Below are 72,089 nucleotides of genomic sequence, written 5' to 3'. Positions count from 1 at the left end.
GGTTAGGTGGCCAGGCGGGCGACCACGGGCGGAGAGCTAGAGACGCGGTGGGCTGGGCTAGTGAGCGATCCAACAAGCCACTTGTGAGCTAGCTCAGGCTTGGCTTGTTTCGACGCCGAGCTGGGGAGGTGGTTAGGGCTCAGCAAGCTGAGCCAAGCCTTTTCAAGCTCAAACTGACTTGCGAGCCTCGAGGCTTATTTACAACCCTAACTGCAGATGAAGGAGATGACGTTGGATGACGTCGCAGCATCGGAGATGCCAACCATGATCAGATCTAGCCACCCAAGGTCAAGATGGCCCACCACGATCGGATTTGCCGCCACTATGGATCTGGGCACGATGGAGGTGCATTGTGGAGACAAAGGTAGAGTTCGAATCAGCGAGAAGGAAACACAATCTAGGGGCGGAGGCTCTGATTTGGCCATGGGAGATTGATCCGACCGAGACCATGCGGGGGGATCGATGTGGGAAGGGGAAATAATAGAGGAGAGATGTCACTATTGGGGAAGAATGACGAGGTGAGAGAGGGGAACCGAATTATGATAAATCGTGGACCTCAACTTACTACCTCTTTCTCTTCACTGAACATTATGATAAATTAAACAACAAATATCCACTAACGTAGGACCCACCCTTAATGCCCACTTGAGTAATATACGTTGCTTTTGCTCTTACATATGTTCCCTAATTTTGCATAGAGGATCCTCAACAAAATAGAAAATGTATTGATGCACATAGGGGGCTCCTTCCCAAATCTTCCATCGTCATCAATCCCGTCACTACACATGCGGAATGACCACACTGAGCCCTCGCGTGGAGGTACACACCACCATGATAGAGACCCAGGGACCCTTCCCAAACCAAGAAGAAGATCCCAAACATTGGGTAGTCACATATGATGTGTGCACACAAGCGCAACCAAGCCGGTGCCATGCTCCAACACACGCAAGAGGCGGTGGTGGCACATCGGTGATCATTTTCACCAGTCTAGGAGGAGACAAGGCTGGCGTTGCTGATTGAGACACCAGTAATCCAGAAAGACTAGGAGGATGATGGCCTAGATCCAAAAGAACTCAAAATAGGGGAAGCATAGCTCCAACCCCAGTACCCACCGCTCTTACACTAAGACAAACATAACTCCCAGGCATGTCACCAGAGTCAAAGGTGTTGCTAGAGACCACCTAGAGAACCCAAAGCTAGATGGTCGTCATGCCGACAAACAACCGGATCCCTTCTAGCTAATCTAATCTCCTACTAACTTCCTACCATCAAGGCCGTGCCATCCTCCTCCTTCGACGCTACAGAGCCGTCGGAGATGAGGGGGGCGACCAAAACAACATAGGTTGGTCGGTCACCTCTCTCAGGGTACTATTTTGGATGAGGACGACTGGCAACTCCTTTGTTTAGGAAGGAGACGATGGCCAAAGCCCAAAAGGTGTTCTCGCTCTATGATGGCGGCGACGCAAGGAGAAGGGGGAGGCGGTGGCTGTGCGGGGGGCTGGGGGAGGTATCGTGCGTAGGGGACGACGTGCCGAAGCCAAGGACAGGCAGAGTAATAGCGGCGGAGGTTGTTCCACATGGGGAGGAGCGGCAGCGGGAAGCAGAGAGGTTGGAGGTGGGCGCCTATGGAGACGGAGAGGGGCGGTACACGTGCAGGAACCAGGGAAAAGAGGAAGAGATAAGGTGAGAGGACTGGGCTGTAAGAGTTGTGATTCGACGCTTCGTGAAGGACCTAGCTACAAATGTCATATGGGGGCAATCTGGCGGCTACTTTTCAACTGTGGATAGACTCGACGGCTCAAAAAATACTGCTGACGCGGGATGACGAGGGATGAGCTTTTCGTCTAGGATTCGGTATTAGAGATTCTGTCAAACTTTTCAATAAACTTTTCGTCAAAGTGTCATGTCACAACGGTCACTCTAGAAGTACCAGTGTACAGTGCAACATGTCTTATTAAGGTAGTATTTGTTTATATGTACATAGTAGTATATGTGTGATGATATGGGATATTATGGTATATATGTGTTTGGTTGGATGAATGTTAACAACTCATTTAGGATAGAGTGATACATATTGTAAGAAAAGCTTATCAAGATGCTAAACCATATCGTATAGGAAAATTAGCCGAACGATCTTGTATATGCTTTATCAGCTCCTATAATTATATGTACTTAGTGAGTATTAGTGATAATTAAGAATAATTAGCTATGTACTAGTTACAATTGTATGTTATTAGACATAATTAAGTATTATTATTAGTAATTAGTGATAAATAATAACATATTAAGTTATAATTAATTATAATTAGTAAATAATAGTACTAATTAAAATAATGTATTGATAACTATAATTATTAAATTATTATATTAAAAAATAATTTATAAATAGATATAATGCTTATATTTGAGCAACTAAACACATTCAAATATGCATCCTGTACATCCAACCAAATACTCTCATGTAACATTTCATATATTGAATCAAATATGCTACTTGTACCATCTTATCTAGAATTATCCTATCCATCCAAAACTATCACATCCCATTTAATTTTGTACAACCAAATTACTAATCAAGCACTACCTAAGATCCTCCAGCAGTTGGCACATATCATCAACCGACTCTTCCATCAAAGACCAGAATATATCACCCTCCACATCAAAGGCCAATAGCTCTTGCTCGTCCCCTATGAAGCGTCTCCACTGTCCAAGCGGCTCAATCTCCTCCACCCCCGCCTTTCCATCTGATCTTAGCCCGCAGGGTCGCCCATCCAACCACGCCTTAGCGATCTCTAGCAACGACTTCTGTACGTCTGGATCGTCTGATCTTTCACCGTGGAACGACAACAACCCCTCGCGGAAGAAATCTTCTAGAAGCTTCTTGAAGCAGGGGGCGCCACATGACGAGCTCGCGCCTGGGAGGCTTACAAGGTCCTGCATGGACCCACCTTCAGCGTCTTTGTCATCTTCCGCCGAGTCCAGTTCCTCGACGCCGTAGCTTGTGTCCTCCGCGGTTGAAGTGGCGTTGTCCACATCGGATGTGTCCAGCTCGGCCAGCTGTTCGAATTGCCGGATTTTCTGCAGCAGTTGCTGACTTGCTCCTGTACAACAAAGTTTCAGCCATCAACTAGTTAGGGTGATTGGTGAAATTGCGAATCAATAATATGACCTAAAAGAAAAAAACTGAATTATTAAAATCATGTGCTCTTGCAGGCTCTGTTGATTGTAGGGTCGAAAGTACTTAATACGTTCAAGAATGTAAGATGTATGTTGTTTTAAAAATTCAAACTTTATAAATTTTAATCGATAATTAGTTTAGTATACAAATTTTATTTTACTAGTTTAATATTTTTAATATTACGTTGATTTTATAGCAATTACAATATATTAAAATTTTACTTTTAATGATTTTTTTAATAAATTATGTGTTACATTCTTAAATGGAGGAGGGAGTATATGATTGTCGTAAATGGTATATTATCAAGTCATCACACAATAAATCTCGGTGAAGAAAACTTTTTTCTAAGGTGGAACTAAGCTGTATTTGAAGTCTTAAAGCTATCGTGAAGGGGCCAACAAGGCATCATTGGCATGGCATGTCAACAACAAAAGAACTAGATTTTGGTAGTGGGCCTTGTGGCCCATCACCTCTATGCTTTGTCGGCTCAATTGTTTTATTTTTTGACAGGCTAAATTCATGCCCATCTTTGGTCTATGAGTCTTGACACACAAACGGCTACAGTACATGATCAAACTGCTTACCCAATAAGCCAATCATATGTAGGAATCATATGTAGGAGACGCCTAGCAGTGACAGGTAGGATGCGTACTTAGCTGCACCGTGGATTATCTACGTAGTTTAGCTTTTTTGAGTGTCTACGGAGTATATACATATTATTTTACTTCTTAAAATACACACTCTATCTCTCTTGCTAGTCAAAGACTGCATAACACGTGTACATAGAGCTAAAGTCGATACTGCACTGGATGGATGGGTGGATATCATGGATGGTATTCGTTGCAACCAATGGCCCTTAGTTGATACTATCTTTATTATTAAATAGATATCGTTTTAAAATATATAAAATTAAATCTTAAAATTTTATTTACTAAAATATATAAAACTATTAAGATATGATATATAAAATCGATAGTAAATTTGTCATGAAAAATACTTTGACATAATCTATTTTATTAACTATTACTAAGAGATAGTTATAAAAATAATAAACTGATATATTTATTGGGGACTATGTCGATATCCTAAATGACAAATAAAAGAGAATCGAAGTAATAGTATTTAATTGTAAAAGCCATTATTCTGTGCTATCTCTTTCGCAATTGTAAAAGCCATTATTCTATACTATCTCTTTCGCTTTGCACTTAAGCACTTTACAAATTGGACTAGAATATCATGCTTTGTACTTTCTGGTCGCACAACTTGTGGTGCCAAATTTTGGGTTTGTTTATGTGCTAGTATACAGACTCTTACGCAACCATTATTTTCCGATCACCAATTATAAGTTCCGCTTGGCTATCAACGTCGCGTTTTCGCCGTTCCGTTTGTACACTACCTGCACTCACAATTTTTTTTTCAGGGAACCTGCTTTGCAGCACTACTCCCGAACGGTTCGCCCATGCATAATCTCCTTGGACAAATAAGGGAGCTAGACTTGATAGCAACGGGCTACCGACACGGTCCTCAAGCCTTTTACGCCAACAAATCGTGTGCGTCAAATTGCACGCGTACGTGCTCAATTTACGGCTCAGATCATTTGTCTCGAGTGAAACGGTTGAAGCTGCTTAACACGAGGAGTCTTTTTATCATCCTTGAGAGGTACCACTAAATTACAACTAGGAAGGTACCCAATAACCATAATTTAGTAATACGAAAAAAATATCATTTAAATGGAAAATTATACGTGCTAATTAATTGATATATATGATTAATGTTGAATGATCTCGTCCACAATTTTAGAGGAGATATCTACTACACCGCTACCTATAATTTTTTTCCTAGTGATACGTCATGTTACCTCGCAGTGACTGTAAACTTCTATAAAAACGCTCTAACACGAGACACCGAGCAGTGAGAGACTGCTGCTGCACAGCTGCACCTGCAGTGGAACTCTGGTTGAAAAAAAGTTTCGTTACCAGTGTGACTGCGTGAGCGAGTCAGGGTCTGCTTTGTTTCACGCCTTGGGGCTTGTCAGGGACAGTTTGTAGTACTAGCAAAGGGTTTTTACTACAAACGGCTGAACGTGATCGATTCAACCGACGCGAAAGAGAAAGAAAAAAACGCATGCACGCGAAACAGAGCAATGCAGGATGCTCTGTAAATTGCAACTTGCATGGCGCTAACGAAGTAGGAGGAACTGGGTCAACGGAGTTCACTTCAGAAATGGAGCCAAACGAAAAGCACAAGACTTACTTCGGACGTTGCCTAGGCTTCGCTCGAACGGCGACGTAATCTCGTCGTCCTCACTGTGGCCGTTGCCGCCGCCGTCGTCGTAATCCATCACCGACACAGGGCTCAGCCGCGGCTCCTGCTCCCGCTCCTCGTCCAAGCCACACGTTGTTTCGCACTCGCGCCCCGCAACCTTGTTTATCAACCACAGGAACGGAATTGTGCGATTAATCACAAATCAAAGTTGCTAGCTAAGATCAAAAGAACCGATACCTCCGCGGAGGAACAAAAGCAGAACTAATACTTTCAAGAAAAAGGAGTTCATACCTCTGTTTCGTGGCTTCGACGACCGCCGAGATCTGCACCGTCGCCACCCGCCAGATGACCCTCCCAACTCACCCGCCTCGGAGACATTACCGGCGACGAGCAACCCCTCCTTGGACTCGAGGCAGTCGCAGAGCAGCTGGCCACTCGCATGTCCATATCCTCCGCATCTCCCTTCCGCTTCTTCCAGAAACCGACTCGCAGCCTCCTCGAGAGGCTCCTGGAGAGCGCGGCCGCCTCCCCCTCTTGCACCGGCGCCCGGAACAACGCGGCCCTCACCACGGCCGACACCTTGGCAATAACGTAGCCGTTCCTCCGCCTGCCGCTGGCGCTCCGGAGCTCGGCGGCGAGCTGCCGCGGATAGCAACCGAAGCCGTCGCGGGAAAGCTCTGCGCTGGACTCCAGCTCTAGCCACTCCTTCAGCATCAGCGGCCGCCGCGACGTCTCCTCCAACTCCATGGAGCAGCGCTTGCTTGCACGGTCACCCAACTGAAAGTACTGGACTGCACCGCGAATGCTCCAAAGGAATAACTTTCTTGTGCGCCGGGGACACAGAGGAGATCGATGTGACCCGTGTGACCTTGAGAGGTTGGCGAACAGAGCCGAAGACGGAAACGCTAGGACTGGCTGCTAATGTATGGCTGGATGGGATTAGGGCACGAGGTGGACGAGCTGGTGTGCGTTGAGTTGTAAGTTTTTGGTTGCAAGCACAAACTCAGCTGCGTGAGGAGGCGCAGAGGATGTCTGCTCTTTGCACTTTGCAGGCTGCGGTTAAAGAGCCGCACGCACGTTATAAATGGTCGGGTTCCTACGGATTTCAGAACTGATGGGGTCGGATTTGGATGAAAATACTCTGATGTAATTATCTCTATGATCACTAACCTATTCGGTTAGTTAATCTTCATTCTTCAGCACTTGAAATCGCCTCTGCAAGAAATACTCCGGTACTTTATACCCTTTATCACCGAACTATCTAGCGAGGTCCTCAGTATTCTCCCTATTTGTTAGAAACACTACGGTAGTCTCATGTCTTATTTACCAGACTATCCGGTGAGGCTATTAGTCTCTGGATAAAATGCTCCGGTGAGTATAATCTCCTCTACACTGGACCATCCGATGAGGCAATTTTTCCTGTGACTTTTCCAATTCAATCAAACTTTATCCTGGTTACGGTTGCTTCTTGATGTATTGCATCCATGAAACCTACTAACATATATTCTTAATAAATATGTTAGTCTCAATGACTATGTTATCATTAATCACCAAAATCACAATCATAACCTAATAGAACTATTTTCGCTACACCGTTGTCATCCCTTGTGGAGGTCTACGGAGATGGTTGCAGTCTTGCAGATAAACAGTGCCTACATCGGATGCTTATTTGTCGAGAGTTATCCCTAATAATAATTCAGAGGTGTATCGGTCGATGTGCGTATGAACGATGTTTACGATGTGCTAAACTCAAGAACACGGAGGTTATCTAGATTCAGGTCTCCTTGAAGAATAATAACCTTACGTCATATATATTTTGTGACGAGTGTTTATGAACTGGTTACAGATGAGATCCCCCTCCAATCCTAAATCCATTATCCTCTTTATATACAAGAGAAGGAGAACTTACAAGTGGACCCCTTTTAGTAGACTCATAATTTGCTAGATATTATTTTCTCGTATCATCACCACGCGGAGCGAGCGCTACACCTTGCGCCGCTGGTACTGCAGGGTCCATCGTATCCCCATGGACGCCTTCACTTTTCTTTTACCTCGGTAACCTCGTATGTCCCCTCGCTGTGGGCCACAAGCTTATCTGTTAAGCCATTCTGTCCTAGCCTTCTGTAAGCCTGTCTGCAAACTCTTCCACTTGCCTGGTCGTTCTGCAGATCTTGTCCGATCTGTCGCACGGCACCAAGTCGGTCTGCAAAACCCCACTCTGTAGCATTTGATGCTACGGGACGGGGCACTGTCCATTTGTGTCGGCCATGACTTTATTCGCTGAAGAAATCTGCCTCGTGAAGGAAAACATTTGAGTAGAAACCAATAAATACGATTAGACCTGTTAGGTACGGGCGTCTCACATCCAACAAGGGTCAATCACGAGATCACAATATATCGCAAGGAGGCTGATTGCGCAAGCCTCATACTGGTCGAGCGGGCTTTGACCTGGTCGTTTGATGGGCCATGGCTATTTCTTTTCGAAAATGCAAATATATTTTCCTTTCAACAGCAACAAAATTGACATAATAGGGAATTTGAAAAGGGAAAAATAACATATCTTTAGTGACCTTTCACCTTAAGAGGAAATAATTGCTCAACTTGTAGCTCAAAACTTAATGTCTAGCTCCATCTTAGAACTTGCATTAATTGCCTGTCAAAAAAATGGTGTTATCTCTGTTAAGAAAAAGAAGAAAGAAGAAGACTTACAAATTGGTTATGCCATGTGAATTTAACAAATCCTACCTTTATTAGAAAACTCTTTGGGAGTCTGTATCAACATATGAAAATTTAAAAATAGGCACGAAGGTGCATGTTAAACCTGTAATCATGGATTATCATTGGAAATTTGTCTTCAAATTATTCCTTGTAAAATATTAAAATTATCAGAACGAGAAGGACAATTGAATGCATGAAAGATAAGTCTTGAATTCTGAAAGATAAGTTTTGAATTCCATGTTGCAGCAAGCTCACAAGTTTCAGTCCAAAAGCATAACAGGCAGACGATATTCTCAGGCCCAAATACGAGAACTGAATAAAAATATGTGCACATACTATCTGAAAAGTGGCAATATTGCTATGTAGAAATAAATTTGATTCGATGGTAACTATAAGAGAACCAGAACTAAAATGTAAACTTGTGTTCCATTCTTCAAGTTCTTCTAGTGCTCGAAAGATAAATGCAATGTAAATCTATATCTATACAAGTTTTATTATAGTGTATGCAGATTAAAAACTAATCAAATGAGCTCTGTAAATGCAAATGCTCACTAACGGCTAGCAATACTTTCTCGTAGCTCCAACTCCATTCACTCAAAATGCATCCTATATGTGTAAAAAACCAATGTTAAATGATCATAGCGTCTATATCTAAAAAATCTATCTTTCTGCTTGCATATTGCCAAAGAATACACAATCAACAAAATAAAGAGGCTGATGCACAAGCAATTCAACATAACAAACTATACACAATTAAAGTTCATGGGCACATGCCAAATTACCCCACGAATGAAATTGATTTTTGATCAAGCTAGAAACCTCAATGTAGAAATTCCAAATATAATTATGGATGAATAACATTTGGAGTTGTCTGGAGAGATTGTTAGTTACATGTTGAAAAGAATACACCGAAGAGAGAAAAAAAAGAGGTTAATTACTAAAGAACACTATTGTTCTAATAATTATGTCATCAAAGCACTTAATGTAAGTCAGTTAGTTCCTATCGTATCATTGTTGCATAAGAAGTGCAGTAGATTACTTAACGTCATTGCTTAACAACCAATTATGAGAATGCATAGGAAAGCAGCACCAAGTATGCTACTATAGGACAATCAATAACCAAATGTGTATGGCATCACAGATGAACCAGATACAAAAATGAGGCTAGAAACAAAAATAATGTATGCATACTGCCATGTCCTTTAGGTAATTTAGAATGTGCTCTCCAATATTAATAGACAACAAACCAAATAAAAATAAGTATTTAAGCAACAATAGAGAAGACCAGCAACCGAGATGGAACATACCAAATTCCTACAAATTTAGAACAAAATCGACATAGTTCTGTCCTACCAAACAACTAAAAAAATCATATAAAGTTTAACATGTATTTACACCATTACTTTTGATCTAATCCACTCCAACATGTCATATTGAGTGAATGTCTTCCAAGAGAAGAGATGACCAGTAGAATACCTGTTGTGGTGATTGCAGTATGTTGCAATAGCGGCACGAAAGAGCAGTGCAGATTCAATCAAAGAAGCCGTCGTTGACCAATGGGCGGGCGGATAGAGAGGCGAGTAGCAAAGCGGTGGTGGCAGACACGAGAGAAGCAGTCAGTGATGGCGGTCGAGGCAGATCCGACAGGCGTGGACAGCGGCGGTGGCAACGACCGAGGTGGATCCGCTAGATGCAGACGGCCACCGAGTGGCAGATGAATCGAGTGGACATGGAGCAGCGCGCAGCATGTGGCTTGGGGTGGATCCGCCAGATCTGGACGAGAAGCACGGTGAAAGATACCGATCCGGGCGTGGGGAATCCAGATTCAACGACAGCACATCAACCACGGTTTGTCACGATGGGTATCTGGTCGCAAGCTGACGGCGATGGTGCGGGAGCATGGAGGGCGGAGAGGGAGCAGAAGAGTGGGATCTGGGAGGTTACGGGCTTGGGGAGGTTGCGTGATGGATTGGAGCGGAGGAAGGGAGAGGGGGAGGGGTGGATGAGGTTGCGACCACATGTGGATTGTGTGGATGTGAGGGTTTTGGGAGAGGGCGGGGCGCGCTAGACGGGAGAAGGGACTGTTGTCAGAGCTCGAGAGAGGTGACATGATGTTATACCTAATACGGATTTATCTGCCCTCGATCGAATGAGGTATCAACAATTATATTCCCCTGATAAGAAAGGTTATAGACTTGAGCAACAAAAGACAAGAAGGCACAAGTTATAGACCACTCTTTCTCTAAAACTGCTAGCTGGAAGACTAATTAAGAAATTAACTCAGTTCGAGAGGTTTTTCCCGAACCCCATTCCCATCCTGTTTGTAGGCTTGAGTCAACTATTATATGTTTATTAAGTAGTAGAAATTTACTCCGTTAATCCGCTGAATCTCATCCTCTACTCATTCGAACTGGATTTGAACTGGCGACGGCAAGCTCACACCTCCGTTCCGGACGCAAAGCGCAGAGCCCGCCCGCTCGCGCGCCAGTGGAGCTACGTGCCGGGGAAGGCCTGGTTCATGTGACGCCCGACTAGTTTTAGCGCTCGAGAGCAGCGCCCGCGTTTCAAAAATGGTGGGCTCGTCCGCCCGCTCCCAGGCACGTACGTGGCCGGCCGCGCCTGGCCGATCGAGCTGGTCGCGTGCGGGAGAAGCCGCGCGCGGGCACGCATGCATGGAGATCTGCGATTCGCGAAGGCAGAGGATGAGCCAGAGAAGAAACGTGCGATGCGGTCGGTACGTGGTGGCCCGGGGTGGGCGGGCGTGCACCGCGCACGCCGTGGCGTTGGATGGAGGTGGTGCTCGTGAGCCGCGGCCGGCGCCCGACGACCTGCCCGTGTTCGGCTTCCGAGGCGCCCTTTTCGGCCGGTCCGGTGCGTGGCTGATGATTGGGCGAGGAACCGCGGGGCTTTATTGGATCCCAGTGGCAGCAGGCTGGGCTTGCGTTTGCTTGCGGTGGGCTAGCGTGCCTGGCCTTTTGTACGAGTGGTGTTACTCTAGTTTTTTTATTTTTTAATATTAATATTTAAATAAATAGATCTTTGATGAAAACATGGGTAAGAATACACGTCTACCGCTTTTTTATGGAACGATTTGCCGCTTAGCGTTCTTTGAGATAGCGGTAAACATATATGGTACCATAACAACACCTTACTATTCTCTGATGGAACGGTTAGGCTCTTGCCGTCTCATAAAACCCTATGTTACTACATCAAAAGTACTATTTACAGCTCTATTTTTCTTTTATATATTCTCTGTTTAAAACAGTGATATTCTGTTACTTCACAAATTCTAAAACTTTTTGTTCGTGTTTCATAATACATGCGTAACCCATTTTAATTGGATTCACCTAAAATATATGTGTAGTATTTAAACAAAATTCTTTTAAAAAAGCTACTTTTATAAATTTTAATAATTGTTAGGGCCTCAAATAAACTTTCAAAAATCTAGAAAAATCCACTAATATTCTTCTTATGTGATGTTTTAATTTCTAAAATTATTTTTAGCCATAGGTTATGTGGTGAAAAAGTGAGTTCCTTTGTAATGATCTATTTGTATGCATTTTTATCATTTCATGTGATAATCTTCTTTTTGTTCGATTTGAATTCAAACATATACACCCCTTGACCGCGCTAGAAGTACTGTTCATAGCTCTATTTTTCCCTCTTATCTTCTCTTTGATCTGAGATGTTGAAGTACTAATCAATTCTATTTATTTCTCATTATATAAATATTTAACATTATACTGTATGTTACATCTGGAAAGTCTTACATCATAGCCATCATCTAAACCATACCAAGTATAAGCACAAACACCATTATCTTAAGGTGTTTCAGACTCCTTTCCATTTCATTCATCTTCACGGGCATTTCCATCAAAGCAGCCAGTTGCAACCCCAGGTCATGTAAAGCTTCTACTTTATGCTCTGTATCTACATTCTGGTTTATCACTTACTCGATAGTGTGTTTATGTTATCCTCCAACACATTCTCCTACATAAAAAAGTTATATTTCTGCAACTCATGGGAAACAACAATAAGAATCTTCAAAATCCAATTGATGTTACACACAAGAACAAAACACACCCTAGCTTAGCATCTGAGGAACACCCTATCGTAGTTCCAGTCCTCCACCTTACAACTTTGCTCTTGCTTTTGCAATCGCAACAAAATCTAGACAAGTCCAAATACGCAGAGCCCTTGGATCCATTGGAAGCACTCCTCTCTGCCATTCTCTCTCTCGCTCGCTTCTTTTCTGTTTTACAACTATGTTCCCACTATCGGTTGGCTATTTATAGCCATGAAAGGGTAAAATAGTCCAGTTTCTGGTCAAACTCTCTGACTTGACGTTCTGAACCGTCCGTTGCAAAGTAGGGGTAAGTTGATGGCTTAAAATCAGAAAGGCAGAGGCATTGACGCTTTTGGCCCATTAAAGAAACTAAAAGAATTAGGGAAATGAGTTCAAATGGAAGATACAAATTATTTGCACTGTTCATACAGCTTATCGCCCTCTGATGAGGCAGCAAGGGTCTAACGGTCCTATTAGGAAGCAGTAAGGCGCTGCCATGGTATCATAGGTGCTTACCGCTCTTTCACGGGTGGTCAGGGTCTAACCGTCCCATGAGAACACGGTACACATCTATTTTTACAAATCTTTTCATCATGAATCTATTTATTTAAATATTAATGTTAGAAAATATATATAAAAAACTCTTATTCTACATACCAAATACGGAGTGACCCTTCCTTGCTACCCACTAGACAAATCCTCTATTAACGGAATGGGGATTTTTTTCATGGGAGAGGGGGGGGGGGGGGGGTTAAAGTGTTCCTTAACAGTTACCTCTGCCTCTGTCCCCATCCTTCACATGGGTCCTCGAGAAAAAAGTATGACAAGTGAGTTTATAGGTAAATACTCTCATAATTTGTCTTGTCGTTTGGTTTCTTCGGACTGTAGTTTTTTAAAGGTTTGTTTGTGTAGACTTGTTTCAGTAGAGTTTCTCTCTAAACCATGCGCTATAAGTTCTCCCTTTCTGTTCACTGGTAACACCAACGTGAACTGTGGTGTTTTTTATAAAGCGGGGCTGAGCCTTTGGTCTAAATATTTAAAAATAAGTGGTGATACATACCTTATATAGTTGGTAGGGTTTTATATTATATGTCAAATCTCTTTTAACATGTTCATAAATCAATTTGTGTATATTTTTCTCTTTAAAATTATTATTTTGATAAAAGAATATATTGATTTGTTGTTATTATGAATATCAATTTGTCTCCGAGGGCAGGGATGGGGAGCGGGGGATTTTCCTCCACTTGGGAACAAAGACTTTCACTCACTCCCCGAGGGGAATATCTCTATTGCCATCCCTAATTTGGCAACAACAAGCACTGTATTTTATTTAAAATTAGTATATCAGTATGAGTTCCATACGTCGATATTCATAGTATATATCCGCAAAACATCCGGAAACATACCAATTAATTATCATTGAATTTACGTTACCACGTTCTAAAAATAGGCTAGCAGAGTGCAATGGGAAGGTGCGATAGTGGGCAGTAATATACAAATTACAATGTAACATAGTGAAAATGATGTCAGTTAAATTATATGCTAGCTGGCGCCTTATGCTGAAGCTGAACAATGAGCAGTATTCTTTTCTCTGACGAATTGTGAAGGTTTCGAAATATCCCCGTGTCGAAAAAGTAGATTCCCCGTCCGCATCTAACTTGCAACCACAGGTCAGTTCGGTGGTGCATTGACGTGGACGAGGCGCCGAACTCTGCCCTGGTCTTGCTAGCAGAGAGATTTCATCGGGACACATTGCATGAATTCGTGGCCGGGCAGCTGTGAATCAATATCTTTCTTGATGGATTCAACGACAGTTGCTGAGGAAGATGAAGCAGAAGCCACGCCGGTGCAGGTCTGAGCTGAAGGAAGATCTGGCCTGGGTGCGGCGGCCGAACCATGACAAAAATTTGTTTCTTTTGTCTTGCGAGTGGTGTATTGGGATGAAAGGAGCAGAGGAAGCATGCGTGAGCCGATCTATCTTACCAGGTGGTGCCGCGACAGAGGAGAGGTTGGAAGGAAGGCCGTACACATGTAGCCGCATCTTGATCACGTCCAACGGGCACAACACCGTCGTTGATTGCGATTTAGAGATCCCGCGCGAGAAACCAATATGACATTACGATAGTCGAGGATCTCGGTGAGAACGTTTTGGCGAAAACCAATCTGAAGTTCGGCTGACGTTCGGGAATTGTAGATATTTATTGTGCCAGACACATAACATGGTCAAAATTGGTCTTGTGACCCTTAACGTGAATACGTGATCATTGGATTCCTTGTTTGCTCGAGTCAAATTGGTCCAAGTGCCCACCACGGAAGAGGAGTCCTTATACTATACGTATTTTTTTTCCCAAGATGATGTCATCAGTTATTTTAGTTCATTGGATTCTTTATTTTGTGTGACTATATCCACACCATTGAAATATAGACATAATAAATTCATGGTGTAGATTATTCTCTTTTTCTTGCCATTAACTTGGTAATTTCATGACTTTGAGAGTGAACGTGGGTGCTACTTTTAACACTCAAATATTAATAATAGATTATCTTCCGATTGCCCTATGAGTCTTTCATTTGATGTCAGGGGTTGTTACTATTTCTGTCAACTGTCAAGGTACTCCCTTTCCCCAAAAAAAACTGTCGAGGTACTCAACCACGGTGAATATTCAGAAGATGGAGAAGGAGCGGGTTACCTCATGTTGCCCGTTGGATCATTAGCACATTCGCGTGGAAATAACACTGAAAGCTGAAGTGATTGTAGCTGGAGTACTTGGTGAAGGTAAAGCGACATCCGCATGCTCCACAGTGGGGCGATCAGTCTCACTCTCATCTGAGATCTGACCAGGTCAGAAAGGTTACGAATGGAGAAGCCTCTCAGGCTCTCACTACTTTAGTTTTGTTCCTGAAAGTGTCTTTCTCGTTATTATCTAAAAAGAAGAAAGTGTCTGTCTGAAGTTAGAAGGGACATGGAGAGGGGACACCTAAGTCTTACTCTGCACTGCATCTGAAACTGCACAAGAAACTTCACCGACAGCGCAAGTTCTGATGAACTCACCTAAAATGAGAAACATCTGAACTCGATGGAGTGAAACCAAAAAATGCGTGACTACTATATGAGAAATCTGAAATAAGCAGAAGCAGAGGAAAAAGCCTATTGTATCCCTTCGACAAATTTTTTCTCGAATACGCAGAAGAGATACGTATCTTTGTATTAAGAGGAGGAAAGACATTGAGTCTTATACAACGATCCGGTAGGATCTGTTATAGCATCAAGCAATAGGAAAACATGGCACCTGCAAACAAAAATAGCCTGGGACAATAATTAAGTACTAAAAGAAATACTACAAACAAGATCATATTTAGAACCAACCTTGCAAAAATATTGAGTCGATAGAACTTTGAGACCATGACCTGCAAGCAAACTCGAGGATAATTACCCGCACTACAGAGGTACAGTAGTCGCAGCAAGACCTCTGCAATAGCCTGGGCTGCACAAATTCAAAATGCTGGAACATAAAGGTAGAGTCTTTGCCTCCCTTTCCCAATCCTCGCCCCCCCCCCCCCCAAGTGGACTTCCATCCTTAGAGCATGTTCTCAGCTAAATTCCACTCGAATTCATCGACTAGTCACATGGCAACTTCATCAACCTCCCTGCGGACCATGCCTGCGAGGTCAAACATTCAGCAGAATCTGTTGTTTATTACACAATCTGATCTTACGGTGCCTGCACCAAGTGTCATCTCTGGCGCTAAAGGCGACCTTGGCCCATGTTAACGCAAGTGACACTGCCACATGTGCGAATGCGGCCTCTAGAAACCTAAAGCACACTCCTCTGCTCCTTCTGATCGCATTACATTTCGTCAGAATGGCAGGGAAACAGCACACATTAGCACATAAACTGTATATAGAGTTCTTCGCGCCAAAACCAGCCGGGTCCAGATGCGCACGATCAGTAGCTCCAAAGACTGATCTCGCAGTCGTACTCGTCATCCATCCACGCCGACGGAGCCGCAGTCGACGGTGGCGGGTCGATGAGCATCCCCTGCGCCATGTCAAGGTACCCCTGCATTTCCAACTCCAGCCCATCCTCCACCGGGTAGTAAGGGAAGTCCCCACAGATCTCCGCACACCCTGGGACACCGGGCGCCGCTATCACCGCCGCCTCGGTACCTGCATTGCGCTGTCCGGGCGTTGGGCGGAACAGCTCGGCGGCCTTCACCGCGGCGCGGCGTATCTCCTCGTGCCCTGCCCCCTGCGGCGGCACGCGGAGCCTGCGCGGCGAGTCCGCGAAGTTGAGGCACGCCGCGTGGCCGCGCAGCGCGAGCGCGGCGACGTCGTGCGCGCGCGCCGCCATCTCGGCGGTGTCGAAGGTGCCGAGCCAGATCCGCTGCCTGCCGTGCGGCTCCCGCACCTCGCAGACCCACCTCCCGGGGTTCCTGCTCCGCACGCCCTTGTACACCGGGTGCCTCGTCTCCTTGAACTTGGTCCTCCCCGCCCGCTTCTTGGGCGGCGCCAACGACACCGTCATGTAGGAGTCCTCGTCCCCGTCGCCGCCAGCCGGAGGAGACGGCGTCCCTGACGAGGAGTAGCCACTGCCGAAGTACGTCCAGTCCATCAGTCCACTGGCCTCGAGAAGGGTTTCGAATTGTCTGACTTGGTTTGGATTCGGGAGGGAAAGGGCGGCGACGGTTTATATAGTTATGGATTCGATGGGTTACATGGGACGGCGACGTACGGACGCGGGCACGTGCACTGCTGCAACGCGGCGTGACACAAGGGCGCCAGCTAGGTGAAGCGTGATGTGTGAGCTGGGTCCGCGCGGGACTGTGGTGGTTTGGGCTCGCGCGGGGGGTTGGTTGGGTGCGTTGCTCGGTCGCCTGTCGGACCAGCTGGAGGCCTCGCGGAAGCGGATGGGGACGCGCGCCACGCGCAGGAACGGGCAATTGCGGACTCGGGCTCGGTGGTGGGCCGGCTTTTGCTACTCCAGCTACTCATTTTTATATTTTTTTTAAATCCAAAAATCCAAATGTACGTGTACTTTTTGAAATTTTACAAATCTATATTCCTGCATGTGTCCTACCAACGGACGACAATGGTGTCAGTGGTCTCAGCCTGCATAACGAGGTCACGATGCCATACATGCCAGACGATACCTAGCTATCGCCCGTGGAATAGATGACAAGATTTCCTATTTAAGGGGTGCGTCGGCCCTTCCACTATGCACGCAAGAGAGAGGAGATGGGAGGAGAGGGAGAGGAGAGCATCAAAGTCCTGCTAAAATTTATTAGTATTGGAGGTGAATATCCTAATCTTAATATATTTTTTTTACAAATTATTTAGGTTAGTCATTAGATATCATTTTGGACATAGATTATGTATCATCCAGGATTTAGCGATATTAAACATATATATATTTTTTGATAGTTGTAACTGTTAGACATATGTTTTTTTAGAAATAGTTATATCTTTTAGACGTATGTTTTTTGGATAGTTGCACTGTTATTAGATTTAGATTTTTTAAGCAACGTAGAGTAACTATTAAACTAAGTTTTTTTTTTATAGTTTTACTGTTATTAGATCTAATTTTTTTTAGCAATGTATAACGACAGTTAGATTTAGGTTTAAGAGCAATATAGAGTAACATTAGTTGTTTATTTTATTATGTTATGTTATTTAGTTTATTATCGATCGTGGGTATGCGTGTCAGATAAGTGTTATTTCAAGATTTTTATAGAGAAGATGACATTATTTATGTTACTATTAGTATTCTATTTAATTCTTGTTTTGCAGACCATAATTATCATATAAATTTGCAGGAATGGTTGTCGACCACTCGGAGCTGCATAACCCACGTGTGGATGACAAGCATAGCTCCTACCTAACCGCTATTAAGACGATTGAGCTTCTGGTACTTCGATCACGGGTTCTGGATCAGCTCATGAGGATAGACGAGTGTTGGATCTCTAGGTTTTTCTATAGATTCCACTCACGTCTTCTATTGTTTGTGAAGTGTTGTACTTACATTGTATTTTATTTGCAGGTTGCGCGGGGTTGTGCTTCTTTTGCTCTGTAGGCTTGTGGAGGCAGGCGCGGGGCTCAGGTGAGTAGAGTCTACATGGCGGTTCATTTTGATCGGGCCTTGCTCGCAGCGCTCGTGGACAGGTAGAGGTCAGAGATGCACATGTTTCATCTTCCATGCATATAGATGACACTTACACTTGAAAACATCTCACTCCTGCTTGCCCTACCCTGCCTAGGCCAAGCGGTGGGTGCGAGGGACGTAGGTCCCACTTGGCATGACGGCATTTTGGGATGGTTAGGTGCCCTTGTGTGAAGGGACAACACCACCGCATACAAGACGTTATCCGAGTTAGAGACGTATGGACCTAAAAAAGGTTTCTACTCCATTTTGTGGTATGTTACTTAATATATGTTCCTTCACGATTAATGTTCTAACTTTATATGCTTAATATTTTTCATTTTTTGATTGATAGGTGGATTATATCCACCCCACGAGGGACGATAACACTGTTTCTAACATGTTTTGCTCCATCAACTACATGCAAAGTTTGATGATTTTGATGACATACAAGCGGCGACAGAGTACCTAGAGCAAGTCACCAGGGAGGGTACCACGAGTTACGCAGCTAACTTTGGTGCCTTCCTCAGCCGGGGTCATATGCAGGACGAGATAGAGGCCTCCCAGTTAGGCGGAGCACCTCTTGTAGGTACGCAACAAACCTAGGAGGCAGTGGTGGACACAACATTTTAACAATATGTATATATAGCTAAAAAATTTGTGTTGCCGTACTCATGATGTTGTGGCAATGCTCTGCTACACTAGTACATCACATCCCTGCTACGCTCGTGCTTGCGCTGCCATGGTAGCACCATACCGTGCTCGCACCGTCTCTCCCTGTTGTGCTCGCGCCACTGCTAGGCTCGGTGCCATCCTCCTCCATCTCATGAGTGTGTTTGGGTGTTGGGCCACCGGGATGTCCCTGCACATTTGGGCACTTGGGGATTGGACGATTGGGCGTTGATAGCTTGCCGTGTTGGGCTTAGGCCATTGCGTGTTGCCACATTGGGCTTTGCCTCTTGGGCCACCAGGGCTACCCCGGTTGTAGTGAGAAAAAGGCAAATGCGTAGGAGACTAACCCAAGTCTTTGGGCACGTCGATTGTCACTACATGCCTCACCGAGTCATTTGGTGCGTCCTCAACTATTGCATGTGATTCGCCAACTCATCATGCATGTCCTCAACCAATTGCATGATCACGTTCACCACTTCACCGAGTCTCCATGCATTCACTTCTACCGCAAAACGTGTCACAACCGCTACATACAATGGATCGCTAACAAACTGCGCCTAGCGTTATGTTTGATTGTAGCATATAAATACATATGCTGCTTTCATCAATAACTAATGCACTCAGTTATTATTCCTAAAACAAATATGATATATAATTAATTTTTTATGAAAAAATTTAAGTGTACATATGTACACCCATGTTCTCACTTGTGCCCACACATGCTAGGAGGAGTACGAGATGCTAGATTCCAGCGGCCGACCTTTGCGGATAGTGGTCTCTCTAGACCCACTCACATGCTCAATGGATCACGTGAGAGCACAGGGCTGCAGGACACCGATACCGTATGAGCATAGGAGGACCATCTTGAAAATGGGATACATTTAGGGTTTAGTGAGTACTTTAGTAGCTATGTTGCTTTAATAAGATATTGTTGATATTTTATTCTACTATATTAGTATCTTACATCTGACTTATTTTTTTAGTTTTTGTCCTCCGTCAACATCGCGTTAGAGACTCCAAGCAATCATTCTATCTCTTGGTTCACGCAGTAGAATCCATGTTCTATCCCCACATTGTGATATTTACATCCATATACTATGAACCTTTGTGAATTAAATTGCTAGCTTCTAATCTCTTAGATTAATCCACTATTAAAAATATCTCTAGAATGGAATCACAACTATTTAAAAAAATTCAATTTTTTTTATTTCATAATCATCCCTAATTCATTTAAAAATTAAATAAAATTCCAACAGACGACATATATCAATAGATGACATGAGTATAGAATTACAAAATTTCAAAACTGACATATATATATATATATTAATTTAAAAAATAAAAAAATCTTGAAAGAAACCCCAAGGAGAAGTATCGTGATCTTACTCATAGGCTGGGCTTTAAGGCGGACGGTTTGATGTGCTCTCGTGTGAGTTGGCGAGCGCGTGATCTTGTGTTGGAGTCGTATGAGCTGATGGACATCCGACGGATAGACGTGCTGTTGGGTTTGGTCCCGTTTTCTGTTGATGCTGACACCGTCGCTTTTTGAATCCTTCAACGTGCTGTTGGGTTTGATCCGGTTTTCTGTTGATGCTGACACCAATGGGTCGGGCGTAGAAAGTGCAAGAAAAATTATCGCCATCACAAATTCACAGTGGCACTGTACTACGGCTTATCTTCGTTGGATATACTTGTGAGTTTGCTCGATTTGGTCAGCTCTTACTTCTGCTGTCCGCGGTTCAGTGGATTTTGTCTGCAAAAGGTGAAGACTAGCCAGCTTGGACACTGAGATAGCGTCAAACTAACAGACCTCTTTTCTCAGGAACAAATCTAACTACGCAGTAATAAAAGTGAGTTGGTTAATGAACCACATCGTTAATCCGTCTTTGTCGTGTCAATTATGCGCCTTCGAAAGGGAACCTGGGGCCGGCGTGGTTGATTGTGCCGGAGGTTAGCAAAGCAACCCAGGTTCACGGCGCTGGGCAATGGGCACAGAGATCCTAGATTCGCAGCAGCTCTGGGACAACTGCACGGCGGGGGCACGAATGGCACGGTGACCCATACGTCCGTGACGCCATGATTCGATTCGTTTCGGCCGCGCTCCGGCCCGCGGTGCCGCCAGGTGCTCCGTACCGCCGCGGCCTCTGGTGGGGCGTGTCGCGGCCCCACGCCAAGCCGCGCTTTGCTCGTCCGGCAACTTGTGCGCGCTCAGGCAAGGGCCAGGGTGGACCACTGCATGCCCAGCGGCCGCACCCGCGGGCAGCATGGGGCGGAGTGTTTTGTCGTTGCGTCAGTACTGCATCCATGTATTCTCAGATGGGTGCGGGGACGGGGCGGACACGTGTTGATCACGGAGGAGGCTAGTTCTCTGCGTGCTGCTGCGCGTCGTTTGGATCACGTACGGGCATAAGGCCACTCCCACTACTGTACTTTCTTAGGTGATATTTTAAAGGAGTGAGAGTAAAAAATTAATATTAAAAAATAAAGTTTTAATGTATGATATTTATATGTTATTTCTTTAGATCTCTTAAAATAATTAATGGTTGCATATACTATAATCAAAATTATCATTTTTGATAGGTAACCAACTAGGTTGCCTCACGGGAAAAGAATGAGTGAGTATTGCTTATGTTATGGAGGGCACAGAAAATCGAATGTGAGGGGGAGAAAGAGCATAAGGAAGAAACTAGTTTCTTTTATAAAAAACAAGTTTCATCTCTCTCATCTTTAAATAGCTGAACATATCAACTTTTTTTTTTACATGGATACCTAATTAATATCTAAGAAATCAATTATATTGGAGCTAAGTACGTACGTTTGTTTTGTTGTACCCCTTCAGTTATAAATACATTATATTTTGGATAAGGTCTGATCAAATTTTTAAAATTTTAACTATTAATAACTTTTAGAATATTTAGCTTTATAACATGTTAATTACACGTGTAGATTTTTCTTAAAAAATACTTTCATATTATCATAAACCTATTGAATTTTATAAATATATTCTAGTTAAAAATAGTAATCAAAGCTACGCATCGAAGACCGTGAATGTCCAAAACATAAAAAAAAGACCGAAGGGAGTAGGCTATTATCAAAGATTCAATAATATCAACGAACTTTGCAAATATGAACTACTACCAAAATTTGGTACTGACAACTGAAGAGTATCACGCACTCCATCTCCAATGGTTACTCAAAATGGTATCTGTCAGAATATGCTAATGCCACCACAACTAGCAAAATAGCAGTATAACTTAAACAGATTTCCTATTTATGCTCGCAAAAATGTGCTATATACATCCTAGATCCTTTTCCCTTAAGTGTAAATGATCTTTTCTAAATTTTAACTAATACTTTTTTGGTGGAGACCAGTTGGTTGTTTGTTTCAATCGATAAACAAAGACTTGAGCTCAATAAAAGTATAAGTTGTTTAACCGTAAGACAATCCATAATTTAATTATCACTTTTGTCAAACCTCGTATGCCCAAAATATAGCTAAATTTGGATCAATTTCACACACCTTTGAAACATACGGATTTGTTCTAAGACAATGTTCGTCGTCCTTCTAGCACCGTTGGGTCAAGGTACAGTCTTCACCACGCGAGAGCTGGATATATAGCTAGGGAGTAGGGAGTAGGGGGATAGGTGTGATAGCCCAACGGTTGAATTGACTACAATATTTTTTGCAAAAAATCATGGGACGATGGGACAGAGTGAGAGCAACATATTACATAGAGTAGGGAAAAAGGTCGGTCGGCAATAGGAGGAGGCAAAGATGCATCAATGAAGAGGTTGGGGGGTGACGATTACGATAACGAGGTATAGCGTCGAAGGTTGAAGCTGGCCGTGAAGGGTTCCATATCGAGGTTGTGCTAAAATAAAGAATCTTTAATGGTAATATAGAATAAGTCTGGTCTAGATACAATAGAGCTTAATTAGAAAGATAGATTCACACCGAAACTTCATTTGCATCATATGCATCCATAACTTGATACTCTCTTAGACTAATATCGTAAGTTGTTTTAAAATTCTTGTTGGTCAATTTTTTAAATTTTGACCATCAATAGATAAAAAGTTATATATTTAGTTTGACAACATAAAAAGACATAACTAGACCCCTAATGAAAAATACTATTACAATGTATAAGTTTTTATGTGAATGAAAATATTTTTTTATAGGAATTACGAGTCAAAGTGTCCTTATATATGGAGCCCATCTCTTAATTGTTACCGAAGGAAGAGGTTCACTCCTACATGAAATCTATCGCTTTTCTTGGGTGTGCTAAAAACAAACATTTGTCTGGTTATACACAAATGACTATCATATTTTCAAATTAAAAACAATATAGTTACGACAAACGACCGTGCCACTGCAGCAACTGAATATGCATAGATGTAGCTACCAACCCGACCGTTGTTCTGTTCACCTTTCTTTTCAATGTCCAAACCCCCCAAAAGCAAAAGTTAACACGCCCACAGATTTAAGTTAAACTACGATTTGCATAAGCAGAGAGTGTTTAGGAAAGGGTAATTAAGGCGGAGCGATGCGCCGCGCGCACATCATCTTATAGCTGATCCGCCGCCAAATTACCAATTTGCACGGTACAAGGTTACATTGTTACACAGCTACATCCACTTGTACAACAGCGGATCCACCTACTTGGCATTCCAATCAAGCCAAGTAAAAGTTAATATAAAAAGGAGACCTTCCTTTCTGACTCCACACCAGACCACATATTCCGAGTGGTAAAAAGAGAGGAGAAAATAGAGCGATACTGGCATCTTCCGGCAGATGAAGCTATCCTACTGTACATATGAAGGCTGGCCTGCATAAATTAATGGAGAGAAAAGATGATGATCAACGGACGGGCACCTGTATGTACCTCTTTATCTCTCCCGTATCATTCCGGCTAGCTTCCAAGTTCAGGAGGAGTATTATCTGCAGCAATACACTAGTGGTAGAACTTATTAGTTCCATCGCCATCCATTATTATTGTCATCACCATTACCGGTATCTACGGATCACGGTAGCTCCAGAGGCTCTCCCCGGCCTCTGACGGGTCCGGCGAGTCGTCGGACGAGTTGCGGCTGAGCCTCGGGGGGCTCATCATCATCCCGGCGGCCATGTTGCGCAGGAACTGCGGCGTATCGAAGAGCGCCTCCTCGTCCAGGAAGTACGGATTCCCCGTACTGCTGCCGCCTTCCTGCTGTGCGGCCGCGCTGCTCGCCGCAGCAGCAGCCGCACTGCTCCCGCCGATCTGCTGAGACGCTGTTCCAGCGGCCACGGGAGCAATGCCGCGTCCGGGAGCGTCACAGGGCAGCTGCTGCAGTGACGCGGCGGCCTCCGCGGCTGCGGCACGGATGTCATCCGCGGAGGTGGACGCCGGCGCGGGGCGCGACGCGGCCAGGTCCGGGAAGTTGAGCGCCGCGTTGGGCCCCCGCAGCGCGCGGGCGGCCACGTCGTACGCTACGGCGGCCATCTCCGCCGTCGGGAACGTGCCGAGCCAGATGCGGCGCGTCTTCCTAGGCTCCCGGATCTCCGACACCCACTTGCCGCTCCGGCTCCGGATGCCGCGGTAGAAGGGGTGCTTCCCCGACGACCGCGGCGACTGCGGTCCGCCGTGCCCAGACATTCAGCGTTAGGGCAGCAGCAGCTCCACTCCACTACACCCAATGACTATGTACATGGCTGATGGCTCTCGACCTACACTATCTGCATGTGTGCAGGGATATCAGTTACCTGTGGCTGCGCGAGTGCATGCAGGTTGCCAGGAAACGCACGAGGAGAACGCGGCTATATAAAGAGGCGGCGGAGCGGGCGGGAAGCGTCAGGGACGCCATGGCGCTTCGCTTGCGATGTGCTGGACGCGAACAACGATTCTGGTAAATAATATCGCAGCCACAGAACCCCCCCCCCCCCCTGTTGCTTCCGGGCAAGTGGACAGTGTGTTTTTTAAACTTTCTTGCTGGATTAGTATAAGCTGAGGGGATCCTTGTCGGGCTTCTTTTTCTTTTCTTCTATGGATTGCGCAATTTGCTTGCCAAAGTTTGGCGGTGACTACCGCTATGATTTAACATAAGTTATAAACTAAGTACAGTAGCAACCTGCCATAACAAAAAATTGCTCTGCTAGTTGCCACTGCTCGGCCCACTTTTCGGGGAAAATCAGTAGTGGAATTTTGGCTAGTAAAATTGGGAACAATTTTGCTAGAATATCGTCAATCATTGACGCTTACACACAGAATGACATTAACATTGCTTCCCAAAATATGGCCCAGCCAAAACACCGAGCCGCGGATTAGCCAACATGATCTGGTTGGAACGGGATAGCATGTGGTAGTTTCAAAGAGGTTTTACCTTAAAGGTCTCAAGTTTCAAAATTCCAAGTTTCAAAGTGTTTTCATCACAGCTCCCGAGCTCCGAGCAATACATGAAAGTTTCGGGATTTGTTTCTGAAACTTTTCTCATTTGAAAATGAAGTGAGGTAAATCAGGGCGCCGTTCCAAAATAACCTTTGATCCATGGGTGAAGAAGCTACTTCTTAATCATTTTTTTGAAACGAGCTTCTTAATCATTTTGTCTAGCGGTTTCTGTTTTCTCCCACTCTTATGATATGTGTAAGTGTGGTTGTTCTCACACGTACGAACCCTTTTATAGCCAATTTTTATCAAGCTGCAACAGTATGTCATGTCCTGCAGACAACATACGAACATCCAACTAAAGTACCCTCAAAATTACTTCCAAATGACCACAAAAAAATATGCTAGTATTTACCGGAGCACATTTTGAGATCGATAATTTGCTGATGGACTCTAGAATATACTGCTATTTATCAGAACATGCCATGCTCATTAGAATGTTATTTATTTTGAAACACAAGAAGAAGCATGTGTACAGTCTTAATTGCCCTTTTACACTAGGCCGATTGGTTTCTGAACCTTCCTGGATGACCTTGGGTTTTCTTGGGTGTTTGGACCAATTCACAAGCCTAAAAAACGGCCTTGTCTTAACCGGAGTATATTTTATGATACTCTAACAAACAACCGTTATTATAGTGCTCTTAGAGTATGCAACGTAACTATGCACGTTCTACTCGACTGAATGCCCAAATAGAGAATAGAGATGGTTTTTGCAAGCTCTTGTTTGCTTGATTTTGGGCTACTGCTCGATCAAGAGAATGATCAGCAAGCAATAAAATTTTATGCTCTCGGACAAGTGAGCAGCTCTCACGTATAGTATGTGTTTTTTCTGACGCACATGAACTTAAAAAGAGGGACTGCATTAAAAATGGAAAGTGACCATAAAAATATAGAACCTTCCGTTTGTATCATTGTATGGCGGCTTGATGGAGTTCAATCTCAACCTTGACGCGCGGCGGCGCGAGTACTTTTGAGCGAATGGGCGCCATGAGACCAATGGAACGAAAGATTTGGGAGCAACGACAAGCAGAGTGGCCGGGGCGCGGGCGGGTGCTATGTAGCGCAGGAGAAGGGCCGGCCCGTCGCGACGTACGAGTGTACGACCACTTTGTCCAGAGCCTAGCTGGCAGAGAGATACGATTTGTTTCCTAACCAATGTATATCTCATGCATATCCTAATAGCTGTAACGATCCTAGAGATCGATTGTAATCCCCAAACTTGCTCCCGGCGTGAGCTGTATGTTAACGAAACCCCGCGGCATGCTGCCACGCATGGTCTTCCCCAATCTCCCTCTCTCTCGACAGCTGCGGTGTTTGGTGCGTCTCACCAGCAGAGTTCAAAAATACGTCGGTTACCGCTCAAAATGTGAAGTAACCGACCGTCCCGGTCCGGTTCGGTTTCATAATACGATTGGTAACCAAATTTGAAGTCAAAAATTCAAATAGATTTTGAAAAAACTCAAAAAATTCAGAAAAAAAATCCCATAAAAAACTAGATGTAATTCTAAGACTATCTGCGAAAAGAATTTAAAAAAAATATCGTTTGCATCACCAAATAGCTGCTCAAACATTGATAGTTGGTAAAAAGGCCGAAAATGATTAAAAGGCTGAAAATAAAAAAAAAATGTCGTTTGCATCACTGTCGGGCTTCGTCGATCCTTCGCATCCCTAACATGTTTGTCAACTTCACAAGTCCCTCTACAACCTCAAGCAGTCGCCTCGTGAGTGGTACCAGTGTTTCGCCACCTATGCTCGTACTATGCCTCGATGTCTAACATGCTTCTATTGGTGCTTCACTTCGGCAAGGACGTGTCATACCTTCTACTCTACGTTGATGACATCATCATCATAACATCATCCGTTGAGCTCCTCACTCACATTTCACTCTCTGCTTGCACAACATGTTTGCAATGATGGACCTTGTTGATCTACACTACTTCCTTGGGATTTCTATGACACACTCTTCTTAAGGCTTGTTTTTGTCACAATGCTAGTATGCTATTGACCTCAGCGGGCCAGCATGGCTGAGTGAGATTTGGCCACGACCCTTATGGACACTCAAGCCAAGTTGTACACGGATTGCTGGTGACCTCATCGCTGACGCAACTGGGTATCGAAGTCTCGATGGTGTTCTTCAACATCTAACGCTAACACATCCTGACATCACCTATGCCATGCAACAGGTATGTCTACACATGCATGCTCCTCATGAACCTCACCTTGCGATTGATCAAGCGTATTCTAAGGTACATCAAGGGCACATTAGATTTTGCTCTACATCTACATGCCATGTCATCTTTTTTTGAGACTGCATACCCCGATATGGATTGGGCTGGCTATCTGGACACTCTCATTCCACCTCAGGTTTCTATGTCTACCTCGGTGACAACTTGATCTCCCGGTCATCCAAACGACAAACGACCATGTCTCGTTTGAGTGACAAGGCAGACTACAGGGTTGTTGCTCACGATGTGGTTGAATGTTGCTGGCTGCAACAACTTCTCCAGGAATTGTATCTTCCACTTTAGTCCGCTACTGTCGTCTATTTGTGACAATGTCAGGGCCATCTACATGTCTTCCAACCCCCTTTAACATCGCCAAACCAAGCATATTAAGATCACATCCACTTTGTGCAGGAAAATGTTTAGATTGGTCATGTTCGTGCCATCCAATCTCCAGTTTACCGATATCATGACTAAGTGGTTGCCTACTTAGCTGTTTCTTGATTTTCAGTCCATTTTATGCATCTGAAAACCTCTCACTGTGACTGTAGGCATGGGCGGAGCATTGCCGTGGCCAGGGTGGGCTGTGGTCTCCTGGTCCAATAAGTTTTTTATATTTTATAATGTATTTTTTACATCTTGTAGTGTATTTTAAATCTAACCTTTCATATTTCATTGATTTGACCCCTTTTAATCCAGTTGTAACTCATTTAACTTCACCGTCCTCTTCTAAATTTCGACCTAAGCTTTGCACTGACTGTCTGGATGTTAGCAATACTATTTGTTTCCTAACCAATGAATACCTCTTGCATATCCTAACAAACAGCTGTAACGATCCTAGAGATCGATTGTAATCCCTAAACCTGCTCCCAGCGCGAACTATATATAAATGGTAAAGCTAGAGCTCGGACGTTCGATATATCAAATGTTGCAACTGCCCGTCGCAACATCAAAGACTAACGTCTACAATATTTGAAATCAACGTCCGCAACATCAAAAAAATGCACTAAAAAAGCACACAGATCCGGACTCTAAAAAATTATCCATTTGAGTTAATTCCTATATTCCGAGATGCAACATACGAAAATAACTTCTGCAATAAAATTTTATAACGTTTGAAACATTAGAAATGTGAAAATATAGGAATTAACTTGAATGGATAATTTTTTTGGGTTCGAATCTGTACATAAGAGATTCTAGGATGCAACGTTCTCGAAAAACTTATGCAACAAATTTTCATAATATCTGAAATATTAAAGATATATATGAATTAACTCGAATGGATAATTTTTCGGATCCGAATCTATATGCAAGAGATTCCCGGAACGCAACATACGGAAATAACTACGGCAATAAATTTTCATAACATCTTAAATATTAAATTTAACATCTAAAATATTAGAGATGTAAAAATATTTTTAGACTGATCCAATAATACTATAACTAAGTGGACCGTCCGTTCGATACATCTTACGAAGGTAGTATTTCCGTTAATATGACCATGCGGCATGCTGCCGCGCGTGGTCTTCCTCCCCAACCCCCTCGTATACTCGGAGTCTTAGGCTTTTCTCTGATCCAAACCGTAAAATCTTTCCTGGGAGAGACGCGCACTATTGGGGACATGTAGGCCCGCCCCCGCATGGCCGGATGCCCTGGGGTCTATCTCATCTGGGAATACCTCGTTGCCCGTCGCCGTCGCTACACCACGACGCGCTCCACTTTTGGTATGGCCGTATCGGCGCGCGGCGGGGTCCGTGTGCCCTGTGCTGTACTCGCAACTCGCAAGCAAGCTGGCAAGCAATTAACTGTCTGATGCAAATTCGCCGGTGGTCGCGGCATATGCATCGCGTTCCCGCCGCGTTTTAAATATGCTCAGCGTTGCTTCATTTGCCTCGTTGATCTCCCCCCAAATGGCCAAATATGCGAGGACATCTGGACATGGACATGTTTCGCTCCAGCACATTTTCCTCGGGATCATATGTTGAAAGGGATTTATGTTTCGGACCAAGATCCGATTTTTGCTAGCATGAGATCAAGTAGGATCAGATTGTTGAAAGGGCGTTGTGCTTCAGATTGCTCTTTGGTTCCTGAGGTCTCCATTCTGAGCTCCTAGGAGTGGAGAATATCACTATCCTATTTTTTAAAAAGGGAAATTTCAAGAGAGAGAGAGAGAGAGAGAGAGAGAGAGATCTTGTGCAAGTTACCTCCACAATGTTTGGCAGTTTTTATCACGGTTTCACTGAGCAAATTGTGTAGTGACGTGGACTTAAACAAAATGGTTAGTGGCTTTAGTGATCGTGGATGATGAATAAAATGTTCCCTCCTCCAAAAACGCAAAATAGTAAAATGGAGCCAAACACACAAGTGCTCCACTGTTTCAGTTGTGGCACTATATCGAACATGTTCAACGTTCGATCGTATTCACTTAAAGTTCAGCTTTTTTAAGGTGCGGTAGGTACCGTGCATGGCCAAAGATGACCTGGAATCATGTTCTTGTGGTTGACTATACATAATATATTGACTACCCAAGGACTGCTACGAATTGTAAAAAATATGTCTATTTTTATCCACGACATTTTATGATTAGTAGCTAAAAGTGGCAAAAAATAAGAACATGCGATAAGCACGGTGATTGGATCTAAGTGTGTGAGATTATCAAACAGGACTCGATCTCTAGTTCTCGAAAAAAAAAGCACCTCGTGTGTCTCTTGTAATCGTGACATGGTCGCTCAGTAATAGCGTGTGGGTTGTAGCCGACTTACGATGTTTTTTCTTAATGTTAATTTAATATATTCGGGATGTGGAGTTTTTTTTTTTGGCAAAAATCTTAAAAAAGGGGAATGCACTCGTAACAACCATGGATTTCTATCCCCATAGGCTATCAAAGCGATAAGGTGCGGTGCTCAAATGCTGGCTTTGGAGTTGACATCACAATCCCAGGTGGGTAAATTATCATTTTTCTTCCCATGGGAATTCTCTTCTCCGATCCGATGAAGTCTGAACATATATGCCCTAGTTTCCTAAAGGTAGGCGTAGTCTGTGTTGTTACAACACAGAACAGCAGGTGAATGTCCGGTGCCACCATGCTTACGTGTTTCGCCACTGTATGCATCCCAAAATCTTTTTGCCGAAGGATGTGTCCCAAAATCTTTTTTTTAAGAATATGGAGAGTCGATTGTAACGTAAAGAAAAGAGATAGTGTATTATAAATTTTAAGATAAGAGAGTCTTAAAATTAAATTTTTTATGATGCATGTGGTGCACACAAATATAAGGATTTTGAGAATTAATTCTTTGGATAACACAAGTTTTAATAATTTTTCTCATCATCTTTAAGTAGAGTGACCAAGACAATCTTATCAAGTATTGATTTGATCAGGATAGAAAAAATATTTTGTATAGTATAATTTAGATGTTATATCGGGAAGCGTGTCATATTCATTGTTTTGATTAAGAGGAGATATTGCTGTTTGTTATCATCATGAGTTTTAATATAAAAACCATTATGATGGATATATTTATAACTTAATAAAATACGAGTTAAATTGGAATACAATAGAGCATCATCGATTATGACTTGAGTAACTATAGGGAGAATAATTATGGCACAACCAGAGCCAACAATCACTATATCGTGTTCAACAATTGTCAAAATATTTCATTGTTTCTTAGTAAGAGTTTGAAAATATTTTGTTTTCCTAAATATAGAACTTGTGGCACAAGGCACATTTATTTCTCCATCGGATTGATTCCTGTAGATATCAATATGTAGAAATGAAAAATTTAATATGAAATTTTTTATCAGATATATATAATATATACAAACTTTATATAGTATTATAGTGCTTATATAATATTGTGATGTATAATATATAATGATGATAATATATTTATTACAACAACTGCTAGACGTAGATAAGCTAATATCTAGGGAGTTGGGAGATTAGTTAAAGTTTCCAAACATGTCATTCAGAGCATATTTGACGATAATGTTCTCCGTACTCATGGGGTCTTCTAGCTGCTGGAGGATTTGATTGTTACTTGGTTATTGTGGAACCTTTTTGAATAACTAATCTTCTTGGTGGTGTAAATTTGAAGATTGAAGTGTGATTCAAATCTTTGCCCTTTAGTAGGTCGGTTATGTCCTACGGATTGTACAAATCAATTAAATGTCTCAAGATGCGATATTTCTTACTAGAGTGCATGTAGCATCCACACTTGAGACAAACATTAAATTTGTCAAGTTTGGGTTTATAAATATCTTCCCGCTTCTTCGGTGCATATGTCTTCTGCTTCTTATTCCGTTTATGTTTACCTTTGAAGTTTATTGGTTAGCGTGTAAAAGGGCTATCAAACTTGTTATTATTCTGAACATTAGAATGTACTTCAGGTAAAAGAGCGAGGCCGATTAGATGCTGATGATGATTCCTTCGAAGAAGTTCATTATGATTTTCAGCTTGAAGTAATGCTTGTATTAAGTCAGAATAAACTTAGCATTCTCTTGCACGATATTGTTGCTATAAAATCCTATCAGCAGAAAGTATAGTAGACAAAGTTTTCTATATCTTCTCTGCATATGTAGGTTCTTTTTTGCAAAACCTCAGCTTGAAATATATTTTATGAACAACATGATTGTAATATCTGACGGATTTGAAATCTTGGAGTCGGAGAAATGACCATTCATGACTTGCATCAGAAACTGCCTTCTAATGTTCATATCTTGTTTTAAGAGCTAGCCGCAGAGTGCTCGGATTTTCTTCCATCAGATACTCATATTTGAGATCCGGATGAATATGATGCTTTATTATGTATAATGTTTCATATTTAACTTGATATATGAGCGGTGGATCTCTCTCTTGGGGAGGTTAGAGTGCCGCTATAATTCCACCGGACGTAGGACTGACCTTGACGTCCATAGCCCATGTTGGATAGTTACGAGGAACGATGACGTCATAAGAGGGGAGGTGAATTGGGACACTTAGAAACGAATGGCTCCAAAAACTTCACAAGATAAATCTATCTCAATTTCTATCTAAATATGATCTAGGTTTATCTAGTGTGTCTACTCTACCTCTTAAGAGGATTGCAACCTACTCTAGCAAGGTAAATTTCAAGTATGTAAATGCGAAAACGTAAATAAGGTAGAGAGACAAACTCGACACAAGAAATTTTTATCCATGGTATTGGTGGCACACAAAGTACCCCTAGTCTACGTTGAAGCTCCACACAGGATATTCTCCTGGTCGCCAAGACTCTTTCGGTCATAGCTTTTGAGATATCAAGTCACCAAGATAAAACCTCAACCACGATGAGCCACCAAGCCACCAAGGCGAGGTCTCATATGAGGAACCATCCAAATAGTATTTTAATTAATTATGATGATGAATATTTGCTTAATCACGACTATGATGATTAATCAGAATACCATTCGGTAGTCCCGACACGTGTTTGTGCCTAAGATTGGAACACATGCCTTTCCAATATATAGCATTACAACAAAACTTAAGAAAGAGCGAGTAATTAAATTATATTACAAGTATCTAGAAGATTATAATTTACAATAATTTAAGGAGATATTACATAACGAAAAAATAACATCTATGAACAACAACAACTAGGTGAAGTCATATGCCCTTAGGCTTCACCTAAAAGCATGTCACTCGAGTAGATAGCACTACTCCTGCTCGCCGCCAGCATCGACAGACATGAAGTAGCCGGCAACTAACCTTTCCTCGCCTGCAAACCTGAAAGAGCAGTGTGAGGACTTATTCCATATTGGGTACATATCATAACCTGACTCTAATGATTATGCAATTGAGTCATTAGCAAGGAGTAGGCCACAAGGTTAAGTAAATTTATACGTGTAAGCAATCTTAACACCTAGGTGTGAGCACCTATACTAAACCACAACTATATTTCTACCTTGTAACCAACCACTTGCATATAAAAGTAAGTGGAATCATCTCATGCAAACGACTACCATCACCCGCCATAACCAATATGCCATACCAAAACCCTAAAGTTGGAACTCTACGATCGATGCAGATGGACAGAAACTTGCTCGATAACTAAGAGCGTGACAATTCGATTTGATTTTACACCCTGCAGGGGGTACTCCTGGACCCACAAGACATGAGACAACCGCCCATATAGCCCGTCAACTGCGAGTGATGATTCACCTACCAACCGTTCACGTACCCACCCTGAACCCCCATGCCCGATGTATGTGGAGGCCACCGAGACCTCGAACGTATTATAGTTTACTGGCGCTTCTCGGTGCCTCTACAAGCCCTTTCTCACAGCCCGGACGCATAGGTCAAATAAACGCTGCGACTTATGGTACTTGGCTTACCTGTCCCATATCCGAGTATATGTTAAGTACATAAAAGTGCTAAACCAACAACACCGATGATCAGTGCTTAACAGATACAAGCGGTCTATAACATTTAGGCTCCTCCCCTGACCTACCCTAGCACCGCCCACATCTTGGCTCATCCTTGCATCTCCTACCACCCAACATCATAATCATAATTAGTGTGAACATTAAGCAAACCCTATGCTCACAAACAACAGCCGTACTGTCGCTCGACTTCTACCGAGGATCTAAGCACTGCTAAGCATTTTGATTAACCTTTGAAGTTAGACATTAACAAAACCATAACTAGGTTACAAGGATAAGGAATCATTAATATTTCAAGGTAGAGGCAATGTATCAACATAGGTTCTATCCATATCACCCGACAATGGATCCATTACTCATGCAAACATATATAAAGCGTAATTTATCAAGTTATAGGATCATTTTTGCTACAATAGTTGTGACCATCAAGCGCGAGTGCATCAAACTTTTTTCCAGTCATCTTGACATACATGGAATTAGACTATAGATTTGGTTAATTTATTATAGGTAAATTAAAAATCATCATGGTAATATTATAATGATGATGTAAAATTTTGTAAAGTCAAGTTGAGACTTGAATTACATAGTATAGATCTTAATTTATGTAGCTAACACGTTGAAGATAATCATTAAATATAGTGTAGATCTCGTAGTTGTAGGAGACATAATCTGATATTTATCAGTAGATGCTTATGTCCCTATTAACTTGTGTTATGCTATTATAATATTTCGAAGAACACATTGAAGGTGATCATTAAATCAAGATGATAAAATATAGACATCACAATAATGGTGGATAATTTGCAAATATGCAGTAGATTTTATAATTTCATTATCTTGTGTTTCTTAAATATTTGAGGTAATCACTTAATTTGATTTTGTATTTTAATTTTGCTTCAATTAAGCACTTTTGGGTATAAGAACACTTTGAGATTAATTAAGGTGAATTAATATGTAACTTTGCAAGAAAAATAATCTCAATTGCAAAGTTAACACGATCATTAAATCAACTGCATGTTATAGAGAATATATAATATCAAACACATTGAACATTATAGGATTCCAGATAATACCGGGTTTGGAATATGAAGTTACAACCGTAAACAACATAATGCGCAATTACTATAAATACCGAGAGCCTAAACATGAAAAGTACTAATACATAGTACTGGTAGTTGAACCATCTTGTAGTTTTTCAGAAACTCAGGATCACTTCTGCACAATGATGCAGCCCTGGTGGCCTTTTGGCCCATGCTGTTAGGCACGGGAGAGCACAGTTGAGCAACCTTGGCCTGGGCTTTGTTGGCCTTACGGCCGGCTTAGGGGTGCCATATAAAAAGTGTGTGTGTGGGTGGGTGGGGGGGGGGGGAGGGGAGGGGCGGTTAAATCTAGGTGTTGCGCCCCTACCCCACCCCTTTTCTAATGCGACACCGACACGAAGGCAGGTAGGGTCGAGCCGGCATCGCTGCCGGCCGTAGGCGTCCACACCATCCAGCTGTTGGCCGGTGCATCGCCTTGTAGGGACATCGCTGAGCTGGTGTGGCGTGGCCAACCAGCACGACCCAAATGAGCGTCGGACGGGAGTAGGTAGGCTGGGCGCTGTCGTCTCCGGATCTGGCCGCTTTAGGGTAGGCCATCGCCGGATGTGGAGGCTTGGCCAGATGTTGGGAGCCGGTCGTACAGTACGTAGGCGTCAGGTGCTGCCAGAGGGAGGCCTCGATATGGGTCGTGGCTGGCTCGGGAGCGAGCGAGTCGCCGTCAGGCCCGCAATAGGCCGTCGACGCTCCAAGTTGCCATATCTGGGCAGGCCATCGCCAGCCACCTTTCGCTTGAGGATGTGAATGCTGGAGGGAGGTGCGTGCAGCCGGGTGATGGAAGGAACCGTTGGATGGGCAAGCGCCTAAAGGGGATTGGGCGCAGCTATAACAAACGGACCACCACTGGGGAAGGGCGCCATCAAATGGTCAGGCGCTTGAACGAGGGCTTTCACCATCAGATCGGGTTGTGCCAGCCGTTGCGCACACTACAACGTGCTACCATCGCCCAGAGTGTCAAACCAATGGGTGACCACCATCTCCGCTGGCCATTTTGTCGGTTCCATCGGATGGTAAAAGAGGATCCCCGCCGCTGAGGTCGACATCTATGGAACGCGATGAGCGGGGTAGGACATCGATTGGAGATAGGAGAGCAAAGAACTCCAACGAGTTGAAGGTTAACCAACTCTATTGCTCTTACGGTGGGGTTTGCCACCGCAATGAGGATGATGAGGACGATGACGGTGCAACGAGTGGTGAAGGTGTCGGTGTGGTCGAGGAGGACTAGACAGGGAAGAACGAGACGTCATTCTTCTTTAGTGTCATGTGCAAGGTATGAACATCTTCGATCAGAAGATGATGTCTTGGTCTTGATGGTTGAACTTAGAATGAGTAGGGAAATACGTGAGCGAGAACGTGTTTAGAGTCGATTGCAATGTAAAGAAAAATTACAAATGAATTCAACTAATTTCTTTATTGATAATTTATTGATACATATAGATGTTGAGGGAGTGTAGAAGACACTACTCCCGAATGGACATCCATTAACTGTAGGATAGTTACTTAATAAGCAACTGCCAAATAGTTAAAACGTAGATCATCTTATTTTCTAACAAAGATTATGCATCCCAAAATCTGGAGACGAGCCGGAATCTCCCGCAGATTTTAATCCCGCTGGCGGCACCGGTGAGTCGGCGAGCGCCGCGCGTGAAACCGCGTCCCCATCAGGTGGCCTATGGAATCTGCCATGTGAAGCTCAATTGAAACAGACGCTTTGCGATGGAAAGCGGCGAGAGCGACCGCTTGATCCCGCTAGGCGATAGGTGACGGTGATAGCGCCGCCGTCTCCCTCGTCCTGCTAGTGTGACTCGGACAGGTTGTCACGCGCTCGGGCGTCCACACGGTTACGCCTGGCTCTGAATCGTTGCTTACTGGGAGCTGCAACTGTAACCGCTGTGAACGACGAAGCAAATGGAGTGACTAGTGATAGACAGACAGACAGGTGTAGCGTGTAATTGCACAGCGATGAAAAGGAGAAGAGGACGGATCACTGATCATGGACGGCATTCTGTGGCAGGTACGGCCTCGCAGAAATGGCCGCATAATCTGTGCGTCCTGGTAGCCAAGGGAGATCTCTGGTTAACCAGCAAGCACCAGAAGGACAGAAATATGTAAAGTCCCAGGCTGACTTTATTTGAGTTCTTCGAAACGGTTTTTTTTTTTGGGGGGGGGGGGGGGGGTTGAAGAGGTTACTATGTCAAATCCCATAAACCACTAGATAACCAAAAGAATAAATCAGAACAACCGTAAAACAAGATGTGGTGATCGTGTATCACCAGCTTTAAGGAGCAAGAAGGCAGACATTTTTGCAGCTCTAAATACGATGCAAATTCACTATTTTTTACTGTACTTATCATATTCAGCATCATATTAAGAAGAATTCACGGCCACAAATGTCTAAAGACATAGCATGTTAACCTACCACGTGAAATGTACACGAAATGTCTCATTTGCAAAGTAATTCTGAGATCAAACATTATGATGCTGCTCAATGCAGTGAAGGACGCGATATTCAGAGTCCCGCAGAACATACTGATGCAAAATACAGGAAATGCAGTTTCATGTTTTCCTTTCTTTGCTTCAATAGTCATGTCACTGATGTATTCATTGTCGAATTTCAATAACCACTTCTGCAGTTTCATGTTTTCCTTTCTTTGCTTCAATAGTCATGTCACTGATGTATTCATTGTCGAATTTCAATAACCACTTCTACTGATTCTTGTGTCTCTGGGCTATTATCTTCACTTCTGTGATCATGATGAACAGGGAGGAGCCATTGATGTGTTGTGTTAACGGAATTCTCTGGAACAGTGGGGAGTTGCTGGATGCTACGTGAAGATGACACGGCAGCCTGCAGCTCTTTCAATGAGATTCGGCATATTGGGCAAGTTGTCTGCTTCTGCAACCATACATCTAAGCAGGCAAGGTGAAAGTTATGACGGCATGTCGGTATGATTCTTAGAATCTCTTTCTCCTTGTACTCGCCTAAACATATGGAGCACCTGTAGAAACAAACAATCATTAAATTGTTTTGTTTTCTAAAAAAATAATTTATACAGCGGTACAGGCACCACTGCAGCTAAGGCTGGCCAATCCCAAGGTTTACTTATTCCTTGGTAGGACACCAAGTGGAATACAGATTGATCCAAGAAACAATGACTCAAGTCTGCAAATTTGGTCCAGACTTATATGCGAATTTTAAGTTTAATTGGCTACGAGTAGGCATCAATGTAAGTTGAATTGGGAAATCTTGTAAGATTCTAAAGTTTAGGTTGAAATTGAGTTTTGTTATGTTTCTTATTTCTGTGCATAAAAAAAGAAACTTACGTGTGCATCCTCCACCAAGTGCATATACATATGTGGATTTCTTATGCTTCAACTAAAGTAACTTTCAACCAAGCTTCAAACGCTTAGTGGACATAAGAACAAACATGTTGAATTATAAAAATGGGGTGAGGGGCTAAGAGAAGAAAGGAATAATGAGTAGCTCTTGTGCCAATATACGAGTTACAATAACCATATGACTGAAATTATGATTGATAGCTCATGGATACTCCAGTGAGATCATTCCGTCATAACATCAACCAATTGGAGGCATGTTTTATACATTGAAGTACAAAAAAATTAGTTCAGCTTATCTTTAGTTCATATATAGAAATTTCCACTTACTGGGCATCATCTTTAGAATGAAAAGCCTCACAATTGTACTTCATGGTCGGAATTGCAGCAACAACCAAAGGTTCCAACCCACAACGAACATGCTCTATCTGAACAATGTAAAAGGATAACATTAGTAAAAACTACAAATATTCCTATACTGTATTAGCCACTGATTCTATAGTACAATCTTTCGATCAGCTCAAGAAGGACAAAAGCAGGATCAGCAATTCAGAAATTATTGTTTCATATGTAGTACTAGTGAAGGAAAGCTGGTACTTTAGCTGTCGCAGGCATAAGAGAGCAGTTACCACAAGTCCACAACACTAACAGTAAGTTCGTGGTAAAGGATTATTACCCTTCAGGATAAATGCAGGTATCTGTGCAAGCGCATAATGAAGGGATATTCTCTTAGACTGTATGGTGGGCTCACTCACCCAGATTTGATTGAAATACCAGGGAAAATTGTAACGTAGTTGATTTAGACATAGGAAAAGTTAAAACAGCCACAATGCCATAACATAATATCATATACTAAACATATACTAAACAGAAAGTTAGGACGACTAACAAGTTAGTAGTATGTTGATCTAACTTTTAAGAGGCACCAAATTGGTACAGAATCTCTCAAGAATCCCCTGCAACCCCAAGCAATCAAAACAAGTTTGCCTGCATCAAACCCACTGGTAAATAAAGGTTCATCCACTTGTGTCCCTATTTTATCCCCCATTTGATTCGCTACGCACTAAGGCTCATACATAGCAATTTCATGGCCAAAACGAGAAACTTATGGCACATGCGAACTTTGCTGGCTTGACAGGACAATGCCTACCAACACAGAAAATGCTCATCCAATCCTCCATTTTCGATTTTTATACCACACGAGGAAAATTCCCTTTTGGGAACGACAGCGTCCTCAAGTCACAGCAGCGGAATACTAGCATCAACAGCAAGGGGGGAATGGATCGAGGTGTTGCACGAACCGGAAGGTCAAGATCCGCGGGGAATTCCGACGGCGAGGACGGCGGCGGCGACGCGCGGGCGTCCGCGTGACGGCCTCGGCAGCAGATGAACCGCGCGCAGACGAACGCAACGAAGGCGGCGGTCATGCCGAAGCCGAGCGCCGCGCTGACCAGGTTCAGCCCCGACCCCAGCATGTCTGCTGCACCCCGAGTAGTCCCCTAATTCCCCCCTCCGCCTGTGTCCTCACACCACCACCAGCCGCGCGGCGCACGAGTTGACCTACCGCTCGAACAGGCGGCTGCCGCTACGGCGGATCGCGAGAAGCGCTGTGAGGTTGCGGCTGAGGGCGCCCATTGGGTGGGGGCGCGTGGGCCGCTGGCGATCGGGAACTGGCGCCGCCGCCTGAGGGGGATGCGGCGGGGAAGGAAGGAGCGGTCGGCACGGTGCGTCGGCGGCCGGCGAGGCGCGGAGGGGGAGCGGTGGCCGATGGAGGCTGGAAGGGGCGGCTGCTGGTCTGAGCTGGGAAGTGGTGTTCTCTTCTCCTGGTCAAGTCTGCTGCTGCACCTGCGACCCTGCGCTCCGCCGGGTGGGTGAGGGCGAAGGCGACTGACGCGTGGGTCCCGCCGCGCGGCGGCAGTTGGGGTTGGGGTTGCCGGGGGCCATTATACATTTCTTCGCATAACGGGCTCATTTGCCAGTCCTCGCATGAGTTTTTTTTTATATTTTTTCGAGTTTAAATTTAAATAAATAGATTCCCGGCGAAAAGATTTGCAAAAGTAGACGCCCACCGCTCTCTCAGAGGGCTGCAGCCCTTTCAGAGGGTGGGTACGGGTGCTAACCGCCCCCTGAGAGGGCGGTAGGCCTAACCGCCCCCTCAGAGGGCGGCAAGAGGGGCTAACCGCCCTCTCAGGGGGCGGTTAGCCTCTAGCCGCCCTCTGAGAGGGCGGTTAGGGGCTTTTTTCATGTAAAATTAATTTTTTTCCATTTTATCCTATAAAAATGTATTATTTTAATTGAAGGAAAAAAAAGAAGGGGTGTAAGGAAATTAAGAAATTAAATTTGGAGTAGGTTATGTAATAACGGGAGGAAAAAATCAGTAATTAGTAGTTGCAGCATTTTACGTGGGTATGGGGTGCGAACGAGGACAAACATAGTATTGAACACATGGTGAAAACATTACAATACACTGTAACCGCGACGACACGATGAGGAAACAAATGTGGCATGTACGGTTCGCACTAAGACCTTATTAGTGCGTCGATCCTAATCATAACATGCCTTAGGGAAGGAAAGTATGTCGGGTTACATTAGGTACTCTCTACTGCGTGCATCTAGAATACTTTCCCTTTCGGAGGGCATCGGGACCTGCCGCCTTAGCACGGCGGGCTCTCTCCCGCTTCCTTTCCCTCTCAGCCTCTCGAGTCTGACGGCCGAGACGACTCGGCGTGTGCACCACTCGTCCTGGGAGGCGGCCCTGCTACATCTGTGGTAGATCGGCAGGAGGTGAGTTTCAGGGCGCGCGTCGTCTTGTCGAAAACCCGTCTAATGAAGCTCGCAACATCCGACGCACTTAGGTGATGCCCTTACCGGACGCGGTCCATGGCAGCAGCTGCATCCCTATTTACATTATAAATGATATCTGTCTGCGGATACGAACAATAGTGAACAATTAAAGTATACGATTATGTTCATTCAATATGTAGTACGGACTTCAAAAAATAACTTACTGCTAAAGCGGCGTCCTCGTCCCAATGCACCGGGTATGTCTCCATTGTCGATGCGACATGGCCCCGAACATCATCAGGGGTGTAGGTGACACGAGTCCGCGTACGAGGTACGTACCACCGTAGGTACTCTCTAAAGTTTCCCTCGGTGTGGGGACGCGCCTCATCAACGACGTCCTGTAGCGCTTAGGCCCATGTTGCCACGTAAGGGGCCAAGCGGTCCGCCCAGAGGTGGCCAGCTGGCTGGCCTTTTCGCGTGTACCTGCATTGAAACCACGGTAAATGTATGGCAAACTGAAACGAAGGTTGCTCAAACTAAAATTTATCAAATGTACCTGTGGACGTTCAAGGGGACTGTACGGATGGGGACGAGCGGGAATGCCTGGTGACGGCCAAACTGCCGCATGACGCGCTGCGGTGAGTACTCTTCGACGTAGCTGTCGAAGACAAGGGGCGCCTTGGTGAGCCAGTACTCCTCGTCATGGGTGCACAAGGGTGACAATCCCGACCCTGCACGTGTATGAACGGCCCGAACGTTGTATGGCTCCCATACCACATCGTTAGGACCTAGCCTGTCAAACTGGGTACGAAAATGCTCGTACGCGCTGCGAGACTACTCGTGGGCCCAGTGTGGCTGAGTGACAAACATCAATACAGATATTTAGAGAGTAACATAGTACGAACGAAACTGTTAATGTAAATTACGTACCTGTCGACGACACCACAGCGAGGCCATTGTCGGCGCGTCCTCTTCCATCTCGCCGTACCACTCCTCTGGGTACGGGGAGCGATCCACCATCGGCCTACCTATGGCGAAATGCTCGTACGACCATAGCTGAAGAAGAAGTGGACACCCGGCAAAAGTGGCTAGCGCCTCCTTCTTCATGCATGCGTCGCAGAGCGCCCGATACGTCGCAGCAAGAACAGCTGATGCCCAGCTGAACTGCGGTACATCCTCTGCATGCGCATCCGCTATCGACCGGGCGTACGGCACAAGGGTCCTCGTAACCAGGTGGCCTTGGCCACTAGTGAACATCACCCACCCAAACAACCAAAGGAGGTAGGCCTCCAAATATCTCGAGACCGCGTATGCGTTGGCTTGTGGGTGGATGTACGTCGGCTGCATATATGACTGGTGTCAGAAATAATCATTACGACATAACTTGTTAGAAATCGATAGGTTGCATGTTACCATACCTGGAACTGTAGGATCCGCTTCTTCGTTGGCCCTCGTGCATCGGCTAAGAACTCAGGCACGTACGGGCCTCGACCAACCGGCAAAGCGGTAGGAGTCCGGCCGCTCCCAACCTATAAGTATTGCAGTACATCAATAATATGTAACAACAGCAGCGAAATGATATATAACACCATCAGCTTTTCTAAGTACCTGTGGGTCCAGCGCTCGTCTACCGTCAGCAGCTCTCTAGGGCCTCGTGGGCGAAACACTCCTAGGTCCATCTGGTGCTCGGCGGATAAGAAGCTGCGATGCTTCTTGTCCACAGCAGGGTCCAAAAGCTCTGGGGTCGAAGGCTGAGCCATCTCTGCATTTGAAAGACATGTACATTAGTACATTGAGAAATAAATACAAGAACAACAAACTTCGAATGCAAATTAACCGTACGCGAAATTAACACATATTAATACAAAGTACAAAACTAGCTGACCTAGACAACAGGTGCATCACTGCCTGCACTTTTGGGACAATATTTGTAAGTGTGACCTACTTCATTGCACTGACTGCATCGCTGCATCCTAGGGCCAGCCTCGGATTCATCCATATCGTTACGAATCCGTCGAGATTGTCTTCGGCCCGGTGCGTTCTTCATCTTTCCTAAATCAGGCACATATATTCTTGAAGGCCCTGGGTTACTTGTAAAAGTGTCAACAATGCCGTAACCATACAGCTCCTGGTTCCAGGTGTTCAGTACTTGATCTTTCATGAAATATTGTGACACATATTGCCTTGGAAGCATATGGTGCTCCGCGCACGCAGCTATGACATGTGTACAAGGTTTGTGGAGTAATTGTGGCTTCTGACAACTACATATGCATGTACCACTCCTTAGCACACACTCTTGAACATACCGCTCACGTCTACCCCCCCTCTGACCCTTATCCCGACACAGGACACTGAACCTGTGCTCTGCTGTGCCCTCTTGATTTACGCGATGCATGTGGGCCTTCCTATTTGCCTTCTCCATGTACTCACATAGCATCCGGCCATAAAGCATACGATTGTCCTCCATTACAACCTTAGCAGCTGCAAACCGATCAATGAAGTACTTGCAGGTGCCATGCAAAATGCCTTCTACAATTCCAACTAGTGGTAGGGACCTCATTCCTCGCATGACCCAGTTATAAACCTCTGCAAGGTTTGTAGTCATTACTCCATACCTGGCACCACCACTGTCGTACAGCAGAGCCCATTTTTCATTGGGCTCATTGCGTATCCACTGTGAAAAGCTCCTAATAGATGAGCCAGATCTTCGTACAATCTGCGGAGTATCGGTTGGGAGCCGACCGAGAGCTATTGGTTCCTCACGGTTAGGTGCGGCCTCCGCAGTTTGTTTAAGAGTCAGTTCATCAAGTCTTGCCCATAATGCATTGAACTTACGTTGTTGATTCTGACTGCACAACTTCTTGAAGAGCTTCATTAACTCTTTGTTTCTAAACTATCTGTAGAAGTTCGCACCCATATGGTGCATGCACCACCTGCTTTTGAGGTCTGGCCACTGTACTGGTACACCCCGTCGCACGCTACCGTGTTGCATATCCAGCAAAGCCTGCAACAATCCTGCATGTCTATCATGAATGAGACACACATCTGGTCGATCAAGAACAATTGCATGCTTCACCCGCTCTAGGAACCAATACCAGCTGTCCCCATTCTCACTCTCCACGAACGCAAACCCTAGTGGCAGCACTTGGTTGTTACCGTCGACCCCTATTGCAGACAATATCTGCCCTTTGTACTTCCCAGTTAGGAATGTTCCATTTAGGCATATGATGGGTCGGCAATATCTAAATGCTTTGATAGTTGCACCGAATGCAAAGAAAGCACGCTGCAACACTCTTTTTCCGTTGTACTCCACATCAGTAGAGGGGTAATGCTTGATATCATAGTAGCTGCCTGGATTTCTTGCACAAATTGTGGCTAATTGACGAGGTAGATTGTGATACGAATCTTCATATGTACCGAACCTAATCTCAATAGCCTTTTGTTTCGCCCTCCATGCCTTCGCATAATTTATTGTGTACTGGAACTTTTGCTCAATAGCACGGATTATTGATCGTGGCTCATACCTTAGGTTGTCCACAATCTATCCGTACATAACATTTGCAATGAAAGCAGAAGACATGTTCCGATGGGCGAACTCTATTTCCTCAATATGACAATTATGTTCCTTAACTATTGAGCATTGCCAGTAGTCTGCCCATTTCCCTCTAAATGCGTGCACCCGCCAAGGGCACTCAGGAACCAAGCACTTCACATCGTACTCTTTTTTTCTTGATTTAACAACCTTGAATTGCCTACGAAGAGACAACGACCAGAATTTCACAGCATCAATAACTACCTCTTTTGTAGGGTACATAGCACCCTGTGACACCTCATTCTCATGGTATGGCCACGGTGTCTGGTCAGCCTCGCTAACCACCAACTTCGAAAATTCTTGATCCCGCCACTCCGCAGGAACTGCAGCATTACCCTCCTCATCAGAAGAATCCCCATCGGCAAGGCCTTCCTCCAACTCTTCATCCTCCAAATCCATATCTTCAATGATGCTAGGGATGTGCTCCCCTTCATCAGCTACACCCATCGGCTCCAGGTCTGGAACATCACCAACCTCCTCTCTGGACCCTACATTAGCCGCCTCTGACTCATCTTCCACTGCCTCACTTGGTCCTGCTACTGCTTCTTCAGAGTTCACCTCATTTTGATCTTTCAGGTACGCCGTAGCTAATAAAACAAGCGGCATGCCACGTTCACAGCATATATCTATATACTGCCTCCAAGTTGATGTGGCTTCGATGGGAACAAGCTCACCAAAGTATCCATGACTAGCACGGCTCAGAACACCTTTCAACTTCAGCTCATATTGCTGCGGATCCAGTTGGAAAAACCGCATGAGCCATTTGCACACCCCCACAATAGTCCTCTCATTAGCCTTACTAAGCCCCTTCATAACATGGCGAAATCCAGAGAGATCTACACCGTTGGGACCGTACATAATTTCACCCTCACCATAATATATCTAAAAAATTAATTTATCTCCCATTCCTGGAAACACCCGCAAACATTACACATGTTAAGACAACAAACTATATTTCTGATTATCGGATAAAATAGTTTTTAAATGCTACCCTAGGTTCGCAAATTATCATCTACTGTTGACTCATACGTCTGCATGTACAAGTCATATACTATAAACTATATACTACAAACAACATACTAAAAATAATATACTACAAATAATATACTACAGGTAACAAATTGAAAATAATGTACTAAAAATAATATTCTATATTCAACTATTATCGTGCAATTTTCTAACTAAATTTTACAATTTTCTAAACCCTAGATCTAACTATCTAAAATCTATGTCATATACTACTATTGCACTAATTAACAACAATAAAAAGGATAAAAAGATTGACCTGAATTTTTTTTCCAAATCCGCAGCCCAAATGCAGCAGGGCTTCGCCGATCTCTCTTCCTCCCCTCTCCTCTCCTCTCTTCTCCTCTCTCTTCTCAACTTTTCTTTTTTTCCGAATTTTCTGGTTTTTTCTCCAATTTTCGGGGTTTTTATAGACTCAGGGCGCAGGGGGCCGGCGGGGGGGGCGGCGGGCGGGAGGTGCCCTTACCGCCCTCTCAGGGGGCGGTAAGGACCTCTACCCGCCCCCTGAGGGGGCGGTAAGCTGTGGGGCCCGGCGGTTAGGCCTACCGCCCTCTCAGGGGGCGGTTAGCACCCGTACCCGCCCTCTGAGAGGGCTGCAGCCCTCTGAGAGGGCGGTGGGCGCCTACTTTTGCAAATCTTTTCGCCGGAAATCTATTTATTTAAATTTAAACTCGAAAAAATATATAAATAAAAAAAACTTGTCCTCGCATACCCTCCCAATTCCAGTTCGTCCCATTAAAAGCCCATCAGCGCGGCCCAATGAACCAAACGACGGCCCAATTACCTGCGGGCTGGCTGCCCAACACCCATCATCCCTAATCGACTCGCGTGCCGTGACGTCACTACAGTTCATGCCCGCCTAGGGTCCATGCCCGCTAGGCCTGGCAACAGGTTGGGGTGGGGTGGGTCCCTGCAGGTTTTGCACCTGGCCGGAGCGAGGGCAAAATTTGCCCCGCGGGGGTCGCGGGTCAAGACCTCGATACGGGGTCGGGTCGGGGGTGGGAATTCACCTATGGGTCTTCACAGGGTGTTCGAGACGGCCAGCCTAGTAGCCCACCAAGGCACCGAGCTAACCATAGTTGTCTCATGTGGTCATGCCTAGTCGACCATGCCCAAACGTCCGTCACCCTCCCTCATGTCCACTGTCGGCCTCCCTGATGCCCCAAAGGTGCCCTCCGCCGCTGCCAACCCTAACATAGCAGAGGACCAACTCCCACCGTCGTCTGCACTCGCTGTTTGTGCCCACCGTTGTCTGTGCCCGCCCGTCGATCTCACCAGCGGGGTCCTCTTCAGGTTTCGAGTCCACATTGGGTTCGGGGCCAGGGCGATTTTTCATCCGTTAGGTGTTTAGAGGGTGGATCGTATTTTCTAATTTGGGTTTCAGGTTGGGTGCGTTCTTGCTGCACACAACCCCGTCCCGTCCCGTTGCCAGGCCTAATGCTTGCCATCACCCATGACAAAGGGGATTAACGCACGCAGGGAAGCTTGACGGTGGAGGGTGGTGCGTGATGTGGGTGTCACAGGGGAGCCATTGGAGGGTGGAAGCGTTGCGACTAGGGAAGGGGTCGGTGACGCAACGTGGACGGCAGAGTCGGAGCCCGACGGGTTGTCGCACGCGTTGAGGGAATGGGGGAGAGGGCACAAAGGGCTCTCTCCAGCCGCCACGACCACTGGCCTCTCCATTCCTTCCCTCACACATTGATGTGGTGATTCAACGTGCACCCCTCGTGCATCGGGGAGAATGGGGAGGAAGGCGACGATGTTTGTGGTAGGGCCGTCCTTTTCACTAAGGAGGTGGGCGAGCTACCATGCCACAAGTTCAAGGAGGGCGCTTGTGGTGGCGCTTGTGAGATGTGGCTCGAGGCTGCACCAGGAGCATGCGTGTAGGGATGGAGGAGCCGGTGGCCGTAGTAGAGAAGAAGGAGGAGGCGAATGCATTCATTCTATACTAGGGAGGAGTTTGAGCGCGGTGGACGCTGTGATGGCGGCGTGGGAGGAAGCTGCAATGAAGATGTGTGGGAGTACTTGATTGTATGTCTACTTTTCATTTTTTTCTCGAAGGACCTAGAAGAAAACATTGCACGTGGGAGATCTTATGGATGATTTTCCTGTAAGGCTTGATCTGACGGCTAGCATTTTTATGATGACATGATATACTCTTTTGCCGAGAACTCCACATAGTTTAAATATTTAAGATTTTTCGGCGTATAAGTTGGTCTCCGCTTGAACATTTCTATTTATATAGTTTTAAATAAAAAGGTATAAATATACGCGTCTATTTTAAAAATTGTAAATCTAGACTAATTACGCCCTTCTAATATGCGACATTTTGAAAATAAAAAATATTACATTCATATGCTCTCAAAATTCAAAACACAATCGGAATAGTCATGAAAAATTATGAGGCGTAAAGTATGCTGTCATCTAGCTCTCTAATTTTTTTAACTCAAACAATTACTTGTGCAATGAGAAACAAAAAGATAAATTATAGGATAGTATTTATCTTTTTGTGATGTAGAGAATGATATCCTTGATATTTGTCTTTTTTGTTTCTTATTTTAAAAACTATACTTTCATCTAAATTTTTTGGGAGAGTTAGATGATGAATTTTTTTAGTAATATTATTTTATTAGAAAATTACAAAAATAATAGTTAAATTCACAAAATTACAAGAATTTTGTCGGCACTCTGAATACCAACATCCTATGTTGCACTGGACCTAGGGACCTGTCAATACGCGGTAAGCTGATAGGTGGTGGGCCCAACTAAATGGGGTCCCATGTAGGCTTTTCATGCAACATAATGGTTTGTCGGGATTCTGCGTACCGACAAGTGACACACCATCACCTGTCAGTATTTTCTGTGCTGACAGGTGATATGCTGTGACCTTTTGGCATTCCTCCTGAAAACAGGTGCCAGCTCAGACCTGTCGGCACGCGGAATGCCGATAACCCTATAATAATTAGGCAGGCGCCGGTTTCCCTCTTGGTGTTCTATCTTCCACACACACGCGCGCGGGCGTGCAACGAGGCGGCGGAGTGCAGCGGCGGCGAGGCGACAACAGTGGCGGCACGTGGCGGTGGAGCAGCGACAATGGTGGCGAGTTATAGTGCGGTGGCGGGAGAGGGAACGGCGACGCGCGGAGGGAGGAATTGATACATTTTTCTTCTTGTTTCTTTTTTATTTAGATTATAATAGGAAAAGTAGTAGATAGAATCGAAAAAATGTTGGTAGAGTAGTGACAAATTCGAGTAGATCAAAACTAGGTTAGAGACATTCTTATGTAGAATAATAGATAGAAAATTTAGAGTATGGTATTTAGAGTGGTTAGAAATTTTAGTGTAGGATTTTCATGGTATAGATAGAAAATTTAGAGTAGAATTTCTGCAATATAGATAGAATATTTAGAGTTGAATGTTAAGAATATTTAGACTAGAATTTGTAGGTAGAATATGTATAAATTTTTTAGTAGAATGTTTAGAATTTTGCAGTATATGTAGAATAGGACTTATTGTTGGCATATAATTTAGGAAATTTCAGTATATTCAAAGTAGAAATATTCGATATATTTAAGATATGCAAGATTTAGCACAATGTAAATTAGGTATATCTATTTAAAGAGTTGGAAGAAATTAAGTAGTGTTAGGTAAAACATTTTTGAAGTATATTATTGATTAGCTGCGGCTCATTATTAATTTATAGTTTTGGTTAGATTTCGTAATTTTACGTAGCATTGATTCTAGAATGCGATGTCAATGTTCATTGACATATTATTAATTTATAGATTTGGTTAGATTAGGAAATGTATATAAAAAATTTATTATTATAGAAATTTAGATATAAACATAGAAATAGAGACATAGACTTACAGTTGAGGAATGTAAAATAGTTGCAATGGATTATGTTAAAAATGTTGAAATCATTTAGAATGCATTATGTAGTAGTACTTCATTTCGATTTTGTAGAAATCTAGGATTATAATATTTATGGCAATTTAGAAAACTAGAGGGGAATGTTTGCAGTAGGTACTAGAATGTTGGTAAAAATTATAGGTATAGAATATAGAGAGTATGTAGGATAATGCAGTATGTTTAAAATTGTTTTTGTCGGTTGGAATATTTAGGTAGTTGGATACAATATTTTTTAGCATTTTATAGTTATTTTAGTATAATGGTTAAGGTAATTAGAGTTAATTTAGCTGATGGAATGTTGATATTGTATATTGAATCAAGGATGTCGACTAGAGTGAGACTAGAGTGGGGTTTAGAGTTTTTTATGGCATTGGATATGTTATGTATTATGACAGTGGGGTGAATTTGAGTAACATCTAATATATGGACACAGAATTGAATAGTTCGAGAGAGTCCCAAGTGTTAGGTTGACTGTATAATCTGCTATAAATTAGTCCGGCACATCAACGGTTGATGGTGAAGGTTGTAATTTGCATCACTGGGGTTGAGGTGGGGTTTTTCCTATTGCATGCTTGTAGAAGCGAGCGATGTTGGTTCGACAGAAGCCGGGCCTAGCTCTGTAGATGTTGTAGGTGAATATGTTTTCCATGAGAAGGTGTAGGAGAATGTGGTTGTGGAGGAACCCCTGCGGACTAGTGCTCCGTACAAACGGCAAAAGAAGAATGTAACAACGGGGAAGATAATTAGGCCACGATGTGTGCTGATTAGGGGGAGCAGGACAAGAGACTTGTGGACCAGATGGAGGCAGATGATGACGAGTTCTGCACAATTGTGGACTCGAGTGCAGGAATCCTATAGGAATTGTCGAATTTTGCATTGGAGAAGTTGACAGTAAACGATGGACATGAGTTGGCATGCGAGTATGATTCCATCGTGGTGACCAAAGACCAGGTGTTTCTGAAAGTTCCTAGAGGGGGGGGGGGGGTGCGTGAATAGGCTTTTCTGAAAAATAAAACTAAAACAGCGGATTAAATCTGCCGGATACTCCGGTGAAGGTCGGATACTCCGGTCTGGTCCGGAGTATCCGGTCTAGTCCGGAGTCTCCGGTCTATACAGGAAATCTAGAACAACTACGAATTAAAGTAAGTAGCTAGAATCTATAGTTGAAGCTAGGTCTACTGGATATCACAGAGCTAAAATATCAATTAACACTAGCTAGATGATCACTAGGGCAATTTGTATGAAGAATCACAAATTCACACGATTAAGCAAACTGCACAAATAAGAACGCGAGAGATTATTCCGGAGTTTGGCCACCTCACAAAGAAGTGCCTACGTCTCCGTTGAGTAGCTCACAAAGAACCGGGTCTTTTCCAACCCTATTCTCTTCTAGCGACCACAAAGATCAAGCTAGAATTTCCTTACTCAATTCGAAGATGATTACAAACTTCCCATGGCACTCCACAAAGTTTGGGTGCTCTACGGGCGACGCCTTGCTGTCTAGAAGCACGAAGCTTCAAGAGTAATGCACAACGAATGCTCGAGGAAGAACTCAATGCTCAAGTGACTTAAACCCTCTCCAAACACAAACTCACTAACTTTTGCAAACTTTGCACTAGAGGTGGTTGGAGGGTCTTTGAATGCTCTTAAAGTGCTCAAAGAGTCTAGAGTTCACCAGCAACAGCAAGCCTTAAATGCCATGGGGTGTGGGAGTATTTATAGCCCTTTCTAAAAAAACTAGCAGTTACTATTCTGTCAGACCTGACCGGAGTATCCGGCCCCAAATCCAAAAACATCGTCAGAACGGTCATAGAACGTGTCAGAACTAGCCGTTACATTTCTGTTAAGTTACCGGAGTCTCCGGTCCTGACAGGGCTTTCAAAAAGACTAAGTCCGGAGACTAGCCGGACCCTCCGGCCTCTCTAGGTACCGGAGTATCCGGTGAACACCGGAGACTCCGGTCTTTTTATCAAAGAGATTAAATACTAACTGAGACACCCCTGCCGGAGTCTCTCTCGGAAACTCCGGTTAAAACTTATCCTCCTACCGGAGTATCCAGTGAACACCGGAGATTCCGGTCTTTTTCAATTAAAATAAAGACTTAACCGAGACTCTCTGGCGGAGTCTCCCTCGGAGACTCCGGCCTCAAAACCCATAAACTACCGGAGTCTCCGGTGAACGGTCTTTTTCCAATAAAAATAAATCGGAACCGAGAATCTCTGCTGGAGTCTACCTCGAAAAATCCGTACTAAACACTGAGTACCGGAGTATCCGAACTCAGTGAACTTTTGCAGAACTAGCTCGGTGTTCGTGGGTGAGTGTGTCTCTCAACTTGTTTGTTCTAAAGGATATCTTGAGCATTGAGACACTAACCAAGCAATCAAATGCAACCCTTTTAATAGAGCGGCTATCCTAGACTCAATTTTAAAAATAAAAGAATTTAAATCCTATTGAGTACTCTTAGTTGCTTCTCCTTTCGTTTCGACGGGCGTCAAACGTCATATGTCTTCTCAACTAATACTTAAACATGTTCATAACTTAGATAAACATATTAGTTCCTTAATCGTTTTGTCATTAATAAGCCAAAACGCACTTAGGGGGCCTAGATGCACTTTTAGTTTCAAGACAGGGTCCATTTGTAGCATGCACTGAAGAGATGGTGTTTCTTAGAGCAGAGAGAGTTCCAAGTGGTAATTTACAATCCTCGGACATATGACGTGAAATGTATAGGTGAAGGTTGCACATGGCGAGTCCATAGATTCTTGTCGATGTGTGACACTGTATGGGTAGCGTCAATTATTGAGCCGCATACTTGCAACTTGAGGTGACGACTAATTATGTTGCAAAAGAGATGTGCCTAGAGATTGTGAAGAAGACTATTACGTTGCAAAGGAGATGTGCCTAGAGATTGTGAAGAAGACTATTATGTCCCCGTTTAGAATTATGAATGCTATCGACAATAGATTTGGGTATGAGATTTCATATGACATAACATGAAGAGCCTAAACTCATACCACAACCTACCTTCATTGCTTGAAGTTATTCAGGGGAGAAACCCAGGCATCTACATTGCTACTCACAATTTCATGAATCAAGATGGAGATCGAGTCCTTTAGCGGGCGTTTTGGTCGTTCGACTCTATAATCGAGGCATTCCGACATTGTCAGCCGATGATGTGCATGGATGGGACATTTCTCACAGGCAAATACAGGGGTCAGATACTCACAACTATCGGTGTAGATGATGAGAACCATGTTGTGTCTTTGGCTTTTGCATTCATCGAACGCGAGTATACTGATAGTTGGATGTGGTTCTTGCAGTAGGTAAAGAGGGGTGTTGTTAGTAACAAGCCTAATGTGTGTATCCTCCGTCGTCATGCAGGTTTGTTGAACGCTATCAACACATTGTAGAGTGGTGTGAGCGGGGTATTGTCGTGGCTAGATTTACATAGCCGTTGGTACATGTGGTATTTCGGAGCAAACTTATACAAACAATTCAAGAGCAAGAAGTTGATGAATCTTTTTAAGAAGCTATGCAAATAGAACCAAATGAGGAAGTTTGATACTCTGTAGGAAGAGCTAGATAAACTAACTGGTAAGCATATGGGCGAAGTTTTGAAGAAGCCAGTTGTACCAAGGGAGGAGGAGCCTAAGGGTCTATAACCTTTACCACTTAAGCCGCAGAGTGTGACTAGGAGATGGAATGGTGGAAGGAGGGTTAAGTGTTTCTCCGACTGGATCAGACATGAACCATTGAAGAAATAGACACTCATTGCGGACACTGATGGTTCACGTTATCGGATTAAGACAACTAACCTTGCTAAGGTTTATAATTGGGTAATAAAGGGGAATATGTCACTACCATTAGTGGCAATTGTGGAGGGAGTCACTTGTGGGACGCAACAATATCTCTGAGAGTGTTACAGTAAGGCCGCACTACATATGGGGAACCCGCAAAAGGTGTACACAGAGAAGATAATGTCTTACATGGAAAAGAAGAGCAGGAAGGGAAAGTCCCATAGAGTTCATGTTGTTGGTAACTGTCAATACATCTTCAAGGTGATGTTGCGTGACAAGGGTGGACTGAGTATCAGAAGGTAGGAAATTACAATGGAATACAAGTTGTGGCCAGCGAACAATAAGTGTCAATGCACTTGCAACAAGCCATCACTGATGCATCTCCTTGCTCTCATGGGCTTGCTTGTTGCACGAAGGGCAACATAGAGTCGGAGTTTTTTGTGTCACCGTACTACCGCAAGGAAACTGTGGAAAGCACTTGGGCCGACAAGTTGCATGGGTGGTGGGTGGTAAAAGATTTCACAAACCTATCCGAGAGTGGTGCGTTTTGGATTTCGAATCCAAACAACAAGGTTTGCACAAGGGGGCAACGCAAGACTCGGCGTATCAGGAACGATATGAACGATGCTAAGGGAGCACGAGCCTACAAGGAGTGCCTGGTATGCATAGGTCCACATTTGAGGGAACAGTGCGATCAGTATCTAGTGGACACTCTAGCATCCGGCGAGCAGATTAGATGTGTCTCGATACGCAAGCTGAAGAAAAAGATAAAACCCTTCGAACGAGACTATTATTTGAAGCAAGAGATTATTGTTTCAATATTGTATTAGTAATTGGATGGTGCCTTATATTTGTAATACTTGGAGCATGTTGTATTATGTGCTATTTGGAGTTAATAGACAATCCGAGTATGTGATGTTATATTTTGACCATGTTGTATTATGTATTATTTAGAGTACCTGGCAACCTTAGTATTTGGTGTAATATTTGGACCATATTGTAATATTTGGATCGTTTGGATTATGTTACATTCACACTACCTGACAGTTTATTGTAATATTCTGAAATTTTGGAAGTACTCATAATTTATTGTACTATATGATGTTTTCGAGCAACCTACCATGTTTCTCCTGATATTGTGTTTCATTTATGTATTATTCTTTATGTTTTATTTCTCTCGAGTTTGCATATTCTGCGTTTCATTACTATGTTCTTGTTGTACTCATTATGTTATGCAATATAATTTTTTATTTCTAGGTATGGACCTCATTGACCCAGTGATTGATGCGACTAATCGGACACACTTGGACGGCACCCAGTTGTACCCTACCTTGCATTTACGTACTCTGAACCACTTCTGGAGGCTTGACCAGTGCTGGATCCCGAGGTAACAAGTTCATTCATTATATGTTTGTTGTTCAAAATCATCCAATAATTTACTCTCATTATTTATTTTTCGTAGGTTGAGGGCATCGGGTCTCCTTCCGCTAGCACGTCTCCTCAACCCGACTAGGGACTGGGCCCCCTGGATGCCCCTTGACCGGGCACTGCTTATTGCATTGGTTGACCGCTGGAGGTTAGAGACACACACTTTTCACCTGCCCTTAGTTGAGATGACTGTCACACTACAGGGCGTCTCTATGCTACTGGGATTGCCCTTAGCGGGGAGTGCAGTGTTTGGGCCGAACTTGCATGCTGAGTGGAGCGAACTCCTTGCTAGGTTCAACGAAGTCATCCTTGAGGGTCAGCAGCTTGAGCAGGTGAGCTTCAACTCACCCCACGGTCCATCAAAGGCCTAGGTCGAGCAGTTCTGAGCGAACCGCCTAACTCTAGAGTCAGAGGACTAGAAAGTGCGACGGTATCTAGAGGCATACTTGTTGTTGCTATTCGGGTGGGTTCTCTTCAGCAGTACACACGATGATACTATCGACAAGCGGTTCGTATTCTTTGCACAACAAATTGTGGACGAGCCCTTAGAGCAGGTCCCTCAATATAGTTGGGGCTCCACAGTCCTAGTGCGGATGTACAAGGCCTTGTGCGAGGCCTACAACAGAATGAGTGACTCCACGCCGATCACAAGTTGTTCTTTGCTCCTAACCTTGTGGTTGTACGAGTGCTTTGACAATGGGCGGCCACATCTAAGGTTGTGTGACGAGTATGCCGATTATTTCTACTTCCCCGAGGAGTTAGCCTTCATGATGCAGTGGATGACACTGAGATGGATTTGCTCTGATGCAAGTGCGACATAAGTAATACAAGTTAACACATTTCTTTAAGTACTATTCTTTCATTATGCTTATATGCCTGATACTTCTCTTCTCATTGCAGCTGAGGTGGGCGGCGGCAACGACACACACTTCATACCCTCAAATCATTGCCGCATTTGACCAGCTACAGATGGACAGGGTGTGTTGGCACCTTATGACCACAAGTCGCTCACGACACGCGCGCCTCTTGGCCTCTCTGAGTTGTGCCAAAGGGACCATGCCCTCTAGCTTACGAGCCGATGTGTCACGTCCCAAATTCATAATCGCATGATTAAGTCTAATTATGTATTATTAGTGTCATTATTAGTTTTAAGGCAATTTATTTCAGAACACTAGTACAATTCGTTTAAAGTCAATTAGGCGAGAGAAAGAATTTTAGAAGAGAAAAGAATGGAATTCACATTTAAAATGGACCCTTTTCTCTAACATGTAGACCAACCTGGCCAGCCTCACCACCTCTCCCTTCACTTGGACAGCACCCACCTGCTCCCCTTCTCTCTCCCTCACTCCACTCCTGTGCTCCCTCTCTCCTTAACCAGCCAAGCCAAGGAGCAAGAGCTCTCCCTCTCTCTCAAGCTCCCTCCCCCTTCTCCCCTAGAATCCCACCTGAAGAGAAGGAATCGAGGTATGCATGTGGTACTCATGTGATCATGAGTTTATGAGCTATCCATCCACTCAATTCATTTTCGTTTTCCCATAGGATTCAAGCCGGTTTTGATGTCTTTTGGTGTTCTTAGTTGAAGCATAAGGAGCATCGGCGTTCTTCCTCTTTCCAAGCTTTTCCTTCTTCAACCGATGGTCTCCAAGCTCAACAAAGCATCTTGGGTGAGTCTCCTAGGCTCCCATGTCATGTGCACGTTTTGGTTGGATGAATCTCGAGTTTGAAGCTTCGGTTGCAAAGTTCTTGAGTTCTTGAGCTTTGAAGCTAAAATAAGGATTTGGGTGAGTTTTGAGTTAATCGTGTTGCTAGGTTGGTGAGTGAGTTCTAGACTCTATAAACTCTCTCAAATATGTTTCCATTTGGTTTGGAGAAGCTCACAAATCAAATCGGTTGAGATTTCCCCTTTGAAGCAGCCTTTCTGGACAACCCGGATAATTCGAATTGACCCGGATACTCCAGGTAAACCTAGAAACCACATTGAATTGTCCTCAGGAACTATAGCGATTTAGGGTGCAATTCGAGTCTAAAACCCTTTGTATAGTGTATATCCATGTTTTGGTGGAATGGATTTAGCATGCAAGTTGAATCAGCCCGGAAAAACAATTTAGAAGTTAACTCGGCTAGAACCTTGATAGTCCGACCTAATTCGGAGTATCCAGACTCGACTCAGAGGGTCCGGGTAAATAGATGAGAGCCCCACTCAAGCCTCGCTCGGAGTGTCCGGCCCAACCTGGAGTACACGGACACACCCAGGGTTTAAGGGTTATTCCAAAAATGGCTAACCGAGAGCTTTCACCTGGGGCTTCACCCGGAGCTTCTGGAACCCGAATACTCGAAGTTCAAACCGGAGTCTTCGGCCTCTTGTTACTTTTTCGGCGTTGTTTAGATCGCCAGTTTTGTTATTCCTCTGTATGCCTTACACCTTTAGCTTGTTGTTATGTATATTGTAGCATACATTGTGCATCTCATTCATGCTTATCATTGCACCCATTCTTCTTTAGTGAACGAAGAACCGGAGTGTGTCGTGACCGTGGTTGAAGGCGGCGGTAGTCTGCCAAAGTTTTGCAAGTGTTGCGCGAGTAGTATAAGGCAAACACTTGAGCAGCAAGGCAAGCATCTAGCATATTTCTACCAATACTTTAGATCTCGTATGGTATGATGTGATAAATATGCTTTTATGTGTGTTATGCATGAGTTCGAGTCAATATCGAGTTATGATGGGTAGAACCTATGTTGATGCACTAATTCTCCTATCTTGAATAATTGTTGATCCGTGTCATTGTAGCCAAGATTTAATATGATGTTGTTTGACTTAAAATGCTATTCGTGATGCTTAACAAGTGCTAAGGTCCTTGATAGAAGTCGAGCAGTAAAATATTTTATCATTTGCGAGCATAGCCTTTAACTACTTGTACAATGATTATAATGATGGGTTGATAGTGTCGGTTGGATGAGTGGGTGGATGAGGTGAGATGTGGGCGGTGTTAAGGGTTTCGTCCTGCTCGGATGTGGAGCTCCCTTATATAGGTTGGGAGTGTGACCCGGGCATTGTAAACCTATTGCATCATTTAAGCACCGATCATTGTTGCAGTTAGCTTTAACACTTTCGATGCTTACTACATATTGTATATAGGAATGATATGCCGATTACCTTTGTAGTTGTGGCTTTTTGATGTGCGGGTCAATGGTGTCGGGTATGAGGCCGGTTGAGATATCTGGTTTGCTCCAGGAGTAGTTCTAGACGACCCCCGCCCATGATCAAACAGTCAAAGCTTATTGGAAAAGGTTGACATGAGTACCCCTTGTGTAGACCTGTGTGGTCGTGCAAATCGTATGATCCTCAAGTCGTGTAGGTAAAGGAGTACCCCTTCATGGTGTAAAAATATTTCGAAATACGCACTCTCGGTCATGAGCATACTTTTGTCCATTTGTAACAATTGTAGAGTTATGAATGTGGTTTGATATGGTTGAGATGTCGAGATGGTTCGTTATAGATGTTACTCCTATGGTTCCTTTTACATTATGCTCAGTTGATGTTCATAGGCTAGTTTGTTACTTTGGTCAAGTTTAGATGCTCACACATGTTTATGTCAAATTTATTTTCACATATGAATTTACTTAACCGTGTGGCCATATTCTTGCTAACGTCCCAATGCATCATCCTTGGAGTTATGCTATTTATAAATACCATTTATGGATTAAATCTTGCGAGTACCTTCATACTCAGTAGCTCTACAAGTTTGCAGGTGAGGAGGAGTTGGTTTTTGGCTACTTCATGCCTACTGATGTGAGTGGCGGGAATGAGGATTGCATCCTACTCTTGGAGGTGGCGTATTCGAGCTAAAGTGTAAGGACATATGGCTTCACCTATCTTTTGTTGTCTTTAACTTTTGTTTCTGCTGTGTAGTTTTTTTTTTGTTGATTAGGAGTTGAGCAGGTTTAGTCTCTTCCTAGCTCTCTTTTTTGTAAACTGTATTAACTTGGTACATGTTTAAGAACTTGTAATATAATGTTAATTACTCGCTCTTTCTTAAGCTTTGTTATGATGTTCCATATTGGAGTGGCATACGTTCCGATCTTAAGCACAAAACACGTGTCAGGACTACCAGAGTGGTATTCTAATTAATTGTTGAAGTCATGATTAAGAAAATGATCGACTTAATGATTAATTAGAATACCATTTGGACGGTTCATCACATAGAGGCTGGTCTTCAACGTCACGGTCGAGCCCTACTACTTGGACAGAGTGCACATGCGATTCAGGTTTCACTAGCACTTCCCCCTGCCACGGCGACAGACAGACAACACTCATTTGTAAGTATGTCTTGTTACAGATTCTTTACTAATCATGTTTTAAGTTCCATAAGCGTAACTTTGTCTTGCAGGATGACGAGGAAGGGTCAGGGTATCACATACGATGCAACTTGGAGGGTTAAGATGCAAGCATGGGTGGAGCAGTGGTCGAACACTGCTGCACACGTCCACATCCCCAACGGGCCTTATGACCCTAGGACGGAGGACACGTACTTGCGCTGGTTCCATGCGGCGATGGAGGTTAGGTGCATCACAGTGCCTCTAGAGCCACCGTAGCATGAGCTGGAGGTCACTGACACTTTAGCTACGGAGCCAGAGGCAGCATACCACGCAATGGTACATGAGGCTTATTAGATTGTACTGACTTCCATTCTTATATTAAATGTGTTCCCTCGTGCATTACAGTCGGACACGTGCTGGGATGTCGGCACAGAGCTACTAGACTTCATGGACCTCTAGGAGTCGGTCCCACCACGGGTTGACACGAGTGAGCTGATGGTCGATTTGCATCGGCTGGCACGTCGTTGCCTGAACGGGTCCTTTGTGCTAGAGGTTACCGGACATCATCGAGGCTACCACATAGGCGAGGTCGTCGTCACGAGCTCAGGCTATGCCGCCACGTTTCTACACAGAAGCATCATTGTCGTCTCGGCCACCACTGCCGCGATACATGCCGCTTTGGTGGTACCGTTCCAAGTCTGTCACTATCAATGTTACCACTCGGGACTGCACCTTTCAATTCAATTATGATGTGATGCATGACCTTTGACATAGTTGTAGCATGCAACCGTTCCAGCCTCCTTCGACGCAGCGTTCTGCTCAACGCACTCCATACCGAATGACTGGTTGACTTTCATGGCCGACAAGGAGGGCCCATCACAGACGACGGGGACACCCCCACTAACACAACCATCGCAGCCTAACCCTGCCACCCTTCAGATGTTGCATGGCCTCGGCACTCTCTGCATGACCCCTTTACATTCTCCACCCACCAGGTGTCACATAGCAACAGACAGAAGGAGGGCGACAGGCGTGGCCAACAAGCGTGCTTGTGGCCGTGGCGACGCCCCTTGACTGAGCCATTAGACATGACTTGGACATGTTTATATTATTTCTAGTATGTTGTTATCATTTCATGTAGGATGTTTATTTTGGCACTATGTTACCAGCCATGTTTTTATTGCCTATGTTCTCGTTCATCACAAAGCGTAGCATCGTGCAATGTTATCTGCTTTTGAACGTATCTGCTTGCTGGCCTGTTAGGCAATAAATCATTGACTTGTAACTTTCCACATCAAAACAATTCGCATTATGAACCCAATTATCGGTACGCGTGCAAACAAAATACAACTTCACATGACATGGTACAGTTTATTCAATTATAGACAACACGATACAATGAAATATTACATAAGTCTAAGGCAGTACATCATTATACATTTCATTTAGTCATACTGACTAAGAATGAACTGCGAAGACTTACCTTAATCCCAACATCTTTCTTGACCATAGTGCGCCAAGGGTTGTGAAGGAGGTGGAGGAACAAACTTTTGGTGCCTCCTGGGTACATATACGACATCCATATTACTCTCAGTTGTTCCTCTGACCTTCCATACGAGGCAGGATATAGCGGCTTCTGATGTTGCTGAGTCTCTCTTGGCGCATTTGTTCCTGTAGTTTCGCGATAATGATGTGCAGGTGACAGATGTATTGTTGAATGTGTGGTTCTATCTGTAGGTTAATCCAGTATTGGAAACCACAATCATCCATTTGGAAAAAGTGGTATATGAGATAAGTAAATGGTGTGGAGAAAATCGCAAAGAAAGTGAGCATTATTTGTTCGTACTCTGGAATGTGGACAACGGAAGAATCAACGGTATGCGTCACTGAAATGCTTATAAACTTGGACTACAATGTCATCTCTGTGCCGACATGGCAGTCAAAACGAGCAAGGAAGAGTATTATGGTTTTCGTAGTAATCTATAACCTAGATGTCTAAACGGGGGTGTAGAGGCGGTGGATCGATGTGGCCATTGAGATGATGAGGATATGGCATTATCTCGATTTAATTCAAGGTTAGAAGATGTGTGAGTAGATAATCGATTGGGTTTTATTTATATACAAGAAATCATGGCAATAGATGTGGTAGCACTGAAAAACCTATTGCCTAGACTACACCGACCTATTAGGGGTACCACTAAAAAGTCTATTCGCTAGACTGCACCGACCTATTAGGGGTACCACTAAAAGGCACAACAGTATTGACTCATGCATAGGGTTTTCCCTATTGCTGCAGTGACGCACGATTATGACCTTACCAGAGTATCTGATGCCATTCGTCAATAAAAGGCACTACAACATTGACTCATGCATAGGTTTTTCCATATCGCTGCAGTGACGCATGATTATGACCTAACAGAGTATCTGATTCCCGTCGTCAATATAAGGCACCTCCATCTCGACCATCTGAACACAAGTAACACTAAGCATGGCAGGAAAAGATAGATGGAGAAGGGACATGCAAATATTTGAAGGTTATCCACCAAATGATCCAAGAAGGGACGCGTTCAAAAACAGTTTAATGCCAAAAGGTATGTCATTGCCCGAATGCCATTATGGACCAATATGCAGTGTTCGATGTTTGCATGACTTGGATATCTTCGAGAGGAGGTACTTCTATTGTTCGAACATACATGCGCTTCCCAAAGAGGGGGAATCTTCTTAGGTAATCACTTTGAAATGACACAATTTTCTATTCACTTCATGTACTAACACTTTTCGTCCGTAGGCAACAAATCGCATCCAACCACCAACCGGGGTGTGTGCATTTCACCAGTGCATCGATGACTTCATATCCCCTAAGGACTAGGAATGGGTGGATCAAAGGAATAAGTGGGACAAGGACGAGCTAAATTGGAGGAGTGAGAAAGAAGCTTGCGCATAAACGCGTAAGAAAGAAGCAACAAGTGATGAGGATTGACTATGGAGCGACTCTATTGTATGTTGACTATTTACTTTCCCTAAGGCGTGTCTACTTATTATGCTTACATTTTGTATCAACCATGATACTTAACACCACAAAATTATAATTTATCCCTATTGCGATGAAAAGTCACCACTCTATATGTATCATTTCACCTCTATACAGATAACAGGTCAGAATCAATTATTATTGCCTTTGTATCATTAAACATTAGCTGAGATTGTTCCTGCATGATGTATAAGGAAACACTCCATGTTATCAGAGAAGATGCTCGAGCGTGATCTTATCCCTTCTTCTATAGTACTGCACATATTTCTCTCTCTGTCGGTGGACGCTTTCGATAGACGCGTAATAACTCTCCCTCGAATACAGAGAATAATTTATGGGAGTATTCCCACCTTGTGCATATAAGTGTAACCCATACATACCTACTTCATCTCCAACATAGTCCAACACAAAGGTATGTGTGCAGCAAACCCCACCCCTATAGATGCAGCTTTCAAGAGATCACTGAGAGTATCTGAATGAGAAGCTTCTATCTTTTCTACCAATCTAGTAGATGTTTTTTGCACCTGACAATCTGCCTTTCCATAAGCCATGCTTCATTTAGCGATAGAGTACTACATTCTATTGTAACTTATCGTAGATTGTGTACTACAATGGAATGGCCAGGATTTATCATTCTACCAATATATTTTTTCTAAGTCCAATGCTTGCATAGGATATCCTGTATTATATGCGGAGGCAACAATAACTCCTTGTTGAACTTTTGCATAATGAAATGACCACACCAAACAATAACTTTCACAGGAAATCTCTAACAAGCATCAATGCAATATCTTTTTCAGCTTTCACAACGAATCCCTGCTCATTTGTCCTTGTGCATAATACTCTCATGCTCTAGTCCCTAGCCATACCCATGCACTCAGTCCATGCACCTACCACTAACCACTATAAATAATCTCACCCTCAACCATGGCTACATCACTCCTTCCTCAGCTCCATCAAACCCACCCAAGAAACATTAAAGGGTTTTCATCCCCCAGTAGGTCGAACCACCGATGTGTTTTTGTGGTGACAATTGTAGGTTTCACAAGTCTCAAGGCATCTCCTACACCTATGGTAGACCCTTCTTCATATATGTCAACTACCAGTACGACCCGTCTCAACACGTATTGTACGAGTACTCATCGATATAGCAACATAGATCACTCTTGTGGAACTTTCAAAACGATTTCATCCATTGCCTCACTAATCTCCCCTCTTATTTTATTTGTCCAGTATATTCCACCTATCTGTGACTTCATGAAATGGCTACATATGGAACAAAATGAGCACTATAAGTGGTGGGTCGACATGGAGATGTGGTGGAGGAGGTAAGCTTACGAACGTTGGGAGTATGACAAACAACAGGAGGAACTACGACTCAAGCGTTAGGAGGATGAGTGCATGAGGAAAGCAGCGAAGAAGCACACCACAGCTAAAGCACACGAAGTAGAGAGGAAAAAGATACAGGAGGTAGCCTATTGTGCTAAGGTGGAGGGCCCTGATACCTTACGAAAGGACAAATACCCTATGTGCACTCAATAGAGAGCATCTATTATAACGTGACCTATTTTTATTCTCTAAGGCATGTTACGTAGCAGCGGCACATTATTAGGTTAGTCTTTAGATATACAGTATATGCCAACATTTATTGTCCTCGTCTCTTTATGGTTATAGTCCATACGCGTAGCGACGATAAACTCCATGTCCCATGTAATTTTTATCAACGTATATAACATCTGTGTCGGGTTCTATGATAATTGTGCTTCACTACTGCTATTGTTTGAACATTTAGATTTTGTATCCTGCTAATGTTACTTTGCTATAAAATTACTCACACAATTTTACATCAACTGAATAACTAAATGTTGGCAAAATTAAATCGAACCAAAATTAGTAAAAAATGAACAACTCCGTGATGCTGTTTGAACAACTATTTGCGCAAGAAATATTTTTGGTCGTTCAACATCTACGCGCCATATTGTCTCAGCCTCCGTGTAGCTATAGTTGATATTTTCAATAGAGTTTGACTTCTTTTGTATGATGTACACTGAGCTCTGTCTGTGTCTCAATAATAATTACATGATATTTCCTAAATTGTTAAAAAAAAACATGTAAAACGGGGCCTTATCGACTGTCAGCTACCGCAACGCTCTTATCGGTGTCTACCTGGGGTCTGTCGGTATGCAAAATACTGACATGCCATTTTGTGCATTCCGCGTGCCGACATGCCATCCGGACCTAGTGGCACGTTGGCTATCGGCATTCAGAGTATTGATAGGTCCTTTATCGGTACTCCGCGTACCAAAAAGTACATATTCTTACAATTTTATGAATTTAGCTATTATTTTAATAATTTTTAATATAATAATATTATTAACAAATATTAGATGATAACATCCTCTACACCACAAATCTTTTTAGAAAATTTTCTAACTATTTAAATAGTATTTTGAATTTTAAGAGCATTGTAACATAATATTTATTATTTTAAAACTTGTCACCGAATGGAAGGGCAACAAGTGGTATATCGCCCTTCCAACGGTGGCATGCCAACATTTCAACAGACTATGTAATTTATATTTGCACTTTTTTAAAACGGGACCAAATATTTTCAATTTTTTATTTAAGAAATAAATAATAAAAAATCGTCATGTGTTCCACCTCCATGATAGGTCAGGCGCGGCCCATCAGCGAAGCCCATCCTATACCATACGGGCCCATGTCGAGCCGCTTGTTCTCAGCGCCGCATCCAGGCGATGGTTGCGGTCGCCGATTAGCCATCCGCGCACCGCGGCGGAGCCCTCAGGGCACTTCCCTCTTTCCGGCGCTCAGTTTTTCAATTGCCGGCGATCGTATAAATCACATCGGACCGCGGACCAATGGGGCGGAGCACGACTCCTGCCTGAAGAGGCAGATCGCGTTCCACCGTGCTGGGAGCACATGAGGTGAAACCTAAGCATCCTATCCCCTATTTTTGTCTCGTTCATAGGATAGCAATCGGTAATTCAATTCGTTTATCTCTGCAATTAAGAGCATTTCTTAAGGATTGAGGCGTGTTGTTAATTTCTCACACAACGTGCACCGCGAATTAGTATATGCCTAGAATTCTAGAAAGGTCTAATATATTCCTATGCCAGCATTGCAATCTGCAGGGTTATGTTCATTGCTCATATGGATCTATTTCTTAGCATTTTCATCTGTAATTAGACCGCAACTGGTAAAACGATTTGTATTGGATTAGTTGACAATTGCCAATTGGTGCTTGTCGCCCAAACCATACACGATCAACCACTCGTTGGCAAGTCTCTAGACCGTACCATCAATCCCCCCCAAGAGAGGGGAAAATATGACCTTCCCCTTTGCTCTCATCTTACTAGAATTGTGTTCAGGAGTCTAACTCAGTTCGTATCTTAAACGTATGTTATACAGGATAAACATCGTAAAACTAATTTCCTTTTTTATAGGAAAAACTAATATTCTTTTACTTGCATTAGTTCATGAATTGTTAGCTTGTCAGTCCATAGTGATCCAGTATACTAGTTTGCTGCATTCTAGGTTTGTAGCCTAAATAAAAGAGGAAAAAGGATATGGGCTGTGCCGTATATATCGGGCTTTACGGTTAGGTTAGGGTTTCGGCTGAGAATGAGATATTGGGCTACTTTCGAGATTCGACCTTTTCTTTATTTTCTTTTATATGAGGACTTCTCCAACTGACATGGGTGACATCCATCCATTTAAACAGTACAGAATTCTTTCTTCGCAATTGAAGAAAAGACTCCGGTGCCATCATGTGGAATCTTCATTCTTTCATTAAGGCTTGTGGGTCTTAAAAGTTAAGCCTGTGACACCACAAAGATAAAGTTGGGAATACCATTTTATTTGCCATAACAATTTGATATTTCAGTTGTTTTTGTGCTGGGTAGGCATGTAAAAAATAGTACATGAAAATGTTTTGGCACACCATCCAACACTCTGGCGCACTGCCTGTCCAGTAAAATAGTAAATATTATAATTTTTTTAAATGACGGTAAGAACATTGTCAATTTTATTATACAAGAAGATAATTGACTTAGTTTATAAGAAAAACCGAATCTGAAAACCTCACAACTCCGGGACGACAAAACGACCACACCTCCACAAATGACTCTCACACCAGAAGCACAAACTCGACAACAGACCAGACCAACTCAACTCAATTCACGTGCTAACCAACCAAACAACACCCTCACAACTCGATCGACAGAGCCTTACTCTCACGCCGCATCAATCTACCACAGAAGTTGGCAGCACATCGCTTCGAATGAGCGCGCAATGGACCAAATCTTTGTTGAGAAGCACCAACTGAAAGAAGAGCCACCGAGGAGCGAGGACATAAGGGAGAAACCTACAGAAGAAGGTGGCAACAAATGACACCGAATAAACACCATGAGACCCACAACACACGGCGCAACCAACAAATGGCCACGCCCAACCTAACTCAACTCGGACACCAAACCAACATCCTGAGCAACAAGCCAGTGGAGCACTGCTACCACGCTAGCAACAACTTAGTTAGCGGAGACCTGCTCCCACGCTGAACCAAAACCCCAGATAGTAAGCAAGTGCGTCACTTCAAAGGAGTGTGCATCAGGTAGCAACTGATACTGGGGACAACGCATGATCAGGAAATGCCACCACGTCGCACGGAGGTGTAGGTGCTAGCCTACAAAAGAACCAGGTGCCACCCAACAGTGCAGGAGGGTTTTCGGAGTCAACACCTTCAGGAAGGAAGCAACGTCTATGCCGTCGTTGCCTGACTGGAAACCGAAGCGAGGTTTTCACCCAGGGAAGCCCCCAGGGCGGGAGAGACGCTACAATGTCGCCTCCATAGAGGAAATAGCATCCGCAGGCGTCATCCACATTGGCACCAGCAAAATACCAGCCTAATCTTTCGCTCACGACTCTTCGCCCCTAAGCACCTGCACTGAAACGACACCACAATCGCCACAGCCGCGGACAGTGCACAGCCCCAAAAAGCCCCCACCGTCAATCAGGATCCTTGCGGGCTAGCTCCGATGAGAAAGAGAAACCGGCAAGGGGAGGAGCCCAATGGGGTTCGGCGGAAAGGGGCCACGGTCGAGCACCATGGAGCTGGGTGGCAGAGCAAACGACAGTCAAGCCGCCAAACCACGCAGCGCCACAGGGGAGGAGTAGCGACACAAAGGGGCGCGGGAAACCCACGAGCATGGCGAGGACCGATGGCGGTGCGACCCAGAGTGCTATGGCCACAACAGGAATGACAAAACAGCCACACAATGGTCACCAATGACGAAACGCCCCGATGCAGCCGAAAACGCAGAGTCGTGCCGGTGCCGGGAGGTCGGCCGCATCGAACCCCAGCGCGAGACCGACCGGCGCGGCGTGTAGGGGGAGTGGAAGGAGGAGCCTATGGCCTATGGGCGACTGGGCCATAGAGCCGCAACCTTCATCCACCACAGGACCCGCACAGAACCGCGCAGCACTAGCCTAGCCCATCATAGATCAATAGCAGGGCGGCACCAATGACCCCCAGACGGCGGAGGAAGAAGATCGGCAACGAGAAGAAGACCTTTGCGCCAACCGAGCAAGCACGACGAATAGCGACAACGCCACCTGCGAGGTCGTGCACGCGGCGGCCCGCTCCCTCCCTGGCTGGAGAGAGGACATCTAGAGGCCGCGTCCTCTGCAGATTTGATCGGGACCACCAACCAAGCACGGCCCCCGCACCATGCAGAGAACGAGCATGCCTCAGCCAAGCGCCCAGCTGCACCCGCACGCACGGCGAAGCACCGAGACAGCAGATCCGGCACCAAGCATCGGATCCTGGTGAATCCCATCAGGGTGAAGCGGATCTGGCAGAAGGAGGCTGACCCACCACGCGTGCAGCACCAGGCCAACGCCACGCTATCGCACAATCACCGCCACATGAACCGCTATGCGCTCAGCACCAGGACGGGAAGAGGGAAAGGGAAAGGAGGGAGAGGAGGGAAAGGGAGGAGCCGTGATGCCTCGGCTTCAGGGCCGTCGCTGGCTGTCGCCACCGATGTACCTCACTAGTGGCCAGGACCGGCCGAGAGGAGGAGCTAGGCAGTGGGAGAATCGCCCCATGAGTCACCGGAGCTGGGCGAAGCGGGTCAGTTCAAAAAAACTACCTTTTCAATGATGATGGCACTGGGTGCTAGTAAACAAGTAGCCTTTCTAGCTCCTTGTCCAATATTACTTTATTCCCTATCCCGCTCATCTTTTAGTGATTTGTTTACCCTGCAATGAAGATTCCGGACCACGAATTTCGAAGATATTTGCAAGCTTGCATCCATATGCTAATTTCCCTCCATGCGAATTCTATTCTAATTTTCTGGGCATTCACCTTTTCTCTTCACGATTCTGTTCATGCAGGTTTGAAAGTTTATAAAGCAAAAGGAATGGGCACAAAGTGAGATATTTCTAGTGCTCCCCTGCTCCAAAAGGGACATCCTTGACGAAACTACTGCACTTGATCAATTGATCTGAGCCGAAAGGCTGAGAAAGGTACCACTCTACCGAACTATAGCGGGTATGTTTCAGTTCTCTGCAAGTGCGTTATGCCACTATTTCCCTTAAGTTCAGAACACTTAGCAGCACTTTTGTCCTCGTCCATTCTGATAGGAGGTCCTTTCCCACAAACAGATTCTTGATATGGATGGCAATTGGACCTAGAAGTCCGAGTATCTGTGGGTGAAAGGATCGATGGCGTTTTAAGATAGGTGAATTATGACACTTTAAAATATAACTGGTTCTAAAAACTTTATAAAATAAATTTATATCAATTTCTATCTAAATACACTCTAGGTTTATCTTATATGTCTATTCTACCTTTAAAAAATTTGCAGCTTATATCCAATCCTAGCAAACTACTCTAGGAAAGTAAATACATAAAGGTAGATTGCAAGAATATAAAGGCGGAAGCATAAAGACGGTAGAGAAAATAAACTCGGCACGAGAAATTTTTATCTCGTGGTATCGATGGTATGAATATCACCTCTAGTCCACGTTTGAGCTCTACCAAAAATATGCTCCCGATCGCCAAGACTCATTCTATCATGGCTCTTGAGTCACCAAGTCATAAAGACAAGATCTCAACCCGGATGAATCATCTAGCCACAAAAGCAATGTTTCACCACTAGCCTCACTCCCAATTACTTGTCGCCGTCTTCACTTTGAAGTTTGAGGCACCAAGGCAAGGGTCTTCGCGTCTTCGTATACGTGTCTTTCCATCGCTCCACATCAAGTCGGATGGTTAACAAGCTTGAGCAACTCTGACTCAAGGTGCCGATAAGTCACCAAAACTCCAAGCCATCGGTGTACCACCCGGTACAAGTTAGGATCACTCCTTGATACATCCTCAAGAAACAATCCGTCATGCATCCTTACTAATCACCGGACCTTCTGGTGCCTTGAATTTCCTCTGACCAAAAGCAAAATGCTCCGGTGTAAACTGCTCATTGAACATCGGATCATCTGGTGAAGGCATTCCTCATTTCCTGTCACAATTATTCTGGCGTGTACATTCTTGGGCACGGACCATCCGGTGAGTAAATTTTTTATGGGATTTCTCCAATTCAATCAAATTTTATCCTGATCGCGGTGGCTTCTTCATATATTGTATCTAGGAGTCCTAATAACGCGTATACTTGACAAATATGTTAGTCTAAATGACTATATTGTCATTAATCACCAAAATCATAATCATAGTCTAATAGGGTCATTTTTGCTATAATCTTCATATTTTTTGTGATTGATGACAACACAACCAAAACAGGTGACAAATAATAAATGATACGAATTATAAAAGGTACAAAGTCTTACCACAATGCTTGGACGTATTTTCTTACCACTTAGTTCCCTTTTTGTTGTGGTTCCTATTTTCTCAATTGCCACAATCTCCCATGATCGACCCATGCAAGAGCTTCTTCATTGCATGCTTTTGACACCAAATATATATGAGTCCCCCTTTATCAACCTTGGCATCTTACTTGTTCTCCACTAGACATGCCTCTTGTTTTGCTCGTCAAACTTCTCCCCTTTGTCAACAATCTCGAAAAGAGCTACAAATACATGTTAAGCTTAAGGAAGAACGTTAGAGCATATAGGAGAGAGCTTTATAAATCATGATTCAATGAAATGATATCAATTAAAAAGATATAATAATTGTAAGGATATGAGACAGTAATATCAATTGAAAAGACAAACAATGATCATAATTCATGAAACTCATGTGATATAATCTAAACTACCCCTATATGTGTACATATATATAATAAGACCTACTTATGAATACCACTTGTAAGAATATAGCTATATATACACATCTAAACAATAAGTACAAGTAGTAATTTTAAGTCATATCATGCATGGAAGTACTTAAATGTAGATATGAATTGGCAATGATATCAATTGAAGCATTTAAATATTGCATACATCCGAGGACGTGTTGATTGCTCTATAAGACTACAGAAGATACATATAACAACACATGTTAGTCTCAAAATCACAACATATAAGATATGCTTCCTCTAAATGTGTTCATACAAATTTTGAATACTTGTGAGAGATATATACTTGTTTTTTATAACAATAGAGATGTATCATATAAATTGGATTGTGGCACATAAAAGATACCAATTATAAACTAGTGTCATAAAAGAACCTACAACTAATAAATCATATATGTTGCTCATAACAAAGAGAGAAACATATGCAACCTACCAAATAAAAAGAATCTACACTAGGCATTACAATAAATTAAATTCAGAGCATTCAATCCTAGATAAGGCAAGTGAATTCACCAATTTAGAGCATTTATCATCTATTACACTTGCCTTGTTTACCTTTGGATGAGAATTTGGGTATAAGATGATTATAATTTTTATTAATATACATAAACTTATACAATTGATTTCTTTGCTTGAATCTTTACTTCATCTTATAAGCTAGGTCTCTAAATTCCCATAGCCGTCTCGGACTTCAAGTCTTCATTGGACCGATTGGGGTCCTTTCATGTTGGTGATGACTTCCGTAGGCACCCAAATGGATTGGTTCCAACTCCGATCCTTTCTCCTAACCATGTGTGCAACCATTTTGCCAAAAAAATTTCTTGCTTGTAGTGGTTATTTTTTTTTATCTTGATGTTGTAGTTGAGCTTGATATAGATGTTGGAAGTCTTATTGGAAAGATTTGTCATCTTCTTCTTCTCCTTGGTCTTCTTCTTGACTTGCTAACATTGGAACGACTTGTGGTCTTCTTGATGGCACTTGAAGCATGACACGGCGCACCCCTCCATAAGTTTCTTCACTATGATAGTATGAATATCTTGAGGAGGTTGGATATTGTTCTTATCCTTTAATCTTGCCAAGTCCTTTTTAAACTTCTCCATTTCTTACTTGAGCTTACCATTCTCTTATGCAATGAGTTCATTAGATGATTCTATAGCAATATTATCAATGCATGTCTCATTGTAAAGATGTGAACTAGATAAATTATAAATCATCACAAGAAGTGGAATTAAAGAGAGAGGCAGATTGCTTTAAACAGACATTAGTTTGAGATTTAATGCACCCAAATTTAGCCTTAAGTTCTTCATGCTCTTTGGTTAGCAAATTGAATTTGCTCAATAATTGTTCATACGTAGAAACAAAGGTAGC

General features: G+C 43.7%; 4 protein-coding genes across 4 annotated transcripts; all 4 read right to left on the bottom strand.

Moving 5' to 3' along the window:
* Window positions 1-2,455: 2,455 nt before the first annotated feature.
* On the bottom strand, window positions 2,456-6,484 carry LOC133887750 (uncharacterized). Its single transcript, XM_062327722.1, has 3 exons — window positions 5,735-6,484; window positions 5,432-5,600; window positions 2,456-3,101 (listed from the first exon to the last, which is right to left on the bottom strand). The coding sequence occupies exons 1-3, from the start codon at window positions 6,188-6,190 to the stop codon at window positions 2,581-2,583; spliced, it is 1,146 nt and encodes a 381-aa protein (XP_062183706.1). The 5' UTR covers window positions 6,191-6,484; the 3' UTR covers window positions 2,456-2,580.
* A 9,378-nt stretch (window positions 6,485-15,862) lies between these two features.
* On the bottom strand, window positions 15,863-16,899 carry LOC133889135 (dehydration-responsive element-binding protein 1E-like). Its single transcript, XM_062329601.1, has one exon. The coding sequence runs from the start codon at window positions 16,837-16,839 to the stop codon at window positions 16,174-16,176; it is 666 nt and encodes a 221-aa protein (XP_062185585.1). The 5' UTR covers window positions 16,840-16,899; the 3' UTR covers window positions 15,863-16,173.
* Window positions 16,900-23,551: 6,652 nt separating this feature from the next.
* On the bottom strand, window positions 23,552-24,960 carry LOC133887722 (ethylene-responsive transcription factor ERF027-like). The gene has a single exon (XM_062327689.1). It carries the CDS (start codon window positions 24,666-24,668, stop codon window positions 24,051-24,053), a length of 618 nt encoding a protein of 205 aa, XP_062183673.1. The 5' UTR covers window positions 24,669-24,960; the 3' UTR covers window positions 23,552-24,050.
* Window positions 24,961-37,563: 12,603 nt separating this feature from the next.
* Window positions 37,564-40,417, bottom strand: LOC133888988 (putative RING-H2 finger protein ATL69). The gene is made up of 3 exons (XM_062329417.1): window positions 39,810-40,417; window positions 38,839-38,936; window positions 37,564-38,171 (listed from the first exon to the last, which is right to left on the bottom strand). Exons 1-3 carry the CDS (start codon window positions 39,981-39,983, stop codon window positions 37,853-37,855), a joined length of 591 nt encoding a protein of 196 aa, XP_062185401.1. The 5' UTR covers window positions 39,984-40,417; the 3' UTR covers window positions 37,564-37,852.
* Between the last annotated feature and the right edge of the window lie 31,672 nt (window positions 40,418-72,089).

The sequence above is a fragment of the Phragmites australis genome, chromosome 13, assembly GCF_958298935.1.
Source record: "Phragmites australis chromosome 13, lpPhrAust1.1, whole genome shotgun sequence".
NCBI lineage: Eukaryota > Viridiplantae > Streptophyta > Magnoliopsida > Poales > Poaceae > Phragmites > Phragmites australis.
Note: the sequence above shows the minus strand (reverse complement) of the source record. Positions and strands in the feature narration are given on the sequence as shown.

What these genes read in the sequence shown, in the direction of transcription:
- LOC133887722 (XM_062327689.1), bottom strand. Translation starts at nt 24,668, where the DNA reads ATGTCTGGGCACGGCGGACCGCAGTCGCCGCGGTCGTCGGGGAAGCAC.
- LOC133887750 (XM_062327722.1), bottom strand. Translation starts at nt 6,190, where the DNA reads ATGGAGTTGGAGGAGACGTCGCGGCGGCCGCTGATGCTGAAGGAGTGG. An exon ending in GTCGAAGCCACGAAACAGAG is followed by an intron (nt 5,601 to 5,734) that starts GTATGAACTCCT and finishes TTGATAAACAAG; the next exon opens with GTTGCGGGGCGCGAGTGCGA. An exon ending in AAGCCTAGGCAACGTCCGAA is followed by an intron (nt 3,102 to 5,431) that starts GTAAGTCTTGTG and finishes TTTGTTGTACAG; the next exon opens with GAGCAAGTCAGCAACTGCTG.
- LOC133889135 (XM_062329601.1), bottom strand. Translation starts at nt 16,839, where the DNA reads ATGGACTGGACGTACTTCGGCAGTGGCTACTCCTCGTCAGGGACGCCG.
- LOC133888988 (XM_062329417.1), bottom strand. Translation starts at nt 39,983, where the DNA reads ATGCTGGGGTCGGGGCTGAACCTGGTCAGCGCGGCGCTCGGCTTCGGC. An exon ending in CCGCGGATCTTGACCTTCCG is followed by an intron (nt 38,937 to 39,809) that starts GTTCGTGCAACA and finishes TACATTGTTCAG; the next exon opens with ATAGAGCATGTTCGTTGTGG. An exon ending in CATTCTAAAGATGATGCCCA is followed by an intron (nt 38,172 to 38,838) that starts GTAAGTGGAAAT and finishes TTGTTTCTACAG; the next exon opens with GTGCTCCATATGTTTAGGCG.